Consider the following 72,089-nt stretch of genomic DNA (forward strand, 5'->3'; position numbering starts at 1 on the left):
AAAAGGCTTCTACAGATGTGGCAATTGCAGCATGTGCAGCAAAGCGAAACATGGTACAAAGTCCTTCAAAGGCTATCTTAAACAACAATTTACCATCAAAACCAATATCAACTGCAGTACCAGATACACAGTGTATATCATTGAATGCATATGTCACAGCATATACATTGGGAGTTCAATCAGACCCCTAAGAGAACGAATTAGAGAACATGCCCGAGCCATTCTACAACAAGATGCACGATACCCTATGGCGACTCACATGGCCACCTGTGCATCACAAGGCACTACTAAGAATTTCAGCTTCTATGGCATAGATGTAACAGAGGCAAATGTAAGGGGCGGTAACCGTGAATTAAGACTGAGACGCCAAGAAGCCATTTGGATAATGCGTCTTCATACAATCAAGCATGGCCAAAACACCGATGACGAGCTTCACTACTTCCTGGGCACATAGTCCACCAACTACTGCACCCAAGAATCACAGGAACTATCTGCTACCAAAAAATCACATACGTAACTGAAAACAATAAACTATTGTGTCCCAAGAAAAAGGCAGAATCCACTGTTAATTAAATGTAGTTCCCTGGACTAACTGATACTTATACAGACAATTTCGATTTGATTCTGCTCTCTAATTTTGAAACCTTTCCAAGCATTGTCTTTTTGTTATGCATGTTCTCTTAGATTCATCTCGAATATGTCTTTCATTTCCCCTATTTCTTTGACTATGCTCTCCATGTTTGAAACCTTTCATAAGCATTGTCTTTTTAATATATATTTTTTGTTAGATTCCATTTTGAATATGTTGTCCATTTCTTCTATCATATATTTTTTCATAAACCTTCCGCCTTTCATCTCTGTGACATACTTTCTTTCATCCTCTTCACTTTAATATTGCCCGTTTTTCAACCTATCACCACCCTGTCCTAACACTGCCAAACCTTCTAACTTACTCCATTTATACTACTCCCACCGCCAAATCCTTTTCTCAGTTTTTTGGACTTATCCCAGAATAAAGACACCAGACGCGACACAGTCCGTCTTTTATCTCCTTTCACTCACTAGGCCTGAATACACTCAGCGGTCTAGTTGTTTGTCTGAACCCGGTACTCCCTACTGCCCTCAAATAGAACGCACTTTCTGCACTTCCGGGACTTCACCATACCTGGCGAGACCCGCTTCCAAACCAGACCTGAATGACATCGAACCCCAGGTAAGACGCCGACTCAGCCCCTTTTGATCTGCTCTCAGCAGACTTCGTCAATAGACGTGTTTTGGGCGCCATGGTGACAAATTTGCGTAACAAGCAATGTTCCTCTCTATTTTTCCAAAGATGTGACCCACAAGAACTTTTACTCCACTCACGGCATTACCCGCCGTTTTTCATCGTTTTCCACATTGACCAAGACGTATTTCCTTATTTAACCACGCCCTGCGTGAATACCCGATTAGGACCGGGTCGGAATTATCACCGTTCCACCGGTGAGCTTTGCATTTCTTCCTACTGACTGTCCAAAATTCAGAGTACGCTAGTGTATAAAGCCATTCACCCCCCCCATATCCCTCAATTAAGATTGTTTCCATATTTTCACTTTTCAGACCACGTTCCTCATGCTCGTTTGACAGGTACCGATTTTCATTGTCATATTGCTGCCAACAACACTATCGGCACCACCTATATGTAAACTGTGTTTTTTCTCTTTTCTCAATTGTCTTTTTCTTCACTTATGAACCTCCGTTTTTAACATCTATCCTCGACCCGAGGAGATCCAAATACAATGTCAAAAGGTTATCCTGTTCGCCAAACATGACACCAAATGTTATTGTAAATTCAATTATGTGAACGTCCAAACAGTATTGTTACTTAATGTGTGATGAGACGGTCAACAAGTAACCCCACAAAGATTGTTCGCGAATCACTTGGTCCAGAATAGCATCTTTTAAGTTATATATACAAACGACATATCAATATGATCATTTAAAATGTGAGCATATGACCAATTACAAACCCTGCATATACGAAAGATTTTTCTTCCACTCCCTTTTGACATTTTCACAACGACCGCATAAGGGAGAAATAAATATTGGTAATAATGCGGTCCTATTCTACTATAAGGGTATCGCTTTTCGGTAAAAAAATGTTATAGCCTAGATTGACAATCTCACTCAGAGATAATCACCATATAGCGACATTACACCCAAAGTGTACACTCAGCACACACTTCCTCCACTCTCAGCCTATGTTGTACAGTTTGGGTAAACCGCAATACACTTAAAGACAAGACAACACATTTAATAAGCGGTTTTCTGTAGCGAACACCGTTAGTCTCAACACACCATACAATAAGGAATACAACCGCAACTTTTTACTCAAGACATATATTTCCTTTTGACCTTCTCCTGACAAACAGTAGCTAACATGAACAAAAAAATAACTATATGTATAAATAAATATGCACAAGAGACAGGAAGAGATTATTTCCATCTTTTCACAAATCTCGACCAGTAGTTATGCTCTAAATTGCAAATTATTTTAATTTATGTTGATGTAATGACCACACCATTACCGTCTTCTTCTATTCTTTCCTGGTACCTTCACCTCTTTTACACGCTGCACTTTCATTTCTAAATTCAGGTGTCCCCACCCATTAAACTGTATTGTCTCTAAATTCGCAGAATAGTACCCAGGTTATCCTTTTAAGTCACTATTGCCAAAGCATTTAAATGTTGATAAATGCTCGGTTTCCTCCCCCTCCATTTTCTTTACTCAATAACGAATGTCAATGATTATTGTGCATCGCATTTTTTGAAAAAATGAACACTAAAAGTTTTTCTGTACTCACCCACTTAGGGTTACTGGTTACTTATTTCCACTCACTAAGTGTCACAAATTGTGTTTTTGTACTTTCACTTTCCCCTCACTTTCGGTTACCACACACACACTAAACCCCTCCCCCCTTTTTTCTCCACAGACCACTGGCGCTGCAATCCTTCTATCCCTTTTTCTTTCTCCTCTCCCATGTGTTCTGTCACTATCTATGCTAGTACTCACTTCCCCTCCTTTTGTCTCACCCCCAGCCCTGAAGAGTCACGGGTGAACTCCCTGCTTGACGAAACACGTGTCGGCTGGTTTCATGTTCTAAAAAACTATATTGCAGAAAATAAAAAAACGACACAAAAAGAACACATCCGTGGTACTTCTTTTTCAACATTTGTTGGTGATGATTGATATCACATTAAATTGTTGTGTGCATTGGCTTTCTGCTCACAAGTAACCACAGCGAAGGATCTTCGACATCCCTGTTCTTCAGAGTTTAGGGTTTCTCTCTGACCCACTTGCACCAACTCCAAACAAACATAGCCTTCAACTCATCCACTACCTGTTGAGCGCCATAGTACTTCTGAAAACAAACAAACCCACCGCAGAACCTCTGTTATTCTAAATACACTTTAATGTAGCCATATGGCACATGACACAATATTTGACAAATTGTATTAGCAATGTACAGGTAATGCACACCAATTTACTGATCAAAAAGTAAATTGTATCTGGACACAAAATCTGTTATTGTTTATTATATACATACTATAGGGCATCAGTCTCAGAACATTTTGAAATCTTTATTTACTTTGCCATGAAAGTTCAACTGGAAGTCAGTTCCATTCATATACCATCCAACTTGTAAGCACTGGGGGCCTGATGCATTAAAATGGTAATTTCTGATTCATCATTTCAGACAAATACCAAAAGGAATTTATGAATAGCGACTGCACCACCCACCGGCAGCCAATGATGATCTCTACATTCAAGTACGAAACTTTAGTTTCAGCTTCAGAGAACAGACAGAAGCTCATTGCTATCACTGGAGGAATGCAGGCCACCGTGCCTATCTCGGAGCCAAAAGAGGCATTCAGAAGAAAGAGAAAATACAACCCTAATGATTAAGAGCTGCCAATTGTTGTGGAAGAGTTGCCTCAGAACATAAGTAGCTTTTTGATAAATCCACGATGAATGTCCAGAGGCTAACCAAAACCAAGTTGGAACAGGATACAGCACGAAATAAATGTTCTGGGTGTAACAAACGAATTTCGGAAGTGGTGATGTGACCTGCTTTTCAGCACCAAATAAAATATGGTAAGAAGGCCTTTTAGTCAAAAAAGTGAGAAGAAAATATTGTGCGGACAAAATGTAGTTTCAAGAATATTGAGAACAAAAATATTGTGAAGTTTAGTTCCTATAGGTAGGAAAAGTTTTACTATACATAACACTACATATATGTAACTTGATGATACATATATACATATCTTCAAGATAGGTAGATGTGGAGTTAAGAATAGTAAATCTATAATTGCCTATTTGCACTTCCCTTCTCAATATTTTAGTGCTCAATATTTTTGACACAGTATTCTGTCCTCACAATATTTTTGCTTGCCGATATTCTGTCAGTGATCTCTGTAACGAGGCAAAAGGAGGCTTCAGCTGCAGTACAGCTCCACTACCCACTCATAAGGGAGAATTAATGGGGGAAACGTTCTCATGAGTTTACACCATGGATATATTAGACCCTACATCTGATACTCTAGGCAGGGTGTTGAAAATATTGTCATGTTAATGTATAGTAATGCTAAAAGAGTTAAACACATATTTTGGTTTCAAATAATAAAGAAATAGAGCTGTAGGGATGTCCACAAGTTGATTATAATGTTACATATACTGTAAGGATAGCTTTAAAAAAAATACCAATTATTGCTGTGAACTTGAAGTATTCTATAATGTTTTTACTCATAGGCCAATGCAATGCATTACAGGTAATGTAGATCATGTATCTCATACCCACAGTTTTAATTACGAATTCTATTGCTTTTTTTAGGATCTTTATGTGTCTGCCAATAAAATACTTGAATTAAAAATAATTTTAAATAAGGGCATTACTTATCACAATGTAATATATATCTTAATTGACATTCTTTTATAAAATGTTTTTTTTCACTACAAACCAAGTAAAAATAAACATTAAATATACTATTTTTTTAATATCGACAGCTCAGCCTACTCTGACAACAATAACATAAACAGAGGATTTTGGGGGATCATTTAATTTATTGTCATTGTGTCATACAGAAGCAACAGAAACTCCAACACTAATTACAAAGGACGTTATTCCACCCAGCAGCCAAAGCACTATCCCAGCAGAAACACAACCACTCCTGTAGTAACAGACCTATCAGCAACTGTCTATCTTCAGATTCTAATAATCCTCCTACACCATCCTTTCCAATATTTTAGGAGAAAGAAGTCCTTTAAAGAAGTCCTTTAAAGGATACAGTAAGGTCCAGGTGCAGTCAAGGCAAAGCAAGTTTATCTACTCCAGCTCATCAATTTAATGCATCGTAAAATTCAAAGGGAACTGCACAGGGTTATCTTAAAAAGGAGTGAAGGGTGGAAACGTTTGATGAAGGAATCTTAGTATGAAATGCAGCCATTAGATGTGTATTTCAGGAATTAACAATGTCTATAAAGGATTTCGGCACACAAAAGTCTCACACTTGTGCAGCACACAGGTGTCTCCAAACATGTAGATGTTCTGTTAAGGGGTTGGCTAACGACACTGCAACTACATATCGAAGAAATCCAAAAATGCAGGTGGAAATACTCCCCCAAAGTGGACTACAAAAGGAGCCTAGATCAAATTCCTAGCACTTTAGAAGAAATGCAAGGTGCTACTGCCTGAATTAGGGATGCAGAGGTGCAAGGAGAAACTGAGGAGGGCTTAAATATGGGCAGTATGTCTTCTGGAGAGCCAGCAACTTCAAGGAACTACAGAAATCATAGTAGAGAAGAGTAAGCGAGTCACAGCGTTCCACTGAAAGACCAACAAAAAAAAAAGAACAGCAAAGGTGGAAAATAAAATTTTTAAAAACAAAACACATATTTGGTTATTTTTTCGTGCATTATCAACTCATTTTTAAAAACAAAAAAGTGTCCAATCCAAATTTATATGCTTCGATGTACAATATTTTTCTTATCTTCTTTAATACAATCTGTGAAAAAACAGATCATTTTTGTCTACCAATCAATATGTATTGTTAGATTTTGTTTAAATTACGTGTACTTCAAAAGTAGCTGTTTGTCACATCATCTATGTGCACACCTCCCTCTGCAGTTCTTACCATATCTTGTCCTGGGTTAATAGTTCGTAGAGCTTTCAATGTCGACTGCATCAAATTCCCCACTTACAGGTGCTATTCCTTCGTAGTCTCTTTCAGAAGGCTAAGGAAAGCAGCATGTCACAAGATGCAATGATTTTACGACACAATTCTGAATAATATTCTAGGGCACACCTAGCAGATAGCAGAATCTGCCTTTCAAAAATCCAAATGTTGCTATTTTAAACTTCTGGTTTGTTTGTGAGCCGCATTGAATTTCCTTTTTCTATGTGTTAGTGGATTACAGTATGGTGTCACGATACATGCTGTAAGACATAGCCACTGTCACCTGAAATTTTAGAAATACATTTTAGCTATGACAATAACGCAGGTCATTTAACACAAAGCTGAATTAAATTTAAAAATTAACTACCTAACAATCACCCTTTTTCAAACTCTCCTTTCGCTTGTCACTCATATAGTGTAAAGTGTCTAAATATATGCCATGTATGCTCCTTTGGTATCAAGCAACTAGGTCTGTGTCATTAAACACTACTCCTTTATTTAAAAAGTGTGCAGTCTTTATATTTTCAAATTTCACTTTTCCAGAAGCTGGACATAGTAAAACATAGGTCCCATCAACACAGGTTGGAGCAACAGCATGGAATTGCATTTATGTAGCTTGCAAGTGAGCATTGGTACTTATATAGGCGGTATGAAAATTAATTATTGAAATCAGTGAATCCAGTAAGTTTCTAAAAAGTCCTTATTTCGAAGTGCAACAGAAGCTGTCGTCTTTTAGGTACCGGTTAGGTTAAGACAAATTGACGTTGCAGAGAAGATGAACTAGTCCTTGTAAAAGCTAACTACTGACCCTTTTGGAAAAAGTATGTGAATCTGGCTGTTCCCCTATTTTGCTTCTTCTTTTTAAAGTTTTATCTTGAAATCCTGAAGTGTCAAAAGAGCAATATACATGACAATGATTCACAATAAATGCAGGTGGAGGGAGCAGAATAGGACTTTACACAAGGATTTAAAATCATGAAGTTAAAAAGTAATAAACATTACACGAGGAACAAAGTGATTACATATGAAACAGAAATGTTCAAATATGTATTAACTTATGGAAGAAGTGATGTTCATAAATGAAAACAAGTGTTAATGAGATTGCAACTGGTGGTTGCATGCTTTCATTATTTGCTAGCTTACCTTCTGACCAAGCGTTGAATCATAGAAATAATCTGCCAGATTCATCAAAGACCCGTTTTGCAAGTCTTTAATAGCGATTCATAAAGAATCGCTATTAAGGACTTGCAAAAAGGGATTCAAGTAGGAATTGCAAAAAATATTGCGATTCCTACATGTTCCTTATTTGCGATTAGCAAATTGCTAATCGCAAATAAGGAATAACTCCCCATGCATTCCTATGGGCCTACAGGGCCCGTAGGAATGAATGGGGAGTTATTCCTTATTTGCGATTAGCAATTTGCTAATCGCAAATAAGGATGCGATTTCAAGGGTGCAGGGGTGTCCAAAGGACACCCTGTAGCACCCCTGAAATGTGAATTCACACTGATGTTGTGCACACACATGTCCAAAGGACATGTGTGTGTGTAACATGCAACTTAGAAAAATGCATTAAAATGCATTTTTCCAAGTTTTCGCTATTTACCACGAGGTTTGACTTCGTGGTAAATAGCGGTCCTAAATTGCGAATTCGCAATTTTTAAATGTTTCATGAATAGCATTTAAGGAATCTCTAATAGAGATTCCTTAAATGCTAATCCTCGCATATTAGCGAATTCTTTATTAGCGATTTTTGCATTTGGGATGATGAATCCCAAATGCAAAAATTGCACTCGCAAAGGGCCAGATTCTCAGAATCTGGCCCTTTTGCGAGCGCATTTCGCTTGATGAATCTGGCTGAATGTGCCGAGGATCTTGCAGGCCACTCTTCCCCACCCCTCGCCTAGGCCGCTACCCTCAGCCACCTAGTAACCATCAACAAGAACTGCCCACGCACCCCTGCTCTATATCCCTGTTTTGTACCCCAAGATAGTAGTTGGTTATTTCTCCCTATTTTTCTTCTTGGGTACATACATAGGTGGAAAACCCCCTTCATCAGGAGGGACTAGCTCCTATGAGGCATCACTATAATCTCCAGCATTGCCCCTTTCTATAACTATTGCCTGTAACAATGCTTTAATATCATTAATATGCTGTTGATGTTTTACCAGTACCTATGATTGATAACAATGTATACTGCTTCTGAAATGATGAAAACCCAACTCAGCTCATATAAGTCAGTTACTCACTCATAAAATAATTCAATTACTTGGAGATTTTCCTGTGAGAAAATATCCCATTGTTGGTGAGGAAATTTCATTACATTGTGTGGGAGAGCTCAGGAATTTTGTTAACACCAAACATCTTTCCTGCTTGTGGGTATTCGCAAACCCATTTCTAACTTGTTTCAATTCTGAAATGTTCAGAGATTTACTTATGTTATAGAGTCAAAGGTAGAAGTAAATCTATTTGCAGGGTAAAAAAGGAGAAGCAACATGCCTAGAACATAGAAAATTGGGTTTTTGATTGCAGGGTGAAGACACTTCTCCAGCAACAACCACTGGCCCACATGCATCATTGTTACATTTTGCACTTCCTAATTTGCGAAAAATAAGGAATCGCAAATTAAGAAGTGCAAAATGCTATGCATCATTATTTTCGGTATTCATTTGGGATTCGGTAAAAATCTCAATTTTTACCGAATCCCAAATGAATACCGAATTCTTAAGTACATTTTCGCAATTCCCATTGATTCCTATGGGCCAAAAGGCCCATAGGAGTCAATGGTTAGGCATCAGCAAATTGCGAGTGGCACTTAGAAAATTTCATGGGTGCAGGGGGGGTCCAAAGGACCCCCCCTGCACCCATGAAATGTATTTTTCGCATCATGTTTCACACACACATTTTCACCATTTTAAACACTTTTTCCAAATTTACCGAGTGGTTCAACCACTCGGTAAATTTGGCACCCTAATTGCGAATTTCCACTTGTAAAAGTAATGATGCATTGCTTTTAAGAAATCGCACATCTGCGACTTCTTAAAAGCACCCGCAATTTTAGAACTCGCAACAATGTTACGAATTCTAAAATTGCTTCATGCATCCCAAAAAGCACTTTTGCATTCGCAAACGGCCGATTTTAAGGAATCGCACCGTTTGCGACTACAAAAATGCTTGATGCATGTGGGCCACTATCCCTGTCAAGATGAACCAAAAAAGTCACTAAATTAACCTGTGCTTAACCCTTTGGTAGTTTGGCTCAAAGGCAACAGGCTTAACTGTGTTAAACCTTAATGCAGCACACAAGCAGCAATAAAGTGAAAACACAACACAAGAAAAATACAACAAATTTGAAAACTAGAGTAAAATATATTAAATAAAATGATAGCAGAATGGCAAAAATCCAATTGGTAGAATAGGAGATATGCAATGTCAAATGTATAGGTAAGTATAGCATGTAAAAGTACAAAGTGCCACACACTCTATTCGTGCTAGACCAGGGAAAAGTCTCAAGTTCAGGCCAACCGAGATGAATCCCAGGCCGGATAAAGGGTCCAGGTTAGTCCTGCTGAAGATGTTACCTTCTCAAAGTCTAGTGTGAAGAGTCCAGTTCATGGTGGGAAGGACTGCGAGGTGCATGTCACAGATGGTGCACTGTAGTACAAATGACAGACCTAGCGATGTGGACGGACGTCACTGTAGCATGAAGAACCAGTCTGGGGTCGCCGATAGTTGTTAACGGAACTTCGAATTGGTGGTCACTGCAGTTTGTTGTTTCTGTGGTGCAAAGTGCAGATCTTTTGTTGCAGGTCCTCGCTGGTGATCACTGTAGCATGAAGAGTCAGGTTCACCCAATTTGGGAACTCTTCACTTCCAGGACATGTAAAACTTAAAAGCGCATTGACTACCTTTTAAACAAAATCTGCCCAGCTTTAGGGGCAGTTTAGGGCCTACCTGAGGGATCACTTATATGTATTGAAAAGGGGGATTTAGGCCAGGCAAAAGGGTTGTTTTGCCAGGTCACACTGGCAGTTTAAAACCGCACATAACTTGCAGTGTCAGTCCTAAGACATTTTTTAAAGATCTAATTTAGTAGATGACACAATAACGACTGCAACCCACTAGCAGCATTAAAATTTGGTATTACATGTATACTACATGTACCCAGAGTATATGTAGTATACATGTAATACCATTTTACTAGAGACTTATAAGTTAATTCAATATGTCAATTGGGTGTGAGCCAATTTTACCATGTTTAAATAAGTGAGCACAAGCTCTTCAGCACTGTTTAGCAGTGGTAAAGTGCACAGGGTCCTATACCCAAAATAATGGATTTCAGCAAACAAGATGATAGGCAAAATGTTTAGAGTAAGCCCACACCAAAAGCTGTCAGATCTAACAATGAGGATGTAGGAGTATGTTTTTACCCAGGAAAAAAATTTCGGGCATATTTACAAGGGCCAGCGATATTTATCGCTGGCCCCACATAGCGATAGAAATATTATCGCTGGCTATCGCTGAAAATGATTGCCATGATTACGCTATATATTTACAATGCATAGCACTATGGTGATAATATTTCAGCGATAGCGGTGTTTACCATGGAACATCACTGGTTTTCCAGCGATGTTCCATCGAAAACAGCGATAACATTGCTGATACGACCCTGTGGTCGTATCAGCATAATCCAACTACCATTATTAGTATGCCTTAGTATGGAATTTAACAGATGTTAAATTCCAGTTTTAAGGCCGAGGTAGCGCGATTTTTTTTATCGCTGCACCTCCTTGTTAGTATCGCAAAGCTGCCTTCGCGATATTTTCATGTGTTGTTTTAACAGCCATGCCTGCTTTGCATCTCATTAGCAATGCGAGGCTGTGAAAAAAACGGCTGGGAAAAAACGGGCTCTACATCAAAGAAACACGCGCTAGTGTGTCCATGATGATATTGCGATATAATTATCGCCACTTATCGCCCAAAACGGATGCTAAAGCGGCGATTATTATATCGCCAGCCCTTGCTAATATGCCCCTAAGTTAACAAGTGTGTTCAAACTTGATATGTTTTACTTCATATGTGAAAACATTAGTGTGCAAAGGTTTGCTTGGAAAAAGGATTTCACAAATAAAGAATTTCACAGAATCTACTTTACTACTGTAAAGTTACAACTAGTACAGCTTTACAGTAACAACTCGGAAAAGGGTTGTGAACTCCAAATAACTGGAAAATACCACCCAGGTAAAGTCAGCATTCTGCAGGTGCAGCTTTCCAAGTATTTTTAAGAACTGAGTGCATAGCCTACAGGCTTCTGCCAGTCCCTAATTGATTACCTCGACCACTGGGTTACTCAATTCTTAATTACTAATGAGAAGATAGAGGAGGTGGTATGGTGGTAGCACTGTTGTTAATTTGGTTTGGGGGGGCCAAACCAACCTAATAAATCCACTGTGGTTAGGACAAAACACAGTTCTAAGAGAACATCTGCTCAATGCCTGGTAACTATATGGCACAAGTAGCAGGCAATCCAAAAAATGCCCAAGTCATTTCAAGCAGTTTCAACAATTTTAATGAAAAAAACACAACGTAATGAAATCCACGAACCAATTCAGAAAAATAGACAAAAGATTACTCAGCACAAAAACACTAATATCATTAAAATAAACTAAGAGGAACCAGAGATTATTAATGTTTTATGACAAAAGGCACCATGAACAGGTTGAACAAGTAAAGCTCCAATCAAATGTCACTGTTTGTGGTAGGCTATGATCTGTGTACGATTTCAGGATGACTACAGCGGTACAAAGGGTAGCGGCACCAAGCAGGTTGTCCCAATCAAAATGTAATCTTTTGGACTTTGACTCTGAAAAGGTAGCCAAAATCCAAGCCCGTGGCTAGCAAGCCACATACGAAACAGCTGAGCTTCTGTTGAAGCTAATGGTTTTAGTGGCAAAGACTGAAAGTGAAACAAACCAGGTTTTCATAGCTGTTGAAGTAGCTTCATGAGTTGTTCGTCTTCACACATTGGTCTGAGGTTCAAGACTCTTTTTTCAGTCAAAATCTTACATTGAGGCAAGGATGGAAGCCATAGACATGCAGGGCTCCAGAAGGCCAGATACCTTTGCTACAAAGTCCCACTGAGCCACTTTTCAGAACAGCGAAAAGTTCCACGCAGAGCACATTTATTTTCCTAGGTGTGACCTACCTAATTGAGTCCCAACTTTGTCAAAGGCTGAAATAGTTCCCCATGGTCATTCCTGATGACTGTAGCTCCTCAAGATGGGATTTGAAGCACCAGGTGTTCTGTAGGACACCTGATGTCCTCTGTGGACATCAAGATGCTCGTGGATTTAAGAGTTCATCTGCTTTCTGTGTCCTTAAAGCACTTTAGCGTTTACCCAGTTCCAGTCCCTGGGTGCCAGAAGGAGTTAGAAGTCCTTTACGGGTACATGCATCAAAATCAGTTATAGCAATTGCTAAATAGCAATTAATAAGGAATCGCTATTTAGAAATCGCTATCCGCAATGCATGAACCCTTTTGCGAAAATTAACCGCATAATCTCAAATGTGAATAGCGATTTCACAAAAGAGACGCACAAATTCAGAAAAACAACTTTTGCTATTTTGCTTTTAGCGAAATCGCAAATTGCGAAATGACGAATAGTGAAATCGCAAATAGTGAAATTGCAAATAGCGTGTCGCCTTGGAAGCATGCTGATGACATCACAACCAGGAATTCATCCAGCCCATGCTCCATTCAGTGCCCAGAGAAAGTGAGAGGAGGAAGCAGAGTGCTGGAGCTGAGCTGATTCATCATCCAACTTTGTTTGCAGTAACTTTCTGTGCACCAGAATGGATCCAACAACAGGGGAGAGTGCCACGCCGAGACAGAGAAAATTGAAATTCAGTGAAAGTGAACTGGAAAACCTCATTGAGGAGGTGTCCAAGCGCCATGACAAGCTATTTGGGAAGCTTTCACTTAAAGTGCCAGAGGCAGAAAAACGCTGGATATGGCTGCGTATTAAGAGCAAGGTCAATGTTGTGGGTGTCACATACCGCAGTATAGATGATCTCAAGAAGAGGTGGTACGACCTGCGTAGCCGTGCCAATGAGCAAATTGCAGAAAGGCTGAGGGAGGCCAGGAGCACTCTAGGTGGCCCATCTACAGTTCTAGACAACACGGACCTGGTGGAGGCCACAATCCAGCCTGAAGCAGTGGTGGGAGGTACCCAGCTGGGCACATCCGGAGTGGCTAGTACCCCACAAGGTAAGATGCATGCCACCATACACTACAAAGTACTATTCAATTGTGCACATACCCCCAGTCTAACCCCAGTGTACAGATCAAACTCCAGCCCATGTATTCCCTCATACACCCAATACATTATGGGAGTTGGCATGTCAGTCAAGTGGGCAGTCAAACACAACAATGGCACGTAAAACACGCATGGCAGTCAGTGAGTGCAGTCAGTCATTGTGATGTGAGCCATGCATGCTTAATGTCACACAACAATAACCTTAACACAAAATAACATTCCACTGTTTCACATCACAGATGCAGCTGAAGGAGACTCTGAAGACAATGAATGTCTACACATCTTGGATACTCCTGCAGAGACTGATGTGGAGAAACCAGTTGCCCCAGCAAGCACACCTCCCGCAACCACAAAACGCATGGCACAAGTTCCATCACTGCAGCCCATGGAATCTGAGCTGGATCCTGCACCCACTATTGTGACAAGCCAGCCTCGTGAGCACACAAAAACAACACCCCAGGCACAAGTCCAACGTGGATGGAGGCGCAGCTTAAGGGTCCGCATTGCTGCTCAGGATGACCAGGTTGCAAATGTGTGGGGTGGCGTGGAGTCCCAGATGTTGCGGGTGCAGCGCCTGCAAGCAAGACACATGAGGTCAATCCAGCTGCAAATATCGAAATTGGCCTAGAACATCGCCCTCATGACAGTCGTTGTGCAGGAACTAACTACAGTAGTTCTGGAGGGAAATAAGCAAACCAACGCAAGCATTCAGGAGCTCACCAGGGTGATGCTTGAGGGCCACGGCACACAGAGGAGAAGGCATCGGCCGAGCATGATGCGCATGGCAGCCTATAACAGGTCCAACAAAAAACTCTGCAACACCACTGCGCTGCTGTCATTTCACTCCGTGGCCATGCAAATTGATATGGGCCATTGTTGTGGGGATGTAGCCAGGGCCCTTGGACAAGTGACCACTGCCGTGGAATAGATCCAGGCTGCTACTGTTGGTGGCAGTAACTTAACAGGGGAGGAGGGGAGTGAGGAGGCATCCAGCCTTAGCAGCCTGTCGGAAACAGTGACCACTGCCAGGAGGCACAGTACCCACAGCACAACACCTTCTGTTGCACATCAGCAGGATGTAGCCGATGCAGGCGAAAGGCATTTGGGGGTACGTGGTAGAAAGCGCTAGACAGACATGTCCTCCCTCATTTGCCCATGGTGACGTAACCATGATAAAAGCCATAATAGTGATTGAGTTCCAGGTCCTGGAATAGTTTATTTTACTGTTTTTTCTATGCAATCACTGTTCTATTTAGCACGATTCTCTGTGTGGCTACATAATACTACATGGGCTCATGTTAGTAAATGCGTTTCTGTTCAACATTTACGTGTCTGTTTCATCATTACATACCTCAGAAATATTGTTGTGTGGTGTCTGCACATCTTCTTTGCTCTTCTGTTGAGCTTGCCCCATGCACTTGTCAGAGTTGTGCGGGTGGTTGGTTATCTCCCTAAGACTCACTGTCAGACACCTCGATGGGTATACCTCTCCTGGTGGCAATATTGTGTAACAAGGTGCATGCAGCCACGATCCGGCAGCAGGTCTCTGGACGGTACTGCAATGCTCCACCAGTCTTGTGTAGGATGCGAAAGCAACTTTTCTGTTGTCCAAACGTGAATTCAATTATATTCTGTGTGCTGATGTGTGCTGAATTGTACCTCTGCTCATGTGGTGTGGCTGGGTTGAGGTATGGGGTCAAAATGTAGTTCCACACGGCATATGCACTGTCACCTACAGGGTGGTAAGCAAAATTCACCCCTGAGCAGAAGGGTGTGGATGCCACTGTGTCAAAATATATAGGAGTCATGGGTGCTTCCAGGGAATTGCACCGCAATGTCTGTTATGATATGTTTTGCATTGAACACATCCTGCACATTGATTGAGTGATAGGATTTCCTGTTCCTGAAAATGTACTCATTAGCTGCTGGGGGACAAATGGGGACATGCGTACAATCTATGAAGACGATCACATGAGGGAACTGTGCTACCGGATAGAAGTCCAGGTTTTGAAGAAACGTGAAAGGGAGCTTTGTGATACCACTCCAGATACAGCTACTACCCCCTGGAAACTGCCTGAAGCAAGTAGGTGCAGGCATCATGGGACCTGTACATGTACAAGGATAGCATGGGTCCTACGGGTCTGACGCTGCATAATGGGTTCAAATTCTGCTATTAGGTGTAGGTTCATTGCACCATTTAGCGTGTACTTATTGTAGATTATATCTTTGTTCCAGCAATGTGATCCTATATTCTCCTTCTGTGCTGGGCTGCTGCATGGATCCTCATCCTCCTCACCATCACGTAGAGTGCTGCGATTCTGAAAAGCTTCAGGGGCCTTCTGTGTCAGTTTAAATAGGTTTATGAGTGGTTGCACCTGTGCAATTTTTTTTTCTCCACTTTACCATCTGATTGTGATTACCCTTATTCAGCGCTTGCTAAGTTGCAAATTTACAGCAATTTGCAAATCTTTATTAGCTCTTCGCTATTTGCAGATGCTGTTAAGGGACTCGCTAATAAGGATCCGCATTATTGGTTCTCGCAAAATTTGCGAGTCCTTATTTTAGCAAATCTGTTTATTTTTCGGTAATTGGGTTCGTGCATTGGGAAGGGCTGAATTGCGCCCTCTAACAGCCTTTTTTTGTGAATCACAATTGTTGTGAGGCATTTTTTGCTTGATGCATGTACCTGTTAGTGACTACTGATATTCTAGGAATAGTCTGGCATCTTTTTTTCCAGCACAGTCTAATTCTGCAGGTGGAGTCTTCCCTGGTACCGGAATGTTTTGAGGAGATATTGGTTGTGGTGTCAGACTTTTTCTGTGCAAGAGCTAGTGATTCGAGAAATTCTAAAACCTAATCCTATGATTTTTATACAGTCCCCCACCTCCTTTTTCTCCATTTCTTTTTTGCCGCTAAATAAATATACCCAGACACCTGTGTCAAGAAATCAGAACCCAGCTACAATAGGCATGCCTGTCTTCCACTCCTTAGTCACAACCCTTTTTTGAGATAACCTCTATCTCTGCTTATTAGGCAGGGTTCAGTGACTGGTTCTCTGTCTTACTTTGTATTCAAAAGAGTTAGTGCTAATGATTCGGGTTGTTCTGTCAGCTGTTCCTGTCCACTCCAAGATAGCTATTCTCAACTAAGGAGTTGATTACAATGCCGTTCGGAAGGGATCCGAATCGGATTTGAGTTTGACGAAACCGAGTCAGTAGCCTTGTTTCTGATCGAATTGAACACAGTTCCCAACGATGTATTACTATGCCCGTAAACCATTAGGGCTGTCCGAATTGGTTCCTAAATGCATTCGGACATGTCGCGTCTTTCGGAGCCGAATCGTACAGCTCTATGAAGTCAGTTTCTTAGCGAGCGATTACGATGACCGATTCAGACAGCTCTGCATCGGTTTCGCTGAAACAAATTGTCTGCCGGAATCTATTTTGGGGGGCCTGTAGTAGTTCCCACATCACCCGAAGCCGTCTGAATTTGTGCAGTGGGGGTACCCAAGGGACCCCCCTTTCAACCATGCATAATCTGGCAGGCACCGTGGGATGCCCGCCACAGGGTGCACGATTTTGCCCAGCCCCTTTCTTCAATTGAACCCTGTGTAGTCGGTTGGAACACAGGTTCCCATTGAAGTCAATGGGAGTCCAACCGAAATGTATCCGGAAGCAGTCAATGCATACAAATCGCTCAGTCGGACTCCCCCGATTTAAGTCATTCAGAAAGCATTCCGGAACCGATTCGGTAGGAATGCTTTCTGGGTGAGACTGTAATCGGCCCATAAGTGTCCAGTAGTTAACACCCATTTGCTCTTCCTGGGCTCAGAGGCAGGTTGTTGGCCTCTGAACGAGAGTCCCAGCCAAGGATGTGTATTTCAGCTCAAGAGGCATGCTGACAAATGGACTGGGTTCCATCCATCACTGGATCGGGCAACTAAAGTACATAATTATAAAGTAACTTTTCAATTTAAGTAACAAAAAACCTAATTCCTCCATTAAATCAGCTTTGGAAAATTAACTAAGAAATAGCTTTGAATTATTCTTTTAGCAATACCCAGTTGAGATGAAGGAATGAGATATGTAAAGTGCACTGCTACCTAGAAAGAGCTCCATGATGCTGAAATGAAATGAGACATCTGAAAAAAAGTTTAGGAAGATTGACATGATTGGAGAAATAGGAAATATAGTTGTCAATCCCATCTAGGCCTGTTTGGTGAAAAGTCTAGAAAGGCTCACACAGTGAAATAGATTTTAGATTTCAATTTACTTTAAGACCCCACTAACCCCATTAGGCAATGTATCTTATTTTAATATAATAGCACCCTGTGGGCTTACAGGGCACGCTGTAGGGGTGATTTATAAATCTATAAAAATAGGTTTTGCTCATGTCAAAGGAACTTTCCCTGCTGTGCATCACTGAAGTGCATTTACTCTGGAACCCAGCCGGAGCAACGTGCTGTTCCTGACAGGCACATATTTTTGCCATATCCAACATTTTATGTCTACACCATAGATTAATTTTCTCCATCATCTAAAATGCTCTTATGGAACAGATAAGTAAACCAATGTGGGTGAAACTAATTTTGCCATCACAATTTTAGGGTCAGAGTGCATGCACTGTGGCACTGATTAGAAGTAATGCCAGCAAAAATTTGATCTAGAAAATGGCATAAAATTAATGGTAACCATGCAGAAAAGTCACATTTGCTACAAACATCTACTTCAGTATACATTGGAAAGACTCTAATGACCAAGCCACCTACCAAGAGTGCCCTTCACTTCTACATAATGGAATACAACAATTCTTCTCCTCTTCTACCCATATTAGGAGTGTTACCTCTGAACGCATATTGCAAAGAAGGAATTATTAAAACTAAAACACCAATCCCAATGGGCTGGATCTGCCTTGCTCTTGTTCTTTTCTCCTTTCTTCCCCTTAAAACAGTAAAACTGCTGAAGTGAAGAGACCCAAACTACAGATTATTTTAGGAAATGGGATTGTTAGTTTAGGTAGATTTAAGTAACCAATCTGTCCTTTATTGGAGTAATGCTAGGGGTAAATGGCTTTATTTTGAGTTTAAGAGCCTCTAACTAAAATCTTTAAATTTTAGATTGTCAACAAATCAACCTGCACTTATTACCCACAAATCTCCCATTTGTTGTTGAACTCTCCTAGACAGCACATGGGCTTGTGGGTAACTTACTGATCGGATCTGTCAATGTATAATTATTCATAAGTTCCATAGGAACCATAATCCACAACAATATGTTTTATGATTGACCAAAGCACCCCATAATAGCCAGAAATGTCGCGTGGGGCCAGAGTTATCATACTTTCACACAATGTAACATGACACCTTGCTGTGCTGTGCTGTGTGAGAGGGAGAGGGCAGGAATTAGCCATATTTATCATTATATGGTGCATTCCTGTCCTCTCTTGCACTGGCACACGATGTGCTGCCTCCTGCCAACAAAGGCACCCTTGCACTGTGGTGCAATGGTGCCTGCATTTTAGGCAGGATTGTTTTATGTAGGAATGGCACCATCCTGCACAAAAACAATCCTTGCAGGCCTTTTTCTCTTTCTGAGAATGCAGCACACTTAGAAAGAGGAAGTAACAAGGAGAAATAAATATTTCTCCTCATTGCACCCAGTGGCATATCAATAGCCCCCATGGCCCCTGTGATGCAAAGGGAGGCTCTAGCTCCAAGGGGCACCCTTCAGAAGCGTGTGCTGGCAACAGGCCTATGGCCTGAGAGCTCCTGGCTGGGTCTGGAGTGTAGGGGGCCCATCCATATACTTTACAGGGGGCCCCCTCATGTTTAATTACAGGTATAATGTGGCGCAGGGCTCTACAACGTGATGCATCTCTCTAGATGCGCTATGTTGTAAATGTGTTGCAACGTGGCACATTGTTTACACTGCCGCTGAGTCAAAAAAGGGTAAATCAGTCCCAGCGTCCTTAGGGTGAACATAACCAAAACCAAAATCATAATTTTTGTAGACTTACCCATAGTTTTAGTTAGTCTCCTAAAAGCAGATGCCTAGAAAACCCTCATACCTCTGAATACTTGGGCATCATTATGTCCTCCATTTGATTTGGCCTCCAGAATCCTTATTCAACTTTTTTTCTCAAAATGAACACAATATCCTGCCTATGTGTTTAAAAGTGTTTAATACCAGTATTATCTCCACACTACGTTATTTCTCCATTATTTACAATGGTAAAGTTAATGCGAACTGGAGCATTTTAAGCATCTTATCTGACAGAGCACCTCTAATGAAATTGTGAGACATTCATTTTGGTCTGACTGCTGTAGACAGACTGTGCAATAAGTGGGTTCTTCTTTATTTCTTTAGACTATGCAGAGTCATATTCAGTGGTTCTCTGTCTATCCACTCCATAGTATGGAAAGAGCTTAAAAGAAACCAAACAAAGTTGTTTTACTTTGTTTCCAATTAAGCTATGCCATAACAATGAGTTGCCTATAGCATGGTTTTGTAAGAAACTGTTTCTAAAATAGTTCAAATATAAAATTAAAATAAAACATTAAGGCGCATAAGCTCATAGATTTAAACAACATTGATGCTCCACCCTGAAAACTACTAGAAAGACCAGTAACTTATCACTGCGGCAAGCTACAACACTTTTGGGAATCAGCTTGAAGCAATGTATTCTGTCTAGTTTTCCTTGTCATCTAACAATGCTGTTTGCAGATAAATATTAGAAACATGTTTGCTTTGTGTATTCAATTTTTTTTAGTTTGACTCCACATGTTTGAAATCAGTTCCCACCATGCACCGAGTTTTAGAGCCCATTTACGAGGAATTGGCTAGGGCAACACCGCAAGTCTTCTTGGGGCTTTGCATTAAGCCAATGTGAAAGAGCAAGAATGCACTGTATTTATGATATAAGGTGCATTCTTGTATTTTCCCCTGATGCTGGCACACAACGTGGGCACCCTTGCACCATGCAAGGGTGCCTCCATTGCATGAAGGATTGTTTTTTTGCACAAAAACAAACCAGAGAGGCGTGTTCCTCTTTCTATCTGTGGAGCAGAATGTAGCACATCTTGTTACGCCTGCTCTGGGGAGGCGTGAGGTTTTGGCACTGCCCCAGGGTTACATGATTCTGTAAATCTGGAGCAGAGTCAAAATCCATGGGTGTTGCATGGAAAAACCCACCACAACGCCCATGAAATGCCTCCTTGTCGTAGAGTACGGCAACACAGCGACTTGTGCAGCTTTGACGTACTCCATATCTATGAAGCCATGCAAAGCCACGCACTCTGGCTTTGTGTGGCCTCAAAGATATGACTGAGAGGCTTGAGCTGCCGTAGCATAAAAAAAGTGACGCTCTGGCAGCGCAAGCGTTTTATAAATAAGTCCCTGTGGATATTTCAAATTATAGTCTCTAAAGGGGATCCTGTGTAAAGATCTCTGAACTCCTTTATTTGTCTGCAACCTGCCATGTTCAGTTTGCTATTCTTCAAAATGTTGTGCTCTAGAGTTCAGCATAAGGGCATTATTTACACAAGATGGCATTGTTTTCTAGAATAAAGCCTTTATTTTCTTTAATGAGCGGTTTCTATAGCTCTGTATATCAAACAAGTCTAACAATGCTGATAATAATTTAAGGTGGTGTTTTATCAGACATCTAATAGATGATTAGCGAAGTCACCAATTCGATATGGTATACTAATTATATATGGGCTTAAGTTGTTTACAAGTAAGTATTTTTATGTTTATTTCGATTAATTAAAATCATAAACATGTGCAACACAAAACAATATTAAATTTAAAATGATTAAAAAACATCATAAATATAGACATCATTAAAATAGTGGCTTCTTAATGGTATGATAATGAGTGCCACATCAGCGTTTAATGTTATTATTCCTGATTTTTCCATACCAAAATACAGAGATATTGGTGCAAAGCGCGCTATACAGTGCAAAAGAAGTCATAAAGGCGACACCGCTAGCCGTGAGGCTGCCATATATTCTCACTGCTTAGTGATGTGTCAGGTGGGTATATCACCGCATCCTAAACTTCCGCTTTCATAGTAAAGTGCAAAGGTGTTGCTACAAGCCACGCTATAAAGTGCAGAGGTAAAGTTATAATACTATAGTGCAGGTAAAATTGCCACAACCATGTATTCAAGCTCCCTTTTCCTGAGCTAAGATACAGAGACATTAGTACAGACTGCATCCAAGGGAGCACATATTAAAGAAGGTAACCAACCCGTATTGACAAATCAAATTGTTCGTTATGCTGATTGCTGAAAAGCCAATGAACCTTCCACTGTCAGCAACCTGCTTGCTTTTATAACGAATTGTAGAAAAGATGCAATCATTTGGGGGGGTTTCGCTCTTCAGGCAGAAGAGTAATGCATGTCTGGCCATTACTATGCTGGTTAAAAATGTTCCTCAGCAGAACCTTTACTTCAGTTAGTAGCATAGGGCATATTGCTAAGATATGAGTCAGGCTTTCATCCTGTTGGTGACAAAGTCTGCACTTCGAGATAGAAGGTTTAAGAAGCCATTTAGGAAGGCAGTCAAGAATTTGACACAACCCGAAGTGTAGATGGAGCAGTTTGACTTTATACAAGTTTTTAAGTAGAACTGTTAAATACATCTGAGAATTGCAATGGTTATAGGAGTTAATAGACATCCAGGCATGGCTTTGTTTGCTGAGATTTCGTTTGTCCTTATCCCATGAATTCCTCTTTATTTGTTTGTTCAAGGCTGATTTACAAGAATTATGAGGTAGGGACTGATCTCATAGTTGTTTTGCTTTCAAGTCTTTCAGGGCCAATTCAAAGGCCTGAATCCAGGTGTTTGTATTTGTCTGAAAACCTGTTTGTATTTCTACCCATATTAGGAAGCACAATCTTACCTGATCTGAGAGTCGTAGTAGTGGACATGTACTTGAGTATGGAGCCATTGTGTACTAGTTCTTGATCGATTAGGCCAAATTCCAAGTGGATCTGAGTTGAGGATGTATTTTGAGGGAGATATTAAGGGAGGTGGGAACCGTTGCTTTGTGCAGACTTGAGAAAGAGCCCAAACTTTCCCGGGAAAGCTTATATTTCAAAGCTAATTATTGGAATGAACTTGGCCTTTATAACTGTGAGAAGAGGAGACACACTTGGGCTTTGCAATTTACGATATAATGAAACACTGCAATCAGAGAGGGGAACCTTGGCTTTATTGAATTTAGATGCAGAAGATAAGGCAAACGGTCTTGCAGCCAGACCACTCGGTATATTTAGCTTTTACCTTTAGAGAAGGGGGGTCCACCCAAAGACCAGCTTACTTCCTTTTGGATCCTCCTTCCAAACATTTCAAACTGAGGTTTTGCAAGGTTGACAGCTATTTCATTTTCAATGCAGGTGGTGTGAAGTTTGTTCATTACACTCTGTAAACCTGTCGCATTCAGATTCGTGAGCACTACTTCCTCTGTGTATTACAGTTATGACTCTATGCAATGCCCAAGGGTTGAAGGGTGAGAATTGGTTGCACTTAGGTGTGAGCATAGATCCGAGGTTAAAAAATAGAAAAGCGTAGGGGCAAGGACTTACCCTTGCTTCAAGACCTTCTTTTTTAAATGTATTTTTATTGAACAGTCAAAGAAATGGTCATTGCATACAAAATATCGGTGTGAATATCTGTGTTACATTGTCTTCATCAGGCAGAATTGTCATACAGTATACTCTCGGAATAGTACTAAAGTTATCACATTCTACTCACATACATATATCATGGCATTGCTGGTTCATCAAGGGAGGGGACAAATGGGGGTTCACACACATTTCCTCGATAGTCATTCCATTTAGTCCAGAGCGCTATCCATTTTTGGGGACAGCCTCGAGCTACATATACTGTTTTCTCCCGTATCATACAGCAATCCATATCCTCTTTCCATGGGTTGAGTGTTGGTGACGTTGCCGCTCCCCAGAGGTGAGCAATGTTTTGCTTAGCAACTATCGGCCCCAGACTTACCCAGGTTTTACCCTTTGCAGTTAAGTCCGTGGGCTCCCAAATATTCAGGAGACATCTTTTGATCTCAGGGCGAATTTCCATCCCCCATACAATGGACGGAATGCTAAACAATGCAAACATTCACCCCATCACAAATATCTGGGTTAAATCCCTCATTCTTATACTCACCATGCCACCCCAGTTTGGACCCAGCCATATGCAAATCAATCTTGACCCTCTTCCTCATGGGAATAGTACAACCCAAACTGCCAAGCCAAGTCCTCCCTGGACCGGAAACAAGCATCCTGGGACTGGTTTTAGGGCATTACCCCTCATCAGCCAGACTAGCTTGATTGACGGCACACATATTGTCTTAGTGCCACCACACGCCAGAGAACAAATCTAACGCAGTTGAAAGACAGTCCATCTAATCACTGTGCAAGTTGTCTGCTTACTCGATTAGTACATCACAAGTGTGTTTGCAAGTTTTCCAATATCAACCCATAATTCCTTTGTATTACGGAACAGCAGAATATCCGTGCAAATGTCACAGAGAGGCTTGTTGCTAAGAACAATCTCTCAATATATTGTTTGGCTAATTTTTTGTTTCATGATGTGCAAAAGTAATACATTTTATGGCTTTTTTTGTCATATAGGAGATTATCATCACCGACAATGGTTGTTGGCAGCCCTGGGGAATCCAGCAACACCAGGAGAAGTCTGCTTCACTGAGGCCCATGGAAGAACAAGGATGCCAGTGGAGCAGACTTTTTGGCACCTAATTGCCAGATTTTGAGGTCTGGATAAGACTGATGGAGACCTCTTATTCTCACCCGATAAGGTGTGCCAAATCACCATGACCTGCTGCACATTGCACAACAATGCTCTGCGACGGAACACCCCATACATTGCAGATGATGGAGACCATGAATAGCCACCGGATGAGGATGTTCAAATGCCAAATGAAGATCATAGTGGTGAAGAGGAAGGAAATTACTAATGCCAAGATGTTATTGACTTTGTAAAAAAGCGGAGTTTGGTCCTGGGACAGGGGGTCAGCTGGACCTAATAGTACTAAAAAACAGAAACAATGCTGGCCCTCAAGGTGATTTTACCTCATAATTTGTGAGAATACAAACAAGGGAAAAAAACCTTTTTGTTTGTATGGGTTATTTTATTTAAACCCTTTCTTGTCAATTTTTAAGCATTTTGAAAAAACATTTCATGGGTAAGAAAAACACTAGTAACAAACATTTACAATATTTACAACTATCATACATACGAAATATCATACAATAATCAAAGGATAACATATACAAATGAATCCACAATTATACAAGCTTCTCTAACAAGAGAAAAACAATAATTCGACCATCACAAATAATTAATCTTTGCGAAGATTCAAATCATTAGAATGCCCCACCAGGGTCAAAAAACAGAAAAAGGCAACAGAAATTTAATTTGAAACTCTTCAATCAGTTAAATTTGAGAGATAACTCAAAGATTTACTGCATCAAACATTGCCTATTTGCCGTTTTGCCGACGCGTTTCGAATCTGGATGCAATCTCAGATTCTCTTCAGGGCTCTGTTAGTGTGGTATTCTACAAAGAGAAAGGAAGCTTGCTTTAACCACCGTTTATAAAAAATTAAAGTCCCCCCTCAGGGCATAAAGTCACACCTTTTCGTGTGGATAACGCGGTCCTGCGGTCCAATTATTCAAATGAGATAGGGCTTTTGATTAAGCAGAAAATCTGTTGAAAGAACATGCGAATGGAAAATAGTCACCAGGCCATTCAGAGACACACCAATAACGTGGTTCCACTACTGTAAAGCGCACGAGTCATACCTTAAAACTGTGGAGCACGAAGACGCTACTATTTCATTTCGCACTGTAAATCCTCCTCTCACAAATCAGTGGCGCTACCGCCTGAAAAGCAACAGACAAAGGCTGTACTTAACACTAGTTGCTTTACTGTGCCGAATGTATGCGGGATTGGGATTACTTTCGAACGTGCATACCTGAAGCTCTAAATGTGGATCACAGGCAGGTTAATGGACCGGTCCCGGCGATCCTTAGTTGTCATGCGGGGGACAGGCTGGGGAACAGGCTGGTGTTGCCTCCGCGGCGTGTCACAGGGCGTGCATCAATCGCGCTGGTTTCTAAAAGAAGTATCTAAAATTACTTTGCGCAAAAACGCCGTGTTTTCTTTGCCATAGTCAAAGGACACGCTTACACCCACCTTGCTTTCCAACTCATGGACCAGGAAATGTGAACTCATTGGTGGAAAACCGCCATGTGAGGTTCCTACATCATAGCAAGCCCGCCGCTCGGCATTGTGGTATCTGTAGTTCCTCAGGCATACGAAGGCTATTAAAGGCGAGAAATCTCTGACAGAGAGTTGAGCCCCGTTTGGGTGCTATTGAATTTAAGTATCAGATATGCTTCTTTCTTTAGTAGCATTTGGTCATTATTTGCACCCACAGTAGGTGAAGTCAAATTAAACAGCACAGTCCACTTGAACTCATTTTCCCCATGACTGTGATCAATGAAATGTTGAACAAGGGGCGCCTTGAGCACTTTGTTCTTAATCCGTGACCTATGTTGCGTCATGCGTGTGTTGGCTTGTTGATTTGTCTTGCCTATGTAAATTTTAGGACAAGGACAGATGATGGCATAAACCACATTTTTGGTTCTGCAGTTAGTGAAATTCGAATGCGTCCACATTGTGGTTGTATGGCGGAAAATTTTCCCTTCAATGGTTGTATCACACGCGACACAATTCCCACATCTGTGGTGACCCTCAATTGGTTTAAGACCCCATTGGGATAATAGGTCGCTTCTTGGTTTTGGTGTTCGGATGTCTGCGCGCACTAGTTGCTGGCCAATATTCTGTTTTTTTTTAAAAGCGAATATTGGGCGAGGGAATGGTATTCCTATATCATCTAGCAAATGCCAGTGTTTAAGAACCATCTGTCTTATTTTATGTGTTTCCGCACAAAATGTAGTGACGCAAACCAGACTCTCAGGTTCACGTTTATTCTTTGTCTCAAAGAGACATTCTCTAGGTGTGTAACGCGCCCTCTTAAAGGAATGTTTCAGCAAATTCTTGGGGTAACCCCGTTGTCCCAAATCATTACAGAAGTTTTGGCCATGTTGCTCAAACTGTTCAACTTCTGAGCAATTTCTCCGAATCCGGAGGAGTTGCCCATATGGCAAGTTAGCCCTCAGATTTCTCGGATGCAAACTGCCATAGTGAAGGATTGTGTTTTTATCCGTTGTCTTCTTGAATAATGATGATTTCAATGTGCCTCCCACATTACTTATCTCTACATCCAAAAAAGTCATTTTGACATTGCTCGAATCAAGTGAGAACTGTATGTCATGATGTCTTGAATTAAGCCATTGGTGAAAGTTACTCAAGTCGGTGTGGCTCCCCTGCCACAGGAGCCACACGTCGTCGATGTAACGATACCAATGCAGTATGTTACATGAATGAGGGTTATTTGTCTCTATGAACTTTTTTTCATATTCAGCCATAAAAAGTACGGCCATCTCCAGAGCATAAGGGCACCCCATCGCGGTGCCCTTAACCTGCATGAAAAAATCGTCATTGAAGCCGAAATAATTCTTTTTCAGAGTTATTTCAGCCAGTCTTAATATAAAGGATGTGGGGACTTTATGAGGTCTCTCTCTGGAGTCAAGGTAAAGTTCGATCACCTCTAACGCTTCTTCCTGCGGAATTTGGGTATAGAGGGACGTCACATCCATTGTCACCATTAGTTGTGATGTATCATCAAACAAAGTGCCCTCTACTTTTAACAGAAAATCCGTAGTATCCCGTAGGTAAGCCTTAACTTTAGTCACAAACGGCTTCAAAAAGAAATCCACAAATTTGGACAAAGGTTCAAGGCACGAATCGCACCCCGAAACGATCGGTCGTCCGGGGGGATCGGACAGGTTTTTATGTATTTTAGGCAAAAAGTATGCCACTGGAGTTCTGGGGAATTTTTTAATTAAAAAATCCGTTTCTTTAGGGCCCAAGAAACCACTTTCTTTGCCATTTTGAACAACATCAGCGATCAGGGATTGAATTTGTTGTGTAGGGTCTTCCTTCAGTTTACGATACCATTCCTGATTATTGACATGAGAACCTCCTTCAGCTAAATATTTGTCCCTTGGCCAAATAACAACAGCACCGCCCTTGTCGGCCTGTTTAATTACCAATGAGGGATCTTCCTTGAGATTTTTTAAAGCTGTCCGTTGTCCCTTAGTGATATTAGGTTTCACAAATTTTTGCTGATGTTCAAACTTATTGATGGATGACAAAAGGATTTGTTCAAATGCAAGTACTTGCTTTGGTATGTTCTGAGTGGGTAAAAAAGTGGATTTATTCCTGAGGCCCGTAGTCTCCATGTTATTATATGGAGGCTGGTTGGCAAAAAAGGCTTTAAGTCGGATCTTACGACAGAATTCTAACGTTTCTAACTTTAATTTAGTAAAGTCTGTACGTCTTGTAGGAACAAATTTTAGCCCCAAATTCAATACTGACTCCTCGTCTTTTGACAATGTCCGAGCTGATAAATTGACTACGGTGGACGGGCTTTCTACGACACATGTGGCGGTTATCTTTCAGCATGTATCCAGTCTGTACAGTAGTGCACCGCCAGTCTGGTGGAGGCAGCAAAAATGGGACTTCAGTATCCCAAAGGTCTGCTCTAATAGAACATTGTACACGTTACCAGTGTACACACCTAATAAATTAATATTTGCCCTTGTGAGATCAGTCCTCAAGCACTTATAAAATAAACCGCTTTTAGGACTGTATTGAATTAGTTACTAGGGTACTCTTTATGATTTGATTTTGAAAATTTGTTTTGTAATTTGTCAAATGTCCAATTGTGTTGTGTAAAAAGTGTATATAATTGTGTGTAATGAATTGATTTTTTTATACTTATGGCAATGTGTAAATCTTGGACTATCTCAAATGTGTATAAAGTGATGAAACTTAATACGTTAAAATAATTGATCAATACCCAATAACTAATTATTTAGGGTATATAATCTGCTTCGAATAAAAGAGTAGCAGAATTCTATCGTGACCGGGTGTCCCTTGATTATAATTATTATTGTATTGTCCTACCCGGTCCTGTAAAGGACAAAACCCCACTACTTCTTAACTATGATGTAGGGCATTGTCCTGTGTGCCCTCTTATACTATCTTTTATTTCTTGTTTGTGGCGTCCGGTACAGCGTGAGGATCCAGGGACATAAGGCATATGCACAGTCACCTCAAGGGCATAGGAAGGTACACCATTAGGTCACATTACACACACCCTCCTCGCCAATGTATGCATTGAGTCTACAACTCTCTTACCTAGTAGGAAGTCATTGCAAAATTCACCCTGTGCCAGGCAGGTATATAGTCGACAATGACGCAACATGAATGAGTCTTGGGTGCTTCCTGGGAAGCTGGCCACAAGTTCTGTTATGATACAGGAGGAATCAAACACTACCTGCACATTGAGTGAGTGTGAACATTTTCTGTTTGAATATATGTACTCATTTTCGGAAGGGGGGCATATGGCAATATGTGTACCATCAACACAGCCAGTGACATTTGGAAACATCAGTTTGGTTTGTTGCAATGAATGGGGGGGATATTGGGGAATTATATATATTGGTTGACATTGCTCACCATGATGTCCAGGAACATGGAGAGGGCACTTTGTGACACCCCCCCACCACCACTGCTATGACACCCTAGTAATTGCCACAGGTTAAGAGGTGAAGCCAACAAAGTACCTGTCCATATGGTGGGACTGTGTTGCTTCTGAGTGTTGGGGCCTGTAGCTGAGGTTGTAACTCAGCAAATAAATCAAAGAAATACTGACTACTGAATCTCTACTTCTCATGGATCTCCTCCTCTGTCAAGGCAAACCGGGTGATACAGGGGAGCCCGGTGTATTTTGGGTGCTTTTTTATAGCTTTCACCTGCTTACCACGACAAGAACACAACACCCACCACCACAAGACCTCCACTGTCTCCACGTCGACAAGAGAGTGACATTCAAGCTGCTCACATATGCCTACAAAGCCCTCCACAACACAAGACCCAAATACCTCAACGAAATAATCTCTTTCTATGCCCCCAAGAGAAACCACGGCTCCGCTGACCTAGCCTTAGCCCAAATCCCCTGCACCCACAGAGCCAGAACGGGAGGCAGATCCTTCTCCTACATCGCGACCAAGACCTGAAATGAAATCCCCCTCAGCATCAGACGAAGCCCCACCCTGCAAGCTTTCAGGAGGAGCCTCAAGACCTGGCTCTCCGAATGACCAGAGCTGCCCGAAACGCCCCTCCCCCAGCCCCTTGAGACCCTCATGGGTGAGTAGTGTGCTCTACAAATCACTGATTGATTGATTGATCCAATTCAATGGTAATTGTACATCCTAAATGGGCTTTTTGCGGCTAGTTGCAATTAGGAAATCCGTTGTGCATGCGCTTTGCGGTTCATATTTGGAAATCGCTATTTGCGATTTCCTATTTTGCCATTACCAAAATGTAATTTCTACTTGGTATGAATATCTTTCTGCACCTTTTGGATAGGCCTTTCCTACATTCCAACATTTTTCTTTTCCTCGTGTTCCGAAATAGCGATTCTCATCATTAAGAAAAGCAAAATGCCTTAGTACATATGGGCATTTGTGTCCAAATCACAAATGCCACGCTCTTAATAGTTGGACATTGTCATAAATATTCACAGATTTCATAGGGTAGTCCAGGAGGAACATTTGCACATGTGTTAAGGTATGACCTGCTGAAATTTAGCATAGGGTGGGGTATTTAAAGCACCGAGAGTTTGCAATTGTGGTTAATATCACCAATCTTAAAATTGCAATTCCTGTATAAACATGGGATTGCCCAGGGATTGGAAAACACTGACCCATTCATAATAAAGATCCATGTCTTTTCCACCTAACTGGTGGTTAAAAGACCTCACTGCTGGTCCAGGGCCCACTTGCTACACCACTGACTAAAACCAATTGTGCTAACTCTGCAGATCAGCCAAGTGCAGAAATCACAATAGTTTGTTGCCATGTATTTTTGATAGGATCACTGAAAGCCTACAGTAGTTTAATTTACTGTGGAGTTGGCACGCACAGCTATGACAGATTGTGTCACTTCTCCTCCGCACGGGAATGAGCAGTGCACCGTCGATGCGCTGGGACTGCACAATCTGTAAGAAGAAATAAAGCAGAACCAAAAGCATTCAAAGAGGCTTTACATTTTTTTATGACTAACTTCTCAAAAAGCCATTAACTTTACAGCACAGTTGAGATACGAGGGCTGCGAGATTATTAATCATTGTTAAGCTTCATCTGATTCTGCCTTGGAAAATAACTGAGGAGGACTTTCTGTGCTGGATTCTGGTGAAGTGTCAGCTGTGGGCTCTTAGAATACATTGCTGTGATCACATCCCTGCCATTGTCCACAACACTGTACAAACACTCTTTAAAAAAGCTAAAAAAAAACAAAACATGAACAGTGGAGATCTACCTGCACGCAGAAGGCGCTGCGGAAATATTAGTAACATTCATCAACACCCACAAAAATGCCTGTTCTGCAAAGCCTCCTCTGAAATGGTAATTAATATGCACCTACTTCTGCCACGTCTGCTGCTGCAAGGCTGCTGTTTCGACAAAACATGCTGGCTGGCATGGTGGCTGATCAGGCGAGACAGGAACTGTATTGGGATGCTTTCCCAGAACTCGTAAATTGAGCTCGTCAGGATTTGAGCTCTTGAAACAAAAATGCTGGTGTAGAATTTTGTACACGATTGCAGAAATGAAGATCATTAGAATTCTTTGTTACACCTTTGAAAATGCAATTTGCTTACATTCACCCAGTTATTTATTTGATTAGCCCTCGTCCAATAGCCTTAAAATTCGCCCTCGTCCAACAGCCTTAGACACACTGGTTGTCTTGCTCTTTGACCCTAACGACGTCCTACCCCACGTGAGTTACCTAACCTATTGGTATTCAATTGATGTACACAATTCTGAATTTCCCCCTACAGCACTATTTACAGTACTGTGCTATTGCCCAGGGGGGAGGGAGGAGGGAGGGAGGAGGAGCGGTAGTCTAAATATCAATACCATCTTATAATGTATTGGCAAAAAAAACTTTTGAATGCAATTTTATGATATATTGATTACACTTTTCAGATATGCTGAGGTCTGTTTGTTTTAGTCACACTCTTTTTATAGCGTGCACAGGGTCATGGAGCATCAGAGCACTTTACAGAGGCATACAATAGATTTTCTCCAAGTAACAAAGTGACCATTGATAAGGTAATTCGCAGGAGAATAAAAAAGAAATTGTTAGCGGTGCAAAGACTGGTATAATACATAGGCTAGCAATCAAGCTGAATGTAAAGTTCTTCAAGGATCCAATGATAATCAATAGGGGCAGACAAGTATGGAACCCATGAGGAGATGAAAAGCATGGGCAAGTACTGGTCAAAGAGAGAGCATCTGAGGTCTCGTATGAAGATAATAAAGAAGGTGATGGTACAAACAGATGATGGAATGGCATTCCAATTTCTAGGCGCCCAAGAGAAGAAGATTGGTTAAAGGTACATTTTCTGTTGAATAATGAGGTTTCCAGCAGCAAAGCATCTAAATTGTGACACTGCAGGGAATCCTCCAGAGATCTTCAATATGTTTGTCATATAGTGAGGGTTGTCCATATTAAGAAGTATGTTGAGGAGGCAAGCACGTTTGAAAGTGGTCCTGTTATAGATCGGGAGACATCAGAGTGCACAGAGTACAGGGATGATGTGTTCAGGATGACCCAGAGATTGGGCATATTTCAGGGATGCTTCTATTGGGGCACTGTGAGTGTTGAGAATGGCAGAAAGATTTGATTTTTCCATAGTGAGTGAATTCTTAATAGAACCAGCACTTGAGTCACAACTTTGAGATCTTGAGCCCCAAGAAGGGGTTTGATTTGGTAAATTAAACGACTTTGGTGGTGAGCATGGCTGTTTAAGGAATTGATATATTTCTGAAGGTTTACTCATGAGGGAAGGACGAAACCCGGAGATTTGTCAAAATTACACCCTAGGATGCTAGAAAGGGAGGATCAATTCCTGACTAGGGTGGAACAAGGTTGAGAAGAGATTAGGAAGAGGTGTGTTTTGTTTACAGTGAGTTTGAGTTGCTGGGTGATCATCCAGGTTTGGTTGTTTCCAAGTTTTTTTTAGACCAAGGTGATATCTTCTTGAGTAGTGCCCTTCAGGTATAGCTGTGTATCATATGCGTACCAAAGGTATGATAGGCCACAGTCTTTCATAAGGTTGTCCCCTGGTTCTAAGTAGAGGATGAATATTGATAAGATTGATGCTTGAGAGATACCCTAGTGCATAAGAGCAGGACTGGAAAATTAACTGCCTATTTTCATGACATTGCATCATTCAGTTAGTTATGAAATAAAAAAGATGATAATGGTTCCCTCTCAACCCATGCACCTCTTTAATGTCTGAATACAGATTTCATGATTTATGATGTGAAATACTAGAGAGAGAGATCAAGGAGTTAGCAGATAGGAGTCTCCTTTGTCTAATATACAAAACACTTCATCAATAAGTTTTGAAGTTTACGTACAATAGCCAGCCTGGAAGCTATACTGTTAGGCATCTTTGAGGTTGCTGACCTTGACACTCAGTTTTGGTATTTTGGTTGGCTATTTGAACAGCATCTAACTGTTTTGCTTGGAACAACTATCCTCAGATATAACAGTAGTAGTTCATGTCGTACGAGTTGGTAGAATAAGGTATTAAGCAGGGGAGTAACTTGGCCCGGGTTGAGACAGTAGGGAGAAACTCCTGGATTGAGAAAGAGATTAATTAGTTTGACCTAAAGGGAGGCAAGTTAGTTATGCCTTTCTCTGGATAATGTGGCTGGAATAAGGTCAGAAGTGTGTTTAAAAGTTTTGATGTTGGCAATAATGCAATGGGTTCCAGTTTCTGAGACCCATTGTTTCTATTCATGGCAGGGGGTGAGGTGCTGAGTTGGTGAGGGATTGATTTTGTAATAAATCTGACCTTATGAAAGAAAAAGATTAATAATATGCATCTCTTTCTAGATTCAGCCATGTTCTCAGAGGTGGTGGTGAAAAGGAGATTTTTCAATCTCAAAGAGTTTTTTAATTCTGTTCTTGGTGAAATCTATTTTGAATCTGATGAGTGAGAACTTCAATTTGCGGATCTTTTTTGCGTAGGTTCTTCCGGCTGCCGATGGGTTGACTCAGTTGTCCTTAGAGGGCACTAAGATGCAGATGGCTTGTTTTTGATTGTCTTTTGTCTGAGAGTGGCAATATCATTGATGATCCCTGGGAAGGCATCATTGAATAAGTTAAAGTCTGCATTTACATCCATGGTATCACGCATAGCAGAAAGATTGTGGTTCAGTTGTTATTTTAAATATATTTATTGCATTTTATCTTTTCTGTTACATAAGTCTTCAAGCATCAATACATATTGCATTTATAATAACATCACTTGTTCTATGACACCGTGCATATGGATCAAAGCATTTTCTTCGCACAGTTATGGTGTCGTTCATGCCTACAGTGTGAGATTGCTCATGCGTTTATAAATCGCCTTGGGCACCCACGGCCCGCACATTCTGTCATCTCCAATCGAGGGCCAGAGTAAATTTGTTTAGTACGCCTCTTCATAACAGCGGACAGTAATGCGTGAAAACATCAATGCATATAGAAGAATGCTATTCATATTTGAACTCACCTCTTGAATTAACGTTTCATGAGCAAACAGATCAATATATATGTAAATGTTGAATCTGTTCACTAGATATCGTCTTTTATAACAATTCAACCACATCCGATAACGACAACTAATAAATCAAAACAAAAGAGACATCAAATGACTGAGGGAGTATGTATCTAGTGTCTAGAGTGCCATCTGGATGTAGTAAGGACTAGGCTAACGTGCGAGTAGTGAGTGTGGGCCGCTGCTTCTGCTTTCTATGTGGTTGTTTGGTCGTTAGGGTAGCGTGTGATATGAGCCATGTCCATGTAGTATCTTTAATTGTGGTGCAGTCTTAAAATGAACTCTGTTGTTTTAACATTCTTAAAATCTCTGATTCAGCTCTAAGTATTCTTGAGTTGCCCAGCAGTGGTAGAATTGCCCAGAGGTCATAGAGAAAGGAAATTGGCAGTGGTTTGACAGTCTACAATGACTGGCTCTCTGACTTTGAGAGAGCTATCCTTGGCAACATTGAAATCTAAGGTGGCCCTTTTTATGAGGATGGGTTTTGGACAGTGTTGGGTGATGTCATGTCTCTGGGTAGGTGTAGTGCGTGATAGGATACGGTTAAAGAAAAAATATATAATCTGAGGTATTTTTCCCAGGTAAAGCCCTGAGGCCAGGTTGCGAGTGCGTCATGTGTAGTATATTTCCTCTTTGCCCTATTTTCATTCAAGGTGTTCATGGATAGGTTTGTAGGGAACAGTTTGTTAGAGAGTGTGTATGTTATTAAGTTGATGTTTTTTGAAAGAATATCCAAAGGTTACAGGGACATTATAGTTAGGGTCAGATTTCACTTGCACAAAACCTGAAATTCAGCAGTTATATATACCTGAGCTAACTATAACTTACTCGCCCGCAATGCACTGCTTATGGCCTTTTAGGTTACTCAGGACATGGTCAGTGACATCACTGAGGACATCACTGATGACATCTCAAATCAAATGACATCAATGATGACAGCACTGATGACACCATCCAGTGAGTGTAAGTATCTTGTAAGAGTTTATGATTGTTAAACATATATACTAAGGTACTACAAAACTTAAAGTAGTGCACTAGTTGTACTACTAATGAGTGATACTACTTTTTATATATATATGTATATGTATGTATATATTACCTACTGGCGGTCGCCAGTAGGTATATATAGTTAGGATTTTTTCTCTATGGGATTTTTGAAAATTCTATGTCTAATAACTTTGGCGTTTGTGGACGGAATTGGCTGAAATTTTCAGGAAAATGGAACATTTTGTTTCTGAGCAGCCCCTGAAAATTTGGGGGGGTTTCGTCAAAGGGGGGGCCGAGAAAAAAAGGGGGTCCCAAAACGTGTTTTTAACATTGAGTTTTCCATAGGGCGGTTGGCCTCACTTTTAGCCCGAACGGCTGAATGGATTTGCACGAAACTTGGCAAAATTGTAGGGACTGGTAGCCCGATGTGCCTTTGCTAGGTCTCAATATATGTGCTCCAGTGGATTTTGAGAAATTAACGTTCAAAAAAAGATATATATCTGTAACAGCGGACCGGGCAGCGCTCCAGTTCGCGTACTTTTAGCGTTATGGAGCTTTGTGAAGCGAAGCTGATTGGTTCTCCGGCGTCTGTAAACATTCCAACCAGTCCGTAGCGGCCGCCATCTTGTCTCTCGGTAGGATCGAGAGACAAGAGGAGGCCAAAGCGAAGGGGAAAATGACCATAAGGGGGCATAGTAGATCCTCCCTGACCCCCTAGGTTTGATGTGGAGGTTTTAAAAGGGCCCCGCGGGGCAAAAAAAAAAATAATAATAATAATCGAACGGCTGAATGGATTTGCACGAAACTTGGCAAAATTGTAGGGACTGGTAGCCCGATGTGCCTTTGCTAGGTCTCAATATATGTGCTCCAGTGGATTTTGAGAAATTAACGTTCAAAAAAAGATATATATCTGTAACAGCGGAACGGGCAGCGCTCCAGTTCGCGTACTTTTCGCGTTACGGAGCTTTGTGAAGCGAAGCTGATTGGTTCTCCGGCATCTGTAAACATTCCAAACAGTCCGTAGCGGCCGCCATCTTGTCTCTCGGTAGGATCGAGAGACAAGAGGAGGCCAAAGCAAAGGGGCAAATGACCATAAGGGGGCATAGTAGATCCTCCCTGACCCCATAGGTTTGATGTGGAGGCTTTAAAAGGGCTCCGCGGGGCAAAAAAAAAAAGAAAAAAATCGTTTTTTTGGTGGGGTGCGCCCGGTTAGCGTAACGGGAAGCGGACTGGGGAGCGTACTACAAGGAATGAAGAATGATTGACTTTTAACTTATTGTATGTTTATAGACTTTTTTTTAACTTTTTTTTCTGCTGAGTGACGTCTCGGCCTATCTTCACGGGATGCAGTCCCTACCATCTCGGCGTTTAAGCCCAGGGGGACCGGTAGTGTGGGAGAGATAACGGGGCATATTATCAAGGGGGTTTATCTCCGCTTTTTTGGCTTTAAAAGCCAAGAAAGCGGAGATAAAATTATCTCCGTATTACCTAGCTGTCGCTAACACCAGTTAGCGACCGCTAGTAGGAGATAGCGACCATCTTGGGCCCCACTTTGCATGTCAGTGATATTTATCACTAATGACATGCAAAGTGGGCATGCCAAGATGTTAGCGACTGGAAACAGTCGCTAACATCGCTATCTCCTATTACCAACTTTTGGAGATATTCGCGCTAAGCGCGAATATCTCCAAAAAGTAACACCTGCCCTGAGCAGTTCTTAGCCATGTTATCCAATGGGAGGTGGATAACATGGCTAAGAGCATTAGCTCGGTAATGCATGAATATCGCTGACTTTTCAGCGATATTAATGCATTGCGGCCGTTTTTTATCGCATTTGCGATAAACCTTGATAATAGCAAGGTTTATCTGCGATAATTTCTGACGATGCTTAGCGGTAAAAAATTCGTTGCTAAGCATCGTTAGGGATAAATATCGCTTAACTTTGGTAATATGCCCCAACGTCTGTTAACGTTCGATTCGAAGGAAATGAGGAAGTGTTGAAAAACATTGTCTGCGCCATCTTGCCTTTTTTCAAATGCCACACTTTTGTCGTGCACGGTAGCCATTTTAGATGACTTGACCAGACCCACTCTCTGCACGCTGTCGATCCTTAGCATGGCTCCCCACCCTCGCAAGCATCTCCCCCAGGCACTGGTCACCCCCGCTCTCTGTCTTATGCATGGGCAATAAACCTCCCCCCATCTGCGCTGCTGTTCCCTGAGAATCACACCCTGTGCCCACCCGACACCTCCCTTTCGCCCTATTCACTACCGCACCCCCTGACACTCCTCTTCCTCTGTGTCCGATTGTCCAGGCCGGTCCCAGGCTATCAGCTAGCCCTGCAGATGTAGTTTATGGCCCCAGCTGTAAAGAATCACCCCTCTTCAAAGGAGTTATAGTAGATCAAGGCCCACACCCGATGAGATCCGTCACACCACACGCGTTCCTACTATCTGAAAACCATCCTGTATTGTGATTGGGGAGGGGACCGAGCCTGAAGCGGAAGATTCCAGGGATGACTCTTTGTACATCAAAGTTTTTACAATTATGTGTCACATTAAAAATATATAGCACTCCAACAAAGTAGTAGGATTATAAAACTTTAATAACTTATAAATATATACAACAAAACAAAAACAGTAAAAACATTTAAACATTTTTAGGGAAAAAGAAGGAAGTAGCGGTCGGTTGTGCGAATAGTCCCAAGGCAGCACAATGTCCAGATTTCTGGACGGCACCCAGGTGATGTTGCCTGGGTGCCGCACTGATTTCGGTATCCGGCGTGGGGCGTCGCGGGGGGTGGGTCATCAGTAGCGGTCTGTTGTGCGAATAGTTCCAAGGCAGCAGAACGATGGCACCAAGGTGATGTCCAGTAAGTTGCCGCCCTCCGAATAACGGCGTGGGGCGCCCCGGGGGGGGGGGGCGGCGTGAACGGGCCTCCCCAGGTGGAGCCTCGTCTGCTGTAGTGGGGCGCCCCTTTATTTATTTATTTATTTATTTAATGCCATTTATAGAGCGCGTACAAATACCCTTAGGCGTCTCGGCGCTGAAATTGCATTGAGGTTTCACCCTGGAACAGAAATGCGGAGATGGAAATCACTGATTGAACAGCCAAGTCTTCAGGTTTTTTCTGAACTGTAGAAGAGTGGAACTAGTTCTTATGTGGATAGGCAGAGTGTTCCAGAGTCTAGGGGCCGCAGTTGAAAAGCGGCGATCGCCCCAGGAGACTGTTCGACTGCGTTGTATCACCAATTGATTAAGAGAGGAGGATCTGAGCGTTCTCGGGGGGTTGTAGGGGATCAGTTGCTCTCTAAGGAATCTGGGTCCTAGTTCCTGGAGCGATTTAAAGACAATACACAGCGCTTTAAATTTGACCCGGTTGTGAATGGACAACCAGTGATATTGTTTTAGCGTGTCCGAGATGGGAGCAAATCTGGGTTTTTTTGAAAGCACTCGGGCAGCGGCATTCTGCACTGTCTGTAGTCTTTTTATGACTCTGTTCTGGGCATTGAGCAGCAGACCATTACAATTACCGTTTCAGTTGCCATTCCGTCCGCTTTTGGTCCACTGTGTCAAAATCCGCAATTCAGCTGAGTTGCCGCCCTCCGAATAACGGCGTGGGGCGCCCCCGGGGGGGGGGGGGGAAGGCGGCATGAACGGGCCTCCCCAGGTGGAGCCTCGTCTGCTGTAGTGGGGCGCCCCTTTACCGTTTCAGTTGCCATTCCGTCCGCTTTTGGTCCACTGTGTCAAAATCCGCAATTCAGCTGAGTTGCGCCCACTCTTGCGGTGCAGCGATAGGCGGCTGTCACAGGACTCTCAAAATGGCGGCAGGCTCTTTCCTTTTTGGGCCTGGTCCGCTGAAATGGCCCTGGGACACCTTGGAAATCGGACGCTTGTCTGCTAGGTCTTGGACCCCATTCTCGAAAGCGTCCCCTCCGCCTTGGGGATTCTACAAAAGTCTTGGGGGCCCCCGACTCCTGCAGGCTTCCGGTGGGGAGCGGCTGCCATGATTGCTCGCGGAATGACCACGACGGAGCCACGAGATGGTGGTGCTTTCATGCTGACGCCAGCTTCAGTCTGAAACATCCAGAAACAAGGTGGGGCTTTCATCGTTTGGGAAAAAAAAATAGTTTTCATCCAATGAAAAGTGTTATTTTTAGGTCATATGATCAAGCCTTCCATCATTAGGAAACCAAAAGTAAAATGAACCAATGAAAAGTTTTATAAACAAGTCACATGACCTGTTATGCGGCATGGGTATAAAAAGCGTAGAAAATCCGTTGGCACGTGAGGCGGCATCAGTAGCGGACCGATGTGCGAATAGGCCGAAGGCAGCACAACGCGCCAAGATCCGGATGGCACCGAGGTGGTGTCCAGCAAGTTGTCGCACTGGTGTGGCCATCCTACAAAGCTGAAAGTCGGCGTGGGGCGCCCCGTTGGCCTGTGAGATGGCGGCAGTAGCGGACCGATGTGCGAATGGGGCCAAAGGCAGCGCAACAATATTTTCGGAATAGAAGACACCACAAGGCGCTGAGATGCCAAGATCCGGATGGCACCGAGGTGGTGTCTAGCAAGTTGTCGCACTGGTGTGGCCATCCTACAATGCTGAAAGTCGGCGTGGGGCGCCCCGTTGGCCTGTGAGATGGCGGCAGTAGCGGACCGATGTGCGAATGGGGCCAAAGGCAGCGCAACAATATTTTCTGAATAGAAGACACCACAAGGCGCTGAGATGCCAAGATCCGGATGGCACCGAGGTGGTGTCTAGCAAGTTGTCGCACTGGTGTGGCCATCCTACAATGCTGAAAGTCGGCGTGGGGCGCCCCGTTGGCCTGTGAGATGGCGGCAGTAGCGGACCGATGTGCGAATGGGGCCAAAGGCAGCGCAACAATATTTTCTGAATAGAAGACACCACAAGGCGCTGAGATGCCAAGATCCGGATGGCACCGAGGTGGTGTCTAGCAAGTTGCCGCACTGGTGTGGCCATCCTACAATGCTGAAAGTCGGCGTGGGGCGCCCCGTTGGCCTGTGAGATGGCGTCAGTAGCGGACCGATGTGCGAATGGGGCCAAAGGCAGCGCAACAATATTTTCGGAATAGAAGACACCACAAGGCGCTGAGATTCGGTTAGCACCGAGGTGGTGTCTAGCAAGCTATGCAGCTGAGTTGCGTGCGCACTTGCGGCGAATAGGTCGAAGGCAGCACAACAATATTTTCTGAATAGAAGACACCACAAGGCGCTGAGATTCGGTAGGCACCGAGGTGGTGTCTAGCAAGTTGCCGTACTGGTGTGGCCATCCTACAATCCTGCTCCGAATAACGGCGTGGGGTGCCCGAAGGGGGGGGGGGCGGCGTGAACGGGCCTTCCTAGGTGGAGGCTCGTCTGCTGTAGTGGGGCGCCCCTTTACCGTTTCAGTTGCCATTCAGCTGAGTTTCGGCCGCTCTTGATGCTACAGCGACAGGCGGCTGCAAGAGGACTCTCAAAATGGCGGCCTGTTCTTTGGATTTGGGCCTGGTCCACTAAAATGGCCCTGGGACACCTTAGAACTCGGACGCTCAAATTTTTTTTCCTTTCCTCTACATGCAAAAAAAGGTAAATGCCCGGTACGTTACATGCTTCATCTGCCACGATGTACTCTCCAGAGGAACCGAAAAAAAATATAGTTATGGTAACTATACCATGCATCGTCATATGGAGAGGTGGCACCGATTAATTATAGTGCTGCATAAAAGAGAGATTTGGAGGAGAACCCCCGACCTGCCAGTACATTCATCAAAGAAGTGGCACTGACAGCATCAGAGGCAAGGGAAACGGTCCCAAATATTTAGAAGAACTTTGGAAAGATTAAAATGACATGTTTAGATTGTGGCAAATTAATTTCATGTGGACAGATGAGTGTTACTCTAATAAATACAGCATATGAACATCATCATAGTCGATGGTTGGTAGAGACATTTTGACTATATCCTGGACCTGCCCGTCCTCGCCCAAAATGGCGCCGGAATAAATGGGACTCGTAACTCCTTGTTGTGTACTGGTTCCACAACCTTGATATCACGAGATACGTATGCAGTTTTGAAGCACATGGCGGGCGGGGACGAGAATAGATTGAATATTTCGATATCCCTATGGATATTAAGTTCTGATGTGTTATTGATTACTGTACTATTGAAAGTTCGAATTAACGTCACCCATGGTACTTGCCCGCAAATGTATATCTAGATAATTTTATTGTAACTGGCCCTGTCGTATTTTAATTATAAAATGTACGTCCACCGATTCCGCAACTGTTAGACACTTTAGTTCTTGCAACCTAATGGCCCGCCCGTTACGTTCCTCTACAGTGTAAATGTCTACTCATCATATACTATTACAGTTTGCTCCGTGGCCGGCCCACGTGGTTATAGGCCCGTATTTGTATAATGACATTTTCACAATAAAGGTTTTTAAAAGAAAACATGGTAGTAGTATATACATTGGTAAAGTTTTTAATAATAGTTACTGTTTTAGAATCAGTAAAAGGCAAGTGAAATAAAGCAGACCAATTACATGAAGGGTAAAAGGTATAATACGCAGGAACACAGTAAAGATAAATGGTCAAGGGCTGTTGTGTTTTCTACTCCTGCAACATAAAGTGATCGATAAGAATCTCATATTCAGGCGTATCGGCGACTAAGACAGCAGGCCGACCCTCTTTTGCTCAACGGCTCCGTCATGGGACGAAGAAACGCCCTTTTTCTCGAAAAAGGAATATATTTTACTTGCAGGACAGTTGTAAATTTTCCGGGAAAGTACATTAGCCTGGAACATTATAACATATATTTAAGAAAAAATAATGTTCGAAAGTAATAAAAAGCGTAATTTTTAGGTCATATGACCAAGCCTTTCATCATTAGAATAAGAAAAGTAAAATGAACCAATGAAAAGTTTTATTAACAAGTCACATGACCTGTTATGCTTACGTTACGCGCTGCGCGTCGCGCCCCGGATCACTTCCGGATGCGCTAACGCGGCGCGTCATATGACGCATTACGCGACAACGCAGGTCCAGAATATAGTCAAAATGTCTCCACCAACCAGCGGTCGGACCCCAAGCCCTTTCAGCAGGCTAAATAGTTCTGTTAAATGACAACAGAAGGGACAGGCAACAAGAACCATCAGTGAAAGAGGGGAGGGCTAGTTCTTCTCTACCGGGTCACGTTGGGGCGCTACCGGAACTGATCGAATTGGTAGTCTACAGTGTTTCTGGATGTTTCAGACTGAAGCTGGCGTTAGCATGAGAGCACCACCATTTCGTAGCTCCGTCGTGGCCATTCGACGAGCAATAATGCTAGCCGCTCCCCACCAGAAGCCTGCGGGAGTCGGGGGCCCCCAAGACTTTTGTAGAATCTTCAAGGCTGAGGGGACGCTTTCGAGAATGGAGCCCAATCTCTAGCAGACAAGCGTCCGAGTTCCAAGGTGTCGCAGGGCAATTTTAGTGGACCACGCCCAAATCTGAAGAGCCGGCCGCCATTTTGAGAGTACTGTGGCAGCCGGCTATCGCTGCACCGCAAGAGCGGGAGCAACTCAACTACATGGTGAGCGAGACGCTGTAGTCGAAAGAGCGGGCGGTAAACAGCTGAATAGCGGAAGAGGCACAGTGTAGCAAAAGCGGGCGGAATGGAAACTGAAATGGTAAAGGGCCGCCCCACTACAGCGTGTCTTTAGGTGAAACGGATTGTGGGACAAGGTCAAGAATGGAAGAGTTACCAAAAGGCAAAAAGTTCCGCTTGATCCCGGGAGCCGGCCACCTATGTCGGGGGCGATCTCAGGCTACACCAGGAGAACATGACTTGGGGAGGGAGCCGGAGCCAAGCGCCCCCTCCGAGTCCGCGCCATCACACCGTCCCTCGGGGGCCTCCGTCAAGCGGTTCAGGGTGGCACCGCATTACATTGTTCACAAATGCAGTCACGTCCTCAAACAGCCCCCACTTTACTTTGAGAATAGTGAAGCTGAAGCAAGTGCAAATAGGCTTCAGACAGTGTTACAAGCACTCCTCAAAACTTTGAACCATCAGAGTGCATGAGTTTCATGCTCGATCGATTGAGCTAGCCGGATCGGGCAACAAAAAGTATAAAATAGTTATGTAAATAGTTTATTTATTTATTTATTTATGAATCTTATAGAGCGCACAGCTACCCCCGTCGGGGGCGTCCCGGCGCTAAAAATGTCAGCAGAGAAAAAGGGGGACCTATCTACATCGATGAAAATAGCCATGTTTTCAAGCGGCTACGAAACAGTGCTTCGGATGGGGCAAATCTGAGGTCTAAAGGAAGGCTGTTCCAATGTTTAGCAGCAAGGACAGCGAAGGCTCTGCCACCCATTCTAGTGCGGCGGAAGCGTGGCATAACCATAAGACGTAGGCTGTTAGAGCGAAGGTCTCTCACTGAGTGAGATAGTGTCAATCTCTTTCTCAAATATTCTGGTCCGCTTCCGTTCAGAGCACGGAAAGCAAGAGTGAGTATTTTAAACTTAATGCGGCAGGCTATAGGAAGCCAATGAAGCTTTTTGCGAAACATTGAAATCGGATGTCGAAAAGGGATATTGCCAATCAGTCTTGCTGCCGCATTTTGAACTACTTGAAGGCGCTCAATTTGGTACAAAGGGGCCCCCGCATAAAGACTGTTGGCATAATCCAAATGGGAGGTTATTAGGGCCTGGGTAACTGTTCTGCGTGCGTCCATTGGCAGAAATGGAAAGATTTTTCTCATCATTTTTAATTTTCCAAAGCAGGCAGCAGTGACCTTATTAATTTGAGTGCTACAAGAGAGCGTATCGTCGAACTGGAATCCCAAGTTACGAGCGGTATGCACCGGAATTGGGGGGGGTTGAGTACCGTAGGCCACCAAAGTGAGGGGGGTATTGTCATTTTTTGATTGAAAAACAAGACCTCCGTCTTGTCAGTATTAAGACGAAGATGGTTCGAGGCCATCCAAGAGCAGATTTCGCCCAAACAGTGGCGAAATCTAGAGAGGCTGGAGTCAGAGTGATCTCTAAAGGAGAATATCAGCTGTGTATCATCAGCGTAAGAGATCACCCTGACTCCACATGCCTCCACCACCTTGGCCAAAGGGGCAAGGTAAACATTGAAGAACAAAGGACTCAGGGCCGAGCCCTGCGGGACTCCACAGGCAAGAGGTTTGCACTCCGATTTAAAAGGTCTGAGAAGAACCCTCTGAGATCGACCCTGGAGAAAGGAAGTGATCCACAACAGGGCAGAGCCGCCCAGTCCAATCTGCTCCAGTCGATCTAAGAGTATTTTATGGGCCACCGTATCGAAAGCGGCGGACAGGTCGAGGAGAACCAACATGGCCTCCTCGCCCTTATCCACACATTCTCGAACAGTCTCCGATACTTCCAGTAATGCGGTTTCAGTGCTAAAACCCGCACGGAAACCGGACTGGGAGTCATGGAGTAGGGAATTAATCTGGAGATATTCTGCAAGTTGTAGTTGGACGGCCTTTTCCAAAACCTTCGCTGGTTTCGGAAGGAGAGAGATAGGCCAATAATTACAGAATTGTGTGGGGTCCGCATCTGTTTTCTTCAGGATAGGCACAAGCAAGGCTTCTTCCCAAGCTGAAGGGAATTGGCCTAATTGTAAGGAGGCATTCCATATGGAAGTAAGTGGCTCTAACAATAGGGTAGCCAAGTCACTCATGATCTTAGGGGGGACAGGGTCCAAAGGAGAGGCCGATTTGCACTGTATAAGAAGTTTAAGTGCAAGATCAGGAGTGAGATCCTTGAATGCCACTAGGGCAGGAGCAGTAGTTGTTTAATAAAATGTTTTACCCTGTTACTTTGCTGGTGTGTTGTATATATTTGTAATATTTGCATAGAGTTTATCGTTATTTTGGGCGGGGTGGGTGGCGGAGCCGAGCTGTATTGCAGCCATCATAGTGTGGAGTTCAGTTCATCTCAATAGTTTCGTGTTTGTCATGAGGGGTTGTTCCTAATGTTTCTATTTTAGCGAGGTCAAAAAGAGATCCCATTAGTGGCCTACTGATTTTGCTCGATTCCTTTTGTTTTTTACACGATTTTTCGCTATCTGCAAAGACTAAACAGAGTATTGCGACTCTGTGCTTGTTTGTAAATAGAGAATGAACCAAAGAGAACCAATTCTAAAACAGTAAATGCTTGGATAACAATCAATCAAATGGAGAGAGAAGCAGGCACGACGGATTACAACGGGGGCAAAGGCCTGCGTTAACTACCCTTCACTATCTGCAAAGAGAGAGTACTCCTAATAGAAATGAGGGGGAGGGGGGGCAGCATTCAAAGCAGATCAGTGTGCATAAACACGAAAATGTTTTTACTTACCACATACTTGACATTCGATAGCTTATGATATTTGCTATTAAAAAAACATTGAAATTCACTGAAAAAACCATAGGTTAGAGACCATATATAGTTAGGAATTAGCATTTAAAAAACCTTGAAAATTCACTGAAAAAACCATAGGTTATAGACCATATATAGTTAGGGATTAGCATTTAAAAAACCTTATTTTACTCACACAAAACCATTGAAATTCCATATATAGTTAGTTGCACTAACTATATATCGCGCACCCGCAATCCACTGCTGATGATGTCACATATTACATCATTCATGACATGGTCAGTGACATCACTGATGACATCACTGATGACATCTCAAATGACATCACTGATGACATCACTGATGACATCTCAAATGACATCACTGATAACATCTCAAATGACATCACTGATGACATCTCAAATGACATCACTGATGACATCTCATTTGACATCAATGACCACATCACTGATGATATCATTCATGTGACAATACAATGCATCTCCTCACACTTTAATATAATCTCTGTTACACCCAGTGTTAAATACAGAGTATAATTTTTGAAACCATTGACACACCAATACTAGTTACTACATACGCACTCAGTGATTCCTATGTTTACACACACATTCACTCATTTACCCATACAATCATTCATACATACAATCACTCATCTTTACAACACTATCATATGCACTCATACACCTATACAGACTCTCACACTCTGTCACTCATCCATGGAGTTACTCACACACCTAGTCAGTCCTGTAAATAATCAATCACACTTCCATTTTCTAATCTATACAGTTAAACATAGAGCACCTTACATTTTGAAACATATACTAACACATACTTACTCTCTTATACAATCATTGATACAAGTACACATTGATTTGCACAGAGTCACACACCTCCCAGCCAGCCACACACACTCAGTCTCCCATACAAATACTTGGGCAATCAATCAATAACCCATATAGTTACTCATATAGCTACTGACCAACACATGCAGCAGTTTACAGAACAACAGACATAATGATGCACAAATTAAGACAGTTTAGTCACTAACCCATGCACTCAGTGAGACACATTTAATCACTCACTCATACAGTCAGTCACGCACCTACTAAATCCTTCATCCAGACACTTCTACATCTACTCATTCTTCAATATGTAAAACATATTTAAACTTTACAGAAACACACAGTCACTGGATGATGTCATCAGTGATGTCATTTGAGATGTCATCAGTGATGTCATCAGTGATGTCACTGACCATGTCATGAATGATGTAATATGTAACATCATCAGCAGTGGATTGCGGGTGCGCGATATATAGTTAGTGCAACTAACTATATATGGAATTTCAATGGTTTTGTGTGAGTAAAATAAGGTTTTTTAAATGCTAATCCCTAACTATATATGGTCTATAACCTATGGTTTTTTCAGTGAATATATATATATTTATATATATATATATATATATCATATGAGTGGCTGTGTGACTGTATGCATCCTTGTGTGTATGGTTGTGTGAGTGGCGGTATACATGTATAAGTGGTTGTGTAAGTAGTTGTGTGGATAAGTGAAATGCTGTGTGAGTGGCTGTATTGGTGAGTGATTGTGTCAGTGGATGTATGGGTGGGTGAGTGACAGTGTAAGTGGCTCTATAAGTGAGTAAGAGGGTGTGTAGTGACTATTGGTGAGTGAGTGGGTGTCTGAATGGCTATATAACTAAGTGACTGGGTGTGTAAGTGGCTTTATAGGTGAGTGAGTAGCTGTTTGAGGAGGTGTTTGATTATGTAACTTTGTGTGTGAGTGACTGTATTGGACAGTGAGTGTCTGTGTGAATGGCTGTATGGGTGAGTACAGGAAAATGGTTATTGATGATTCCAAATAGCTCTGCCACTTCTTTCTACCACGACGAACTGGGGATGGAATATGTAGAAGGCTGCATTGACACCACCCCCCTGTTTTATGGATCAGAATATGGGTGTCTGAAGAGTTACTGTTTTCCAGGGAGGTTATTAAAGATTGTATTAACTTGGATAAGTCTTTAAAGATCCCCTAGTTTCATTTTGTGAGGGAGAGGTTATTTGAGATTGGATTGGGCGAGTACTTTGACACCCAGATGAGTATTCCTGTTTATTGCACCACACCTGGGCAACCTTGTGTCATACTCAATTTTTACACTTAAACAGCAATTTTACCTATCCTTCACTACAAACATTCAGACACGCTTCTTTGTAACAAGATCATGTTTAGGCACTTTGCACTTTCTAGTGGCATTTCCAAGACAATCTGGGTGGATGGTCAATCTCATTCCCTGTCCTTGTGACAATATGGCAACCCAGAGCACCCTGCACTTTATCCTTTTTTGTGTACTTTACAAGTAACCGAGGAGAAGATTTTTGGCTCCCCTACTAAAGAATATTCGTCCATGTACGTATGTTGAGGGGTTCAGATATCTGCAATCGCTGAATAGTTCTGCTATTTGTAGTGTGATGTCTGCAATGACTATTAGGAAACGTTATGAACAACAGTAATTGGATGGGGAGAAGAAATATTTTTTATAGTTTAATTTTAACCAATATGAAATTTTATGGTTGATGATGCATTTGTTTTAATTGTAATTTTATCTTATTAATAAGGATTTTTAACATTTTAAAATGTACTGTCTGCTTGTTAAACGTCTGTGGTCTTGGTGCCGAATGAAGTTATTTTGATTTGACTTGAGTACAGGAATATGTGAGTGCTTGTATGGATATGTGCATAGGTATGTAAATGGTTGTGTGAGTGAGTGTATGAGGGCTTCTATGGGTGAGTGCGCAGCTGTGTTGAGAGGCTGATTGGGTGAGTGAGTGGGTGTGTGACTTTATAGGTAAATAAGTGGGTGTGTGAGAAGATGTATGGGTGAGTGTGTGGTTATGTCTCTGGCTGCTCGTGGAACACTCATGGCCTGGAAAATCTGATAGGAAACCCTGGTGCTTTGGAATTCCTGCAAGCGTATGACATCATCTTCGCCCAAGAAACTTGGAGCACAGCTCCTCACAATATTATAGGTTTTATCGGGCATCACGAACCAGCAATCAATTTGGCAAAATTTGGACACCCAAAGGGTGGTTTGTCCTCATATTTTTCAACCAAATTAGACTGGTCATTAGAAAACTTCCCTATAGGGACCCACTGGGTTCTTGTATCCAAGCTGGAACAGCATATGAATGAGGGGGCTCCAACCATGCTATTACTACTAAAAATCTACATTCACCCAAGTGAGGAGACAGAAGCCGAGCATATGAATATGTTGTTAAAAATAATAAAAGCATCACAAAGGCTGTATTGTCAGGCACAGTTTATCATCCCAGGTGACTTTAACATCAATTTATGTATACCCCAGGTAACCTGAACAAAAAGGGTATCAACTTTAGACGACAATTTGAAACACTAGGATTGATTCACCTTAACGGAAAAACAAAAGAGGATTCACCAGCCGCATAGACCTATTTAAGCGGAACCAAAAGTTCGATCATTGATCACACCCTAGTGAGGGAAACTGTAGCGCAACAGGCGCAAAAATTCCACATCGTGTCACGGATAGAGAACGATCACATGCCACAATCTTTGCAATTGGAGCAATTTACAGCCAGGCTGACAGCAACTAAAAATCTACTCTCAACGCCACACGCCTACAACTTAAAAAGATTGTATTGCTGAGGAACACAATACACCACTCTGCTAAATCCGAATGATTCACCATGAGGAACGGGGATTGAGAAGGTAATGGCTGAAGTATATCGCAAAGCGGGAACGAGTGAAGGAAGCCTAGAGGAATCCGGAATTTCAGAGACAACGCAAACAGGGAAGGGCGAGAGATTAAGTGCTTGGGAGAATCTAGTGGGGGCCCTAATCGAAAGCTTCACGGACAACGAGAGAAAACATCCCTCTAAGTGTCACAGGAAGCACAGGAATTATATGCAAAGCAATGAATATAGACTGAATCAGTTCTATATTTCAGGCGACATGTCCAGCCGGACAGAGGTCTTCAATTTTTTACTCAATTGAAATATTTCATACACAGGAATACCTTCAACAAATCACCAGTGTGGGGCACAAGCCTGTACCCAAACACAGTCAGACCAGTACAAAAGGTAAACAGAGGAAAAGAGTAGGGCTTTTCAAGGCAAAAGCAGCGATTTCTGTAAAGTATTGAGTGTACAGAAATATCAGTTAAACACCATTACATATAACATATAAATCAAGCATTTGTATATGGTGTACAATGAGTCGACGGCGTTTCGGTCCCACTACTTAGTCATGGGGACCATCATCAGGACATTTATATTTGCCTTTAACATTATAGGCCTCTAATGCCTAGAGAAGGGAGGGAAAGAGAAAGTATATATACATTTAATTTATGAACATTTAAAGCATATTATTGGCATATTTCCAAGTGACTTGAGTGAATGGTGAACCTGTTTTCTGTGAAGTTACAGATCAGGGTGTAGACCGCGTATGCTAGTGATAGGGTGGGCGAGTGATTTAAAATAAATGGGGGAGCTGGGCCAGGCAGTAAACATCTGTGTTTGAGATACCTCTTTAGTTTAAAAACCGGCAGTTTTGGCGGCGCATTCATGACATAGTTTAAAAAGCAAACCGTGCAGAAGGTGAATCATTCGGATTTAGCAGAGTGGTGTGTACAGCCGGTTCACGTTGGGCAAGTCCGAGTATGAGGTGATAATTACACTAGACTGCATGCGGCATGGAGATTCAAGGCGCAGTGGAGGAGTACGCATACGGTGTGACAAGGAACATTTATACTAAACATTCGGCGGGATTCCGAAATATACGTGCTAGTAGACACGGCGCAGTGGGGGAAGAGTGAGGGATTGCTTACCAGGGGGGGGAAAGGAAAAAGGTTACCCCGATCGGCACGGGCAAGGACTAAGAAATTGATAGCCTGGGGAAGCAGCCCTGTAAGTCAAGGAGGACAAAATTAGAGCAAACGGGGAACAAAAAGGGTTCACAAGGGTTAGAAGCGGGCGCAGTGGGGCTCTTACCAGAATCGGGCGCTATTGAGGTGGGCCGCGCTTCATTGATTAAAATCCGTGGTACCAGGAGAAGACCTGCAGGGAAAACAGGTCATTTAGGGATTACAGCGTGGTGGAGGGTCGGGAGGGAGAGAGCCACACATCGCTAGACTTACCGGTTCAGTCGGTAGTGGAATCTGTTTCCTGGTTTCCTCGAGGGGAGTGCTGGGGGAGGGAATTTGAAGGACTGGAAGGATTCTGATTGGCTGGTAGAAACATGGGTGTTACAGAATCCCGGGGCATAGAAATAGACAAGGGTTTCAGTGCGACGGCCATATTGGAGTGGTAGGGTTCTGATTGGCTGGTAGAAACAAGGGTGTAACAGAATCCTGGGGCATAGAAATAGACAAGGGTTTCAGTGTGGCGGCCATATTGGAGTGGTAGGGTTAGGGGAGGGAAAAGGAAGTGAAATAAAAGGTGGTGCATTGGTGCAAGTGATTATTACTCGGCGACAGTGAGCAAGAATTTTAAGGTTAATTCACAATAATTCTTAAAAGCATTACAGAAAACATTAAAGAAAACATCTGATCAAGCAGATCCACAAGACAACAGAGAAGTCTAAAGCAGAGAACTTAGGAAGGGTCCTCAATTGTTCAGTGGGTTAGAGCTTAGAGGAGGGCAGTCCAATCCTCTTGAAGGTCGAGTCCAGTGTTTAGACTGTCCGTTTTTATTATCCATTTAAGCTCTTCCTTATTGAGCATCCGCGTCAGTTCACCACCTCTTGGTGGTATGATCACTTGGCTGATTACAGTCCAACGTATGTCATTTTCCGTATGACCTTTGTTGGAGAAATGTTCGACCAGGGGAGCATTTGCTGTACCACATCTAATCCGGCTCCGATGTTGGGAGATTCGCAGTTTGATTTTTTGCTTGGTTCAACAAAGGTCATACGGACAGTCTAAACACTTGACTCAACCTTCAAGAGGATTGGACTGCCCTCCTCTAAGCTCTAACCCACTGAACAATTGAGGACCCTTCCTAAGTTCTCGACTCATTGTACACCATATACAAATGCTTGATTTTTATGTTATATGTAATGGTGTTTAACTGATATTTCTGTACACTCAATACTTTACAGAAATCGCTGCTTTTGCCTTGAAAAGCCCTGCTCTTTTCCTCTGTTTACCTTTTGTACTGATCTGACTGTGTTTGGGTACAGGCTTGTGCCCCACACTGGTGATTTGTTGAAGGTATTCCTGTGTATGAAATATTTCAATTGAGTAAAAAATTGAAGACCTCTGTCCGGCTGGACATGTCGACCCAAATATAGAACTGATTCAGTCTATATTCATTTCTTTGCATATAATTCTTTTGCATGGACCGTTGTTGTTTCACAAAATATGCTCCTCGAGGTCCGATGCTAATTCACTTGGGGCCCCTTGTTGTCCTTAACACACACAGGAAGCACAGGAAGCACATTCGGACAAGCAGTCACCACCCCTGGTTCAGCCATGAATTATGAAAACAGAAAAGCCTAATAGTGTGTAAAATAAGAGCTGTCTCAAACCAGCTAAAAATGGGGGGAAACCCCGACAGAAGTGAGCTTCAAAACCAAGAAAGCAATACAAAAAAACTGTTGAATAGCCAAAACGAGAAACCGCTTTGCAATATGGAATAAACGTCTTCTGGCAAGTAAACAACGGAAAGGAAAACACTTCTGGTATCAGATAAATTCACTGACACTTGGGAAAAATAGACATCAAAACACAAGGATAAATGAAGACAAATGGGTAGCACACATAATGAGTATGTACAAAGAACCAAAGCCCAAATCAGCATCAGTCAGTCAAACAGCAAAAAAGGACTGCAGGAGGAGCAAGGAACGAAAAAAAGAAATTCCCCCGGGGGTCATCAACTTGAATAACAAACACATCGCCCCACAACACAAAAACTCAGATAAATTAACGGAAGTAACGGAATTAATAAAAATTATAAAGAAAGTAAATTTGGAGGGCGCGCTAGGCCCCAATGGAATCCCCAATGCCCTTTTTAGGGGAGACGCCTTATATTTGGTCCATTACTTTACTACACTCTTCAATGAGTTGTTCATTACAAATGGAATCCCAGAATTACGGAGGGTAAGTATCATCCAGCCGATTTTCAAAGGGGGAAACTCAACAAAGCCGACAAATTACAGATTGATCGCTGCCTGTTAATCCAATTGAAAAAATGGTCAGAAAATCACAACCGCATCCCAAGATCTCAAACAGGGTTTTGGTCCGGAGTAGGCACGCTAATAAACATAATGGCACTAAAATTGCTAACCAAAAAAAAGCCAAATTTAAGAACACCCGCTTATTTGCCTGTTTTATGGACCTTAAGCAAGCTTTCAACAGTGTGCCCCGTAAACGTATATGGGAAAAACTGGACAGCTGGGGCATCCCAACAAAGTTATTAAACGCCATCAGAGAACTGTATTTGTGCACGTGGAGTTGGGTAAAGGTACGGGATGGCCGGTGGATTAGAAAGAAAATATACACCCAAAATTATCTGAAACAGGGATGCGTGTTAGCTGCAACTCTTTTTAGTCTATACATATCTGATCTTAAAGATGCTCTTCTGGAAACCAATAGTCATAACCCATCGATAGCCAATGAGGAAATCCGGTGCCTTCAGTACGCCGACGACCTAGTACTATTAAGCCAAACTCCAATCAGCTTACAAATGGGAACGAGCGCCTTAGCCAAATATTTGTCAGCACAAGGGCTAGAACTGAATTTTCTAAAAACAAAGGTTGTGCGGCTGGTGGATGCCAAACACAAGAGATTCATATGGTACATAGAGGGTAAAAAAGTTGAAGCGGTCACCTCCTATAAATATCTTGGTTTCATGGTAGAACAAAAATTGAGCTATAAATCACAGCGCACCTCAAGGAGGTCAAAAACTCAAAACCTGATATATGGATTTAACGTTCTAAAAAATAAATTAAGCTGTCCATCATAAGGTAACCTATTAACTGTCATGCAGGCACAGTTAATGCCAACAGTAACCTATGGCACTGAAATAATGAAAGGTTGTGACATCTCTGCCTTGAACAAAATACAAACAAAAGTCTATAAAAAAGTTTTTCTTTTCTAACAATGTACATCACCAGTCCAGGTGCGGCTAGAGTTTGACTTATAAAATCAGGAATTTTTGAGCAAAGGTGCCTTCATTAAATTATGTTGGAGGTTACATGCTTCTGAAAGCGGGTCCATAGACCAACTATGCTGGAAAGAAATAGGCAGACAAAAAGAAAAGAGGATGCACGGATCCTGGGGTCGTTATTTAAACCAGGTGATAGAGGATCTGTCTGCGCAAGACATTTGGAATCTCAGCATAGGGAAAAAGGCTTTTAACAAACTACTTAACACCACAATAAAACTCACTCAACAGTTTAGAATACCTTACTGCTAAAACGGCATGCCTGGACGGTTATCAGCTCATATGGAAAAAGGAAGCCACAGGAATATTTATCAGCCTATTTCTCGCCTACCCTAAAACATCAATTTATGAGGTTGCGTCTTGGCATGTGGGAAACAAAATATTTATTCCCAGCATGGAAGGATAAAAGTGATAACGAGACTGCCGACTTTGTGGATACAAATATGCAATCAATTCAACATATTTTTTGTGTATGCCCTAAGTTACTAAAAGAACAGAAGTCACTAATAAAAGCACTACTGAATAGTATGAACATACGAACGTGCAGAGAAGCCATAATCACCTGGCTTGACGGGGCCTCAATCCCCCTAGTATGCAGGGGGTGAAACTTTTAAATGTGTATTTAAAGGAAATTGGCTGAAACTCTGTGGAGATTGAAATAGACTCTCACAAAGACATGAACTCCCAAATCTCCACTTTTAATGACATTTTAAATAATTGATGTATAGAAGTATTTTGTAGACCAACCGTGTAAAAATTCTACTAATGATTGTACGTGTTTATATAAGTATGCAGAAGTACTGAATGTCATTGGTGTAATGGTTTTTGTTTTTAAAAGACTGATAACTTAAATAAATCTTGAATCTTATGTCTGGCTGTATGGGTGAGTAACTGGTTGCATGAGTGGCTGTATGGGTGATTGAAGGGTTGTGTGAATGGGTGTACGAATGAGTGAGTGGCTGTGAGTGGCTCTAAGGAGGAGTGAGTGGGTGTGTGAGTCCTGTTATAGGTCTGTGAATGGGTATGTTGTACGGGTGTGTAAGTGGGTATACAAGAGGTTGTATGTTGGTGTGAGTAGCTGTGTGAGTGGATCTGTGGATGATGTCATCAGTAATGTCATTTGAGATGTCAACAGTGATGTCACTGACCATGTCATGAGTGATGTAATATGTGACGTTATAAGCAGTGCATTGCGAGGGTGCGAGTTATAGTTTGCTCAGGTAACTATAACTGCTGAATTTCACTGGTTTTGCATGAGTGAAACCTAAGCCTGCTGTCTAGGACTTACAGGAGGGCTTTTTGGCTCCCAAAAGTCCCTTATGAGTAAAGTTGACTTAATCCCCCAAACAGCAGTACACTTGCAGAATGTGGTGTGCTTGCAGAATGGTGGAGAAAGGAGGCGTGGCCTCCGAAAACCTCTTAGAAATCCCACTGTGTGGCACTTACTGGAAGTAACAGGAGGGGTAGTTGACCCCCAAGAATGTTTTTGGGGGCCAACTACCCCTTCTGTTAGCTCCAGTAAGTCAAACACAACAGGACTACTGAGAAGTAGTCGGAGACCATGCCCCCTTTCTCCACCACTCTGCGAACGTGCCTCCTGGCACCCTACTAGTAGGGGGATGAAGTTCCCTTGGCTATTGATGGTCCTTGGGGGCCAATCACCACTCCTGTTACCTCAGGTAAGTCCCACACAGTGGGTTTGTTGAGAGATTTTGATGGCCATGCCCCCTTCCTCCACCACTCTGCAAATACGCCTCCTGGTGCACTACTAGTTGGGGGATGAAGTCCCGTTGGCTCTTAAGGATCCTTGGGGGACAACAACCCCTTTTGTTACCTCCAGTAAGATCCACACTGCTGGATTGCTGAGAGGTAGTCAGAGGCATGCTCCCTTTCACCAGCACTCTGCAAATGTGCCTCCTGGCACACTACTGGTTGGGGGAAGAAGAACAGTTTAGTCTTGTAGAGAAGACCGAAGTCTGCCTGCACACATTGCTATGTTAGCATAACCGCATTAGTAGTTTAATCGCCATTTTTCAACTTTGCCGCTTTTGCACACAACACTACATATATCTGTTGTTGTAAGTTAACTTGCTTGATTTTCTTCCTATGGGAACTGTATGCTTTCCACATCCCTAGACTTACACTGCAGCCTCTGTCTGTACAGGTTGTGCTCATAGCATCAAGGTCAAATAACAATGTATGCTGTTGATTCAGGGTGATCGGCCCCAGCTCTAGACATAACATGCATCCAGCTGCAAGAAGATGAAACTCGAGTGCCTTTATTATTACACTGCATGCATGTTTGCAGGCACTTGGAGAAAATGTTTTCCATCTATAAGAGAGCTGGATGATCCTTTGATGTGATTCACCTAAGCTGATTTTTAAGGTATCTTTTTTTGTTTCATTAATGGACATTAACTAACTGAAAGATCTGCAACCAGGTTCATAAATGGAACTTTGCTCCCCACTCCTCATCTCACAGAATGAAAACGGACCAGACTTTTGAAAATATAACTGCTTGGCCTGTTTTGGATGGGATTGTATGGGATGGTGTAAAATTTCAAATTCATTGACCCACAGAGGTGATAAATGTCCCCAATGTACTTTGTGTTTCTATGGGGGACGTTGTAAAGCAAAACATAAATATTATGTTGCTTTTGATGCTGAAGATTTGTATTTAGACTCTGCTAATTATGCAGAGTTGTTTTGTTATCAACACTTTGGCAATCATTTCCTGCATAAAGCAAACACATTAAGAAATATGGTAAATTATACACAATGGGAACATTGTCCAGCCCCCATTGAAGGTAATTGGAAAACTCTTTTGAAAAATTTACATTTTTCACGGATTTTATTCAAACCAATGCAGAAGCCTTTTATTTTAAAACAGCTACAAAATCCTCTTCCACAATTAGACTCACTCACTCAAAATTATTGTACTCAAAATCCTTTCTGGATCAATTAGCCATAGGTGGTTATGAGCTGTCGAAAGATACCATTGATCTTAAATCTGTTTGGGGTTCTAAATCCTGGCAGGTACAAGGCACTGAAGTCTTACATCGCGCGTGCCTTATCCCTGCCCACATATTGTTTTTAAATTCAACTATTTTTCAAATAACTTGCTTAGGATTGGCTACTTCTAAAACTCTGAGTGCCCCTGCCATTTCTGCTCTGGGTGCTTACCTTACTTGGGACAATCACACTGAAATGTCATTTGATGCTTTGCAGTCTCTACTTACTAATACCTCCTTTAATATTTGCTTAGGCAAAAAATGTCTGATTCATGCCAACATCGTTTTCTGGGTCTGGCCCCGGGCTATACACAGGATAGGGTGGACCCCCGTTTTGATTATTCCCATTCTGTTACTACCTATTCAGTAGGCAAATTATGTCAAATTTGGCTAAAACATTCCACCTTAGTGTCAGTTAAGCAACACTTATCACAATTGACTGACGATGTTGATTTGAATGACTTTGTGAAAGGGCCTGTAGGAGGCAGGTCCAAAAGATGGATTTATGCTATTTACAACGAAGTTTGGAAATTCTCTCAAATTGAAGCTGCTTCTAGATTACTGGCTATTGATCAAGCTAATTTAGGAAAAGTGCTTTCGATCATTGATAATAGCATTAATACTCTTTCATCCAGGATTTACACTTTAGACAATATTGTTTCATCTGTTGTGGATATTGTGCAAGATGATGTTTCTGTTTTGTTCCATGGTAAAAATCAATTGCGCTCGATAATGCAATTTGCTTGGACTTTGCAAATGTTAAAATCTGGGAAAGTTCCATGGGACTACATGAATACCTCATCTTTATTTCTGCAATTTAATTTAACTGAAAACAACAGTTCATGTCCATGAAATGTATTCCCTTCTGCATATAGAAAAGTTGGAACCTTTGCCTTTTTCTGTCGCTGAATATAATTCTGCTGTTTGGCTAATTCATGGGTTAATAACACTGCCTATCCCCTTGTTTAAATTTAATTCATGTATGAAACATTATGCCCTTGGCAGATAAGAACCACTGGGGGATGTATGTCGTTACAACGCATGCTTTTTCCACGCATGCCTTTACAATGCAGGTTTTACAACGCAAGTCGTTACAACGACTTGCGTTGGGGGGTGCTGGATAGTGAATAGTTTAATTTACTATTCCAACTCCAGTCCCCGTGGATAGTAGGGAAGGTTGTGGATAGTAAATTAAACTATTTCCTATCCTACAGCGCCCTCCAGCGCAAGTCGTTGTAACGACTTGCGTTGTAATTCCTGCGTTGTAAAGGTACTGCATGGAAAAAGTTTCGTTGTAAATGATGTTTCCCCCACTGGGTAGTGCTTTTCTCCATGAAGTTTGGTCTCTGCCATTTACATACAGGTGCCTGCGAGATGGAAAAGAAGTGCATTTGAAAGGGCAGAAGTGCGTTTCCACACCTGATGACTCTCTATTCTGCACTAATACACAATTGCATGGCGCGTATAACACTGAACCCCAATTTAGCCTGCATTTTAATGGGTACTCCAGTACCGGCTACCACACCAGCCTTTACAGTATTAGCTAACGGTAGTTATTTACTTTTAAGTATTGAAGCGTGCTGTGGGATGCAATCCGGGATCCCGTACATTGTAATTGTTTCCCAACGTTTGGTTTGGTGCAAAAATTTGCGTTTCCCACGCCCCCATGGGGGACTCGATGTCTCCATATGGCTTTCCATTCCAACCTTGAAAGCTGAGTTCAATAAGATGAGCAGAATAAGGGCTCTTTTGTCCCAAAAAGAGATTCCCCGTACTTCATCTTTTGAAACATTTGTCCTTCAGGTGGCTAACACCCGGACTGAGGTGCATGCCCTTTTAATTACTGATTTCCTACCTCATTTTGGTGCCTTGACTCACACCATATTTAATACCTCTTTGACAAGTGGCTTGGCACACCTTTTTAAATGTGCAAGCTTCGGCCTTGTGACCTCTTTCAAGACGATATTTGGTGTGATGCTGGCATTTTTTCGTTCTAATTTTTCCAGCGTCTTTGGCGGGTTACCTTTAATTCTCGCCTTGGCTGCCGGTGTACTGCTGTTGCTTTGTTTCCTCTGCAATGGCTGCACTATCTGTGTCACGAGACAGCCTGCCTCAACTGTTCCACCTTGGCCACCGGATGCTTGAATTCTATGGAACGCTACAGTTGGCAACCTTAAGTGTAGCATATGGATTATCCTTCCGGTTCTCATATTTTACATGCATTCAGCCTGTGTTTCAATACCTGGATTGTTCATTTGAATGGTCTTTGAATTTATGCCTGTCGAGTACAGCGTCTCCTGCCCCGGATTATGATCAACTGATGAGTCCCTTAGTGGCTCACGAGTCGGACAGTTCTGACATCAGGATTATGGCCTGTGTGGCTGTGTATGGAGTTCTAGGCAATTGAAACGTGTATGAGGCGGCGCATGACTTCCTGTCACGAAGCTATCTCGAAGAACATTTTGGTTGTCCTCTGTTGGTGCTAGAGGCTCCAGCTTCCGAAGAACATGTATGTTCATTTACTTTAATAAATTGAATGGATGAACTTTTTGCTGATGCGACCAATGATTTCCTTTTGGCGGCTGTTGCAACATAAAGTGCCTACACGCTGATGGACTGAAGGCAGCCAACCAGCTAAGAGCTCATAATGAATTCAGATTTTTTTACCAGTTTCCTATTTTTTATTTCACATTTGGGCAGAATACCCCTTTATGTTTTTTTCTTCTCTTTCATTCCTCTCTTCCATCACTACTTCGAACTTATCACTTCCAATTATGTAGATTGATGAAATTTGAAATTGGTTCTGTTTCACTCGAACTTGAACTCTGCGTTTCCAAATTATTTCCCTTTTTGTTTATGTTCCGATCAAGGGAGGGTGTATTGAAGTCTGATGTCTGCCTGCACACATTGCTATGTTAACACAACCACATTAGGGGTTTAAACACCATTTTGCAACTTTGCCTCTTTTGTACGCAACACTACATATATCTGTTGTTGTAAGTTAACTTACTTGACTTTCTTCACATGAGAACGGTATGCTTTCCACATCCCTAGACTTACACGGCAGTCTCTGCCTGTACAGCTTGTGCTCACAGTGTGAAGGTCAAATAACAATGTATGCTGTTGAATCAGGGTGATCGGCATCCGCTCTAGACATAACATGCATCCAGATGCAAGAAGCTGAAATTCGAGTGCCTTTAATATTACACTGCATGCATGTTTGCAAACACTTGGAGAAAAACCTTTCCATCTACAACAGAGCTGGCTGATCCTTTGATGTGATTCACCTAAGCTGATCTTTGAGGTATGGGGTTCCCCGTTGAAACCTAAAGCCTTTTATTATTATAAAACTTAGCCTCGAGCAAGGGGAGGGTGGTACACAAGGCGTTATAAGACCCGTTTCCACTATCAGTATAGTATGATTTTTCTTTTTGTGTTTTATGGAATTGTAACAATGCTGATTTTATTTGAAAATATTTTAAACTTTACTGTGTCTCTAAGTACTTACGTTATGAACTTGTATGAGAATATAAACGAAAAAGTATTCTTGATTCCCAACATTCCTGAGAGTATTCTATGTCGTTTGTTCTAGGTCGTCTAATCATTGATAGCTTTGCGGTTAGACGGAGAACAAATGAGACACTGATGCTAGTCAGATAGGGGTTCTGGGTACTGAGGTGAGTTTCTGGTACACAGCAATTCACTGAGGTCCTGGTTTCCTATGCACAGTTCTGTGCAAACACAGAATCCCTGCAACAGTCTTGAGGCTCTCGCAGAGTAAAGTGGAATTCATTCCGCAACCAGTAGTGTGCCAGGATGTGCATATGCAGAGTGGTGGAGAAAAGGGGTGGGGCCTCCGGGTAAGTGCTGATTTAACCACATTGGTGCTAAGGCAATTCCCGCTGGGTGCTGATATTTTATAATTCCCATTGTTCACGACAAGGTCAGCTCGTCATTAGCAAAGCTCCAGTGTGCCTCATGTCGAGCTGACCTTGTCATGAGCATGGAAGGGGTTAAAGAAAAATGTATTCATATTTTTTATGAGGGGCCGTGTGGCCCCCCTTCTCTGGCCTGTTTTGGGCACCAGAACAGGCCATCATTTAGGGCCCGCCCTTTTTAATTATTAAAAAAAGGGAGGGTCACAAGGGCCTCCTCCTGGGCCAACATAGGCCCTGGTGATCACATTCCCTGGGGTCTGCTCTTCTTAACAAATTTTTTTTTAAAGAATGGTAGGCCATGTGGTCCCTCTACTTGGGCCAATTTAGCCCTCGGGACCTCATCCCATGGGGCACGGCCTCTAATTTGGGTGTACTGGTCCCACCCAGGGCACCCACTCTTATCGGTTGGGGACTGCAGGGGGAGCCTAAAGGCCCCAGACGTAGAGTCCCTGCCAGCTCCCCGTGCCCAGCATTACTTTTGGACAGAACGAGTTGCCAACATGGGGACAGCCACCTCCCCGGGGCTGTCCTTCTAGTATGCGGGAGGGCATGCAGCCCTCCTGCAGCCCCCGGGACTGCCAACCACGGGGCTTGAAGCCCCCTCACAGAGTAAACAAGCCACCCCCCCCAGGGCTTTTTTGAAATGTTCGCAGGGGGCACACAGCACCCCCACAGCCCCAGGGACCGCCACTCCCGGGGCTTCAATTTCTATTTATGTGCAAACCTGTGTGGGAGGCTCAAGCACCCCCACACACCCCGGGGACCGCCACCTCCCCGGGGCGCTAAAAATGTAAAATGGGTGGTTCCGTTATGGACTCCAGAGCCCCATGGACCACCACTTTCCCGGGGCTATTTTCACGATGGGAGGGAGGCCAAGTGGCCCACCTCCAGAAGGCCTCGATGGCCCTGGAGACTTCCACAACCCAGGGCCGGCTCCTGCAGTGTCCCTGGGCTATCCTTGTTCTACCTATGCAGTCCAGCCCCAGGGACCGCCACCCTCAGGATTCAGGGGGACTTAATCCCCCAACTTAAAATGCGCCACAGGCACATTTGCACAGTGGTGAAGGGAGGGGGCGGGGCCTGTGACACGTTTTAAGTTGGGGAATTAATTCCCCTTCAATCCTGAGGGTTTCTGGGGGCCAACTAGCCCACCAGGTACCTGCTGTAAGCACCAGAGGGCTGCGTTGCAGAGAGGTGGTCCGAGGCCATGCCCTTTTTTACACCTCTCTGCAACGCAGCTCTGTGGCGCTTACTGGAGGTACCTGGTTGCCTAGTTGGACCCCAGGGAACCACAGGATTCAAGGGGACTTAATCCCCCAACTTAAAATGCTCTACGGGGTGCGTTTGCACAGTGGTGAAGGGAGGGGCGGAGTCTGATGTGCCTTGTGTGCAAACACATCCTGTATCGTGTTTTAAGTTGGGGGATTAGGTCCCCTTAATTCCTGAGGATACCTGTGGGACACCTAACCCATCAGGTACCTCCTGTAAGAACCACAGGGCTGCCTTGCAGAGAGGTGGTCCGAGGCCATGCCCCTTTTAACACTTCTCTGTAACGCAGCTCTGTGGCGCTTACTGGATATACCTGGTGGGCTAGTTGGACCCCAGGGACCTTCAGGATTTAAAGGGACTTAATCCCCCAACTTAAAACGAGCCACGTGGCACGTTTGCACAGTGGTGAAGGGAGGTGGCGGGACTGATGTGACATGTGTGTACTTATCCAATCACTCCACTAAAACCAAGCACTTATAAATTCACCATGCACTCTCCTTGCAGTACTGTAATCATCCAGTCAGTACCCATGCACTCATGCAATGACCCATGCACTAACTCATGCACTGCTACAATACCCTGAGCACTACCAATGCAGTCCAACCATCGCCCTGTCAGTATCCATGCACTCCTTCAATCACCCAGCCAGCACCATGTACCTATCCAATCACTCCAACAAAACCCAAGCACTTATAAATTCACCATGCACGCTCCTTGCAGTACTCTAATCTTCCAGTCAGTACCCATGTACTCATGGAATGGCCCAGGCACTAACACATGCACTGCTACCATCCCCTAAGCACCTACCATGCAGACCTCTAACCACCTACACACTACTGTTTCGCTCCTCCAATTAACCAGGTAGTACCACAGCACTCCAGAAATCCCTCTGTCACTACCCATGCACTCCTCCAATCACCCAGGCAGCACTAAGCACTTATCCCATCACTCTGCCAAAACCCAAGCAGTTATAAAATCACCATGCACTGTCCTTGCAACACTCTAATCATCCAGTCACTACCGATGTACTCATGCAATGACCATGTCACTAACACATGCACTGCTGCAATCCATTGAGGACTACCAATGCATTCCAGTAATCTCCTGGGTACTACCTATGCAGTCCTCAAATCAACCAGCCAGTCCTATCTCCGTATCCAATCACTGCACCAAAACCCAAGCACTTATAAATTCACCATGCACTCTCCTCGCAGTACTCTAATCATCCAGTCACTACCCTAGTAGTCATGCAAGGATACAGGCACTAACACATGCACTGCTACAATCCTTGTGTAGTACCCATGCAGTTCTCTAACCACCTACACACTTCTCATTTGCTCCTTCAATTCCCCAGGTAGTACCCATGCAGTCCCACAATCACACTGTCACTCCCTGTGCACTCCTCCAGTCACCCATCCACTACCATGCACTAATCCAAACTCTCCTCCAATACTCAAGCACTTATAAATTCACCACGCACTCTCCTTGCAATACTCTAATTATCAACTCAGTACCCATGTACTCATGCAATGACCCAGTCACTAACACATGCACTGATGCAATACCTTGAGGACTACCTATGCAGTCCAGTAATCTCCCTTGTACTATCTATGGAGTCCTCCAATCCCCCAGCCAATGCTATATGCTTATCCGATCACTGCGCCAAAACCCAAGCACTAATGAAATCAGCATGCACTCTTCATGTAGCACTCTAATCATCCAGTCACTACTTGTGTACTCATGCATTGATGACCCAGGCATTACCTCATGGCAAATACAGAGGAGGTCATGCTAATCACAGGGGTACCCCAATGCATAGTGTTCCCTAGTGTATATATGTGTTTTCACTGTATTCAAGTGTCTTTAAACATAGCACTGGCTCTAGGCCTGGTTAGTCAGAGTCAATTACCACCAGTACCCATCAGCAAAAAGTTGGGGGCACAGGAGGACTTTTTGCTTCTCTTTTGTTTTTTTCTGCACATCTCTTCTTCTTCCTGCTCTTTCTTTGTCTTTCTGGACTTCAGTTGCCTCTTTCTGCATTTGTCTTGCTTCTTCCTGCGCTTTTCCTCCTCTTTCTTCACATGTCCTGCCTTTGTAGGCATAGTTAGAAATTAGCATTTAAAAAACCTTTGGAATTCACTGAAGAAACCATAGGTTTCAGAGACGTTATAGTTAGAAATTTTCATTTAAAAAACATTTGAAATTCATGAAAAAAACATAGGTTTCTGGGACGTTATAGTTAGAAATTAGCATTTAAAAAACCTTAGAAATTCACTGAAAAAACATGTTTCCGGGACGTTATAGTTAGTTGGAGATTTCACTTGTACAAAACCATAGAAATTCGTCCGTTATAGTTAGTAGACCTAACTATAACTCGCACCCCCGCAATGCACTGCTGATGATGTCACATATTACAGCACTCATGACATGCTCAGTGGCATCACTGATGACATCACTGATGATATCTCAAATGAAATCACTGATGACATTATCCACATGATCATTTGATGCACCTTCTCATACCCTAATAAAACCTTTCATACACCCACTCTAAAATACAGACCACCAATATCGAAACCATAGCCAGACCGATAGCAGTTAGTACATACCTGCTCAGTGATTCATACATCTACACACACATCCTTCCACTAACCCATACAGTCACTCAAACACACAGTCATTCATCTATACAGCCATTGATATATCCACTCATACACCATATAGACACTCACACACTGCCACTCACCCAAAGAGTTATTCATACACCTGGTCAGTCATGCAAAGAAGCTATCACACACCCATGTTCTTGCTTGTACAGTCATACACACACTATATATAACTGAATTTGTAAAGACACTAACACATAGTTACTCTCTTAAACAATTACTCATAGAAACACACTCAATCAATCAATCAATCATGGACATTTGTATAGCACGCTACTCACCCGGAAGGGTCTCAAGGCGCTTGGGGGGAGGGGTCCGCTACTGCTCGAAAAGCCAGGTTTTGAGGAGCTCCCTGAAGGAGAGATGATCCTGGGTCCGCCGGAGGTGGATCGGGAGGGAGTTCCATGTCTTGGCTGCCAGGTAGGAGAAGGATCTTCCTCCGGCGGTGGCTCTGCAGATGCGTGGTACGGCGACGAGGGCGAGGCCGGTTGATCGTAGCTGGCGGGTAGGCGCATAGAAGGTCAGGCGGTTGTTGAGGTACTTGGGGCCCCGGTCGTGGAGGGCCTTGTGTGTGTGGGTGAGGAGCCTGAACGTGATCCTCTTGCTGACGGGGAGCCAGTGCAGGTCTCTCAGGTGGCCGGAAATGTGGCTGTGTCGTGGGATGTCCAGGACGAGTCGTGCGGAGGCGTTCTGGATGCGCTGGAGTATTTTCTGAAGTTTGGCTGTGGTTCTGGCGTAGAGGGTGTTTCCGTAGTCCAGTCGGCTGGTGACGAGTGCCTGGGTGATCGTCTTCCTGGTTTCGGTGGGGATCCATCTGAAGATCTTATGGAGCATGCGCAGGGTGTTGAAGCATGATGATGAGACGGCGTTGACTTGTCTGGTCATGGAGAGGGAGGAGTCCAGGATGACACCCAGGTTGCGTGCGTGGTCCGTTGGTTTGGGAGTGGTGACCAGGGCAGGGGGCCACCAGGAGTCATCCCAGACGGAGGGTGATGATCCCCCGGATGAGGATTTCCGTCTTGTCTGAGTTCAGTTTCAGGTGGCTGGTCTTCATCCACTCGGCGACGTCTTTCATCCCTTCGTGTAGGCTGGTCCTGGCAGTGGCGGGGTCGTTGGTGAGGGAGAGGATTAGCTGAGTGTCGTCAGCATAGGAGATGATGTTGAGGTTGTGTTTGCGTGCGATGGCTGCGAGAGGGCTTATGTAGACGTTGAAATGGGTTGGGCTGAGTGATGATCCTTGTGGTACGCCGGAGATGACTTCTGTGGCCTTGGATCTGAAAGGGGGAGGCGGACTCTCTGGGTTCTTCCGGCAAGGAACGAGATGATCCACTCCAGTGCCTTCTCTTGGATTCCGATGTTGCTGAGGCGCTGTACTAGGGTGCGGTGGCAGACTGTGTCGAACGCTGCGGAGAGGTCCAGGAGGATGAGGGCCGCTGTTTCCCCGTTGTCGAGTAGGGTTCTGATGTCATCAGTGGCTGCGATGAGGGCGGTCTCGGTGCTGTGGTTGGCTTGGAAACCGGACTGCGAGGGGTCGAGGGATCCATTCGTCTCGAGGAAGGTGATGAGCTGGTCTGTTGATGGTCTTCTCGATGACTTTGGCAGGAAAAGGGAGGAGCGAGATGGGGCGGTAGTTCTTGAGGTCGGTGGGGTCCGCTGTTGGTTTCTTCAGGAGGACGCTGAGTTCGCCGTGCTTCCAGCTCTCCGGGAAGGTGGCGGTCACATATAGTCATTTATATACTCCAACACTCATATATACTGATTTAAAACATTTGTAGTTACTCACACATGCACCACTGAGACACCAATTCACTCACCAACACACCCATATGCACACTCACCCACCCATACAGCTGTTTTCATATGCCCTCTTGAACCAATAGATCTAGAGAAACAACCACTCACATATCTATGCACAGAGTCACACATGCCCTCACCCACCCACAAAGACACTCAGGCACCCATACAGATACTGAGACAACCAATAAATAACCCATATAGACACTCATGTAGCTACTCACCAAGCCATGCAGCCGCTTACACACCAACTAACATACTAATAAAGACATTCAGACAGTTTCGTTTCTAACCCATGCATTCAGTAAGACACATTTAATCACTCACTTCTACAGTCAGTCCCACACCTACTAAATCCTCCATTCAGACAGTCATACACCCACTCATACTACAATACACCTTAGCATATATATATATATTACCTACTGGCGGTCGCCAGTAGGTAGTTATAGTTAGGACCTAGTTTCCATAGGAAATCCTCAACATTCTATTTGGAATAACTTTGGCTCCGGTGGACGAATCTTCGTGAATTTCTCGAAGAAAAAGGCCTGCACGGTTCCTCTCCTTTCCTGAAAGTTTGAGGGTGATTCGTCAAGTGGGGGCTGAGAAATAAGGGGGGTCCCAAAATGTTTTTCCCCCCTGCAATTTTCCATAGGGACCTTTAGCCAGGGCTACTGCCTGTAAGGCTGAACAGAATTACACCTCATTTGGCAGAGAGGTAGAGTTCGGTTCACAGATTGTGCTTTATATTAAATTGTGTAAATGCGTTCAGTAGTTTCTGAGAAAATGTAAAGTAAAATCATAGCGATATCTAAAGACGAAGTACCGCACGCGTACGGGAATCCGTACAATTACGAGCACGAGCTGCATGCTGATTGGCTGTAAACTGTCTGTCAACTCTCCAAACCAGTAAGTGTTGGCAGCCATCTTGTTCGTCGCTAGAACCGAGTCACAAGAAAACAGTAAAACAAAGTTGAGAAATAAGGAAAGGGGGCAGGGTAGAAACATCCTGACCCTCTAGGCTTGCTCAGGGGGTCGTACATGGATTTCTAAGCTCAATTAAAAAACATTTTAATTGAAAAATTGCGCGGTGCGCGTATGGTATTTGTACGCATAGGAAAAGGGAAAAAAACCTAGAAGTCCATTTTATTCTTAATTAGCTCCCGGGGGGGGGGGGAATCCCGGGGGCAATTTTTGTACATAATGGGGGGCTTGTAAGGTGCCCTGAGCTCCAGGGAACGCCACCCCTCTGTGTTGTTTTCTTAAGTATGTGGGGGGTTACGGTCCCCCTCCCCGCATCTCAGGGACCGCCACCCCTCGGGCTTTGTACCGAAAACGGTACAATTATGAGCACGAGCTGCATGTTGATTGGATGTCAACTGTCTGTCAACACTCCAAACCAGGAAGTGTTGGCAGCCATCGTTTATTTTGAAGTATGCGGGGGGGCTCACGGCCCTCCTACATGCCCTAGGGACCACCACCTTCTTGGGGCAGTAATATTTAAAATAGGGGGTCTATGACGGCTCGGATCTCCCAGACCCGGGGACCACCACTTCTCGGGGCTTTTTAATGTTGGGAGGGGGTTGCGCGGCCTCCGTCCTGGAGCTCTTGATGGCTCTGGGGTCCACCATCTCTCAGGGCCCGCTCCTGCAGTGTTCCGGGGTGCCAACCCCCGGGACACTGCTGTTTGCTATGGTAGGGCGGGAGCGTCGTGGCTCCCACTTTAGCACAGCAAACTGGTTTCCTATTTGAAAGAGAGAGCAAGTTAATCTGCTGTCTCTTTCAAGTAGGAAAGCAGATTGGTTTTCGTTAAAGAGAGCAGCATATAAACTGCTCTCTCTGATAAAGCAATGCCGGCTCTCGAACGACACGGGGAGCTGGCTGGGACCGTGGGGGTATTGGTGTTCCCCACACGGTCCCCAATGTTATTTTTTGAGTCCTGGGGGATGGGGTCCCTTTGCAGCTCCTTAAACATTCGTACATATAATTTCTGTTAAATCTTTTTTTGTGTTGGGGAACAGAGTGTTACTCTAGTGACTTTGTCATCTATGTATCTTTTTTACTTTTTCTTTATTTGAATTCCGCTTTATTTACAGTGTGTTTCTACATCTCTTCACAATGAGTACCACAGCGTAGTGTCCGTTGCAGTGTTCTTAGCCTTTTTGTTCTTTTGCTGACTTACCAGTTTGTGTTCAAGATTCAGTGTCCTATTTGTGTAGCTTTCCTTTGTTTATCTTTTGTACAGCCTTCTTTTGTGTATCTTCTTTTGTATCTGACTTTGCTTATTCAGTGCTTGATCCAGTGTCCATAACATAACATAATATATTCCTGTTTATTGGAAAATAAGCACTTGACACAATTTTCAAATGTTTTCAAAATAATATACACTCATGTACAAAATATTGTTGCTTTATTTCCAACATAAATATTTAATATATGTCCTATGAATCACCACATATGCTGATATTACAGTAACGATAAAAATGAAGTGTTTTTTTGTACAAGGACCTACAACATAAGAAATTCAGTATGGACAATCAACGAAAAAATTTTGAAGACGGTTTCGAAATTAGTAACAGTGTCATAAAAGAGCTGAACATACTTTTTGCAAGTAGCGAGAATGAAGAGGAAGATATAAATGCTGCAGATATCAGCTGTGATTTCCTAGACTAAACCTTAGATGCTGATTTTGTGGGAGCATTAGATGACATTGAGTATTATCATATGACTTTTGAAATTGATAATCAGGAATATGAAATACATGATGAAATTATTTTAGAAGCTCTATTAAGTTATGATATGTTACAAGAATACATTTATTATTATATAATAAAAATGGTTTGAGACACTCTTCTTGCAGAATTGTAATCATTCAGCTAGTACTGAAGTACTCATGTTGCAAAGTGGGCCTTAGGGCATGGACTGCTTCAAACCCCTATAGACTATGTATGCACTCTTCCATGCACCGGAAAATTTGTCATTTATACATTCAATTGCCCAGTCTGTTTCCTTACAATCCCAGGAAACACTATCACACTTCTAGAAAGGCAGCAACTGTGCAAATTTCTTACTGCCTTCGGCCGGGGTAGTTGTTACAACAAAAAGGCTCGATAAAGGGCCTGCACTTTGAATACGAATATGAAATAGAAGAATACTTGATAACCATAGCCAAGAAAGGCAGCAAGTAGATTAGCGCATGATGTGTTGATTGAGTGGAAGATGAATAATGTAAAAAATAAGAAAAGTGCAAGTGTTCAAATTACCCAGTGCCTTTAGCCGGGGTAGTTGTTACAACAAAAAGGCTCGATAAAGGGCCTTGACTTTGAATCAGAATATGAAATTGAACAATAATTATTAACCCCAGCCAAGAAAGGCAGCAAGTGGATGTGTGGATGATGTGTTGATTGAGTGGAAGATGAATAATGTAAAAAATAAGAAAGGTGCAAGTGTGCAAATTTCCCAGTGTCTTCGGCTGGGGTAGTTGTTACAACAAAAAAGCTTGATAAATGTCTAATGACTAATGTTGAGGATAGCAATGCTCCTGTTTCCTGTTTTTTATGAGGTTGATAGACTGTTTCACGTAATACAAAAGTTCTTCGCAATAAATGCATAGAAATTTAAGTTTACCAAAATCAAGATCAATATGTGAGTATGGAATGCTTGTCGAAGATGCTGTTGCAGTAGTTGATGTGCTTGATGCAGCAGCAAGTGGGTTGTCCTGCAATCTTTGTGTTGCAGTTCAAGCAAAGTTGTTGGGGGGCAAGTTCTTCACGTGTGGCACTATATTTGCTGTGCCAAAGGAATACTTTTTGGATGGATCACCCCTTGAAAAAGTTGTTTGGCAAATTTTGCAGATTACTTTTGGAGCATTAACCTTCGTCTGGGGTAGTTGCTACAATAAAAAGTCTCGATAAAGGGCCTTGACTTTGAATCAGAGTATGAAATTGAAGAATAATTGACAACGCCAGCTAACAAAGGCAGCAAGTAAGTGTGTGTATGGTGTGTTCATTGAATGGAAGATGAATAAGGTAAAAAGTCATAAAGGCTGTAGATGCACAAAGTAACTAGTGCCTTATCAGGGAAGTAGATCTTTGGATACCCAGCTAATTACACAGACTGTGCGTCGCAAGAAAGGATGCAAGTGTGGATATTACCCACTGCTATTCACGGGAAGTTGTTACCAAGAAGGTTGAATAAAGGGTCTGCACTTTGAATTTGTATTACAAGAAGAATAATTGATAACCCCAGCCAAGAAAGGCAGCAAGTAGGTGTGTGTATGTGTGGATGATGTGTTGATTGAGTGGAAGGTGAATTAGGTGAAAAATAAGAAACGCTGCAAATGTGGAAATTACCCAGTGCCTTCAGACGGGGAAGTAGTTACAACAAAAAAGGCTTGATAAAGGGCTTTGAGTTTGATCAGAATTTGAAATTGACGAATAATTTATAACCCCAGGCAAGAAAGCCAGCAAGTGTGCAAATTTCCCACTGCCTTTGGCCGGGGTAGTAGCTACAACAAAAAGGCTCAATAAATGGCCTTGACTTTGAAACAGAATATGAAATTGAACAATCATTGATAACCCCAGCCAAGAAAGGCAACAAGTGTGTATATTTCCCAGTGCCTTCGGCCGGGGTAGTTGTTACAACAAAAAAGCTTGATAAATGTCTAATGACTAATGTTGAGGATAGCGATGCTCCTGTATCCTGTTTTTTATGAGGTTGATAGACTGTTTCACGAATGAAATCTCCTTCTGAAGAATAGGTGGAAGATGAATCTATTGCTGTTATTATGGTTATCTTTCTTCTATTTGACAGGATTCTCAGAAAAGATGGTTCTTGTTAGAAAGTCAAAGTAGACTAAATAAAATGGAGGGATCTTTCAACAGTTGGTATAGGATGTGTTATGAACCAATACAGTACAATATATATACTTTCTGGCTCTTTTTCAGCTAAATATTCAATTTGTTATACAGATTTAAGTACTCGATTTCGTGTTGCAGCAAGACCTAGACTCACTCAAATGATTGTTTTAGATTTGGAGTAAATATTTGCAGGTGATAAGCCATCTGAACATTCTTACGGTCTAATTTGTCGATGAGATAATATCTTCAAATTGTAACTATATAATTTCTTATTTAGACTCTTCTTGTGGGAAATCTCTTCCCACATCTCCTTCAGCTCTGTCTTTTCTGATTTTGTTATGTAGGATATTATATATCGAGCAACAGCAATGGAATTGTCTGCAACATATTGAATGTCTATGTTAGCATTCCACATGAATAAAATGACTGGGTTGTAGTCATTTATGTATTTTGATTCTTCATTTCTTTTTTAGATGTAGGTATTTTTTTTAGACGTTCTTGTGATAGTATGTCGCAAAGATGACATAACACTGTTCATTCCTCTCTTCAATATTACAGAAGGTGGAAATCCAAAACGACATTTGGTGTAGAACTTATGGCTTTGGAAT

This window comes from Lissotriton helveticus, chromosome 6 (assembly GCF_964261635.1).
Source record: "Lissotriton helveticus chromosome 6, aLisHel1.1, whole genome shotgun sequence".
NCBI classification, from domain to species: domain Eukaryota; kingdom Metazoa; phylum Chordata; class Amphibia; order Caudata; family Salamandridae; genus Lissotriton; species Lissotriton helveticus.